This window comes from Symphodus melops, assembly GCF_947650265.1.
Source record: "Symphodus melops genome assembly, chromosome: 4".
NCBI classification, from domain to species: domain Eukaryota; kingdom Metazoa; phylum Chordata; class Actinopteri; order Labriformes; family Labridae; genus Symphodus; species Symphodus melops.
The window spans coordinates 5,628,037-5,700,125 of record NC_136694.1 but is presented as its reverse complement, the minus strand read 5'-3'; the positions used below and the strand labels follow the sequence as shown (position 1 = coordinate 5,700,125).

Genomic DNA, 72,089 nt, shown 5'->3' with positions numbered 1-72,089 from the left:
AAAGATTGAAGAAAAAAACCTCTGTGAGTAAATAAAAAATAAAAAGGTGACTTCAGCTTCAGAAACTTTACAAACACCGAAATATTCTTCAATTGTGCTCATGTTTTGCCCACAGTATAATTTGATATATAAGATAGCACATAAAACAGATGTTCCGTCTCCGACTGGTCCTATGACAAACTAATGCTTGTAAAAGGTTCCTAAGTATGTATTGAATGCGGGCGTTATTTTGGCTGCATTTGGAGCGGAAGCGGTTTGATGCAAATTCGCAACAAAAGGCGTCAATGGGTTAACATCAGCATTAGATCTCTACAGCGTGTGTTGGTTAAAAGCAGGCCAAACTAACCTGAAGTAAATGAAAATAGTTGATGATTTTGGCTGTATATGGACCAGACATCAACATTTTAAACCTGCTCTCTGTACAAAACCAAGGACTGCATATTCAAAAGAACAACACGTCTCTGTGTCCTTCTGTTATTCAGGTAAAGACAAACTACCCCCACGATGTGCTGGTGACATAACCTGGAGCCGAGACATGCACAGATTCGAGCTGGCTGCTGGAATCAGGGGATTCTCACCACGCTCCTTCCACCAACCGAAGACACATTTAACTGAGTGATAAAACATCAAAGATCCAACCAGCCAGTTCAGTCCGAAGCTGAACAGATTCTTGCATGTGTTAGACGTTCAAAGTTTTCATAGTTTTCTTTAAGACCTCTCTTACCTTTCCTTTATTCTACTGAACTGAGCCGTCATCAACCAACTATTCAAAGAAAGAAAAAGTGACAACTTCATTGACGGTCCGGGGCCGACCGGGATGCCAATGAGAGCGGTAAGAAGAAAGGAGGCGGGCTCGCCGTCCTCAGCAACAACCGATGGTGTCATCCTGGCTATATGACAACATGCGACGGCAACAACTGAATTTCCCCCTGGGATTAATAAAGTATTTCTGATTCTGATTCTGAAGTGACAAAATGAAGAGGCTAGATCCCATTCATTGTGTATGAGTGTATCTATGCACCACCGAGCTCTCGCTTGACATTCATTTCACTTGACAAACATTTTTAACTTAGGCTCAGAGCTCTGCGACATCTGACAAATATCTAGATTGAAAAAGAAATGTCCCGACAGTTTGTGCGTACAGGCTATCGTTCTAGAGCTGCAGCTCCTGGACGAGCCTAAACTCTCCCCAACACGGCCTCTCCTTCAGTGCTGCTCGTCTCCTCCTGCTCAGCAGAAGAAAGAGCAGCGCTTTTTGCTTAATAGTGGACCCAAACAAGCATACTGTGAGTCCAAAAAGTAGCTATTTTCCAGACTATGATTTCGGCCACATATCAACGGGCACCTTTTTGAGCGTGTGCACTCCCCTTCTGCTCTGCACCCTTCTCTGTGGCAAGCTTCCAATCTGAAAGGCCCTTTAAACTCAACATAGACAGTCCACAAACAGCATAGTGATGATATCTATTACATATTTCCATGTTTAGTTAAACAGAAATTGTGTTCCAATTGCTTATACACACAGAAGGTACCAATGATGTAATTTTTTAAATGCTCATTTTTTCTCTTGTCAGTTTTGGCCTTTGCTCTTATTCAAAAAACAACCAAAAAAATATTTACTGTTTTGAACACAAAGTAACGATATGGAGTATGTGCACCAGTTGTCAATCAAGTGGGGACTTTGGCTCACTGCTGCCATTGCACTGTATGAAAGTGTCACTCATCCAGTCAGAAGAAGCTGGTCCAGTAACCCTCCAGCTGTGACTGACAGACAGACAGCTCCAACTTCCTTCGTACTTTGACAGGAAGAACTTCCCGTTCATCTCACAAGCCAATGAGCAGGCTAATGTTACGGAGACCGGCGTCGGCTCTCATCGATTTAACACGGCACACTTTGCATAGCAATTAACTGAAATAGTACTTATGAGAGTGTAAGGAGGGAAGTAATCAATGCTCGCTGGTATAAGAACCGATGAGGACAGGAAGTCGAGGTGAGGAAGAGTGAGAGGAAGTGAGGCACTCAAACAAGAAGAAAAATAATGACACATCTTTACCTCCGTGTCGAAATCACAGACAGAAAGTCCTGGAAGATTCCTCAGCACTCCAACCGAGTTATCTGTGAAGTTAGGAAGATGACACTGTAACTTCTCGGAGGGTAATCACCTGTTTGAAACTCCTAAATGTATAATATGTTGATCCCTCCACGCTCCAGAAATCTCTCAATCATTAAAATAATGAAGTCATTAAAATAACACTACAAGTAGTGCAAGGCTGCAATCAAATGTTTCACAGTCGGTGGTTGTTGATTTAAATCTGAGGCCAATTTGAGGTAAATTCACTTTGGAAAAAATATTACCACAAGGTTCTTTTTTTTTTCTTTAATTACATTAGAAGAAGAGTCTTTTTTTTTAAATACATGATTATATTTCCCAAATGTCATAAATGATTGCACTTTTATTGTGCCAACTTCAAGTATGACATCGACAAGTAGTAGAGAATAACTCAAACATTACCAGGTATCACAGTCAACTACATTTCCTGAAGTAGCAGGCAGCTATTTGTAGTCTAAAAGCTCTCATAAAACTATCGCACAGCACTGAACTGTGACTCACTGAGTTAACAGTTCAGAGCCAAAAGGCCAACACAAAGCTAAATCATTTACTCAGGAGTTGGTGGAGACAAGGAGAGTGTATATTGGACTTAAATGTAACAGGAGGCCAGATTTGAAAACAGCGGCTGTAAGTTTATTGTGCTGTTTGTTCGGTACATGTGTAGGAAGGCAATTAATATCATCAAACTGCAGAGGCAGAGAGCCTGAGGTAAACCACGGTCATAAACATGAGCAAACACAGGGTTTAATAATGTTGAGATTATGGAGCAACCTCCAGAAGAACATGTCAGCCTGTCATTTGTTATGCCCTGGGAACCAGTCATACACCATGTACCTGTCGTCAACACCAATGAATAACACTAGCATTGTCATGGCAGTAGAGATTAATTCAAGGTGAACTCTGAATGAAAACCCTTTGACAAGTGATCAATCTATCAGCCCTGTGTATTCTGACGTTTTAATTTCATGAGAGAAATCATGTTGTTTTTTTGACAGGATATTAACTTTTTGCTATGTAACTTGGGCGAGAATGGCTCTCTGACAAAACACTCCATGTCGGTTGTCTGTATGTGGAATACAACCGCCTTACATTGTTCAAAACTGTACTGCTAACTAAGTAGACTTCATTAAATGTCGTTGACACCATAGTTAAAATGGAACAGTCGAGAAAAGGGTGGGTCTTTGTTTTTTCACGGATTTGTGATTAGCAACTCTGAAGCACAAAGGTCAAAATTACATTGTTCTGCAAATGTAAGTTAAGTTGAGCATCTCAAACTATGGAATAAAGTGTGAAAGACGAGGAGAGTGACAGTCTCTCTCAGGGGAGAAAGGAAGAGAAGGAAATGTCATTCTTCCTCATCTCAGCCTAGACGCTCTGAAGACAGGAAAATGTGCTGAATATTGAGCAAGTGACCTTTCAGATAAGACCTGGATGGTCTTTATATTCACTGTCATTGTTGTCATGAGGACATTAACAAAGGATCCATCATCATCAATCATTCTTTCAATTGGCTCGGGGAGATGTTTTAAAACTTCTTTAACTACTACAGATGATTTAAACAATCCAATGACGAACACAGTTACTTCAACTAAGTTGTCAGTCCTTGCGATCTACGGTAGCTTAAACTATTACACTTTGAGGCAACACAACAATTATTTAGACTTAATCAAGGTTATAAAGTTAAGCTATAGACTGATTTGGTTTTGAGTCCTAAAACCAGGAAGTGAGTTAGCATTTTAGCGCCATGGGTTCCTAACTCGAAAAGTCAAGGGGGATCTTGAATGGGTTTGTGGTTAGACGCCTGAAATGAGGTCTGTGGTTAACACAAGCTGAAGAGATGTTAACGTCTTGTTCAACGAGATAAATTACGTTAGCTAAGACCCCCACTTGTGAATTTCAAAGTTTTTACACAAACTTTAAAAGGCGGTTGCTAACAAGTAGCTAACTTAAACTACAATGGTTGTCACGTCATCACGCCTGGAACTCTCTCCCTAATCCTCCTTACAGCCTCTGGTCATGATTTTCAGTGTTCTGGCAAATATTAGGTATATATATTAGGACATGTAAAACACAATAAAGCTGTAGCTTGGTGTAGCCTAGTATTAAACTTGCAACTCAAGTGAACACCATTGGCCCCGTACTTATTACTGTAAACATCACTTGAAAATGTTGGGAGAAACTTTTGTGTTGATTTTGGCGCCCCCTGTGAACAAAGCTGGACCCCTCTTTCTTTGCTGACCTCGTTATACATGTGTAAGTCATGTCTTTTGATGAAAATGTCACCCTGCTTGCCTTAAACAGTGAAAAGGGTAAACAAAGTCTTATTTTCAAGGTTGCTGTGACTCATTTCGTCCGACAACTCAACAGCAAAAGCTACAAGCAATGAAATCAACAATATTGTTGCTTATGGTGTGTTTGTTTTTACACAGGGAGACACCATCCTTTATTTGTGAGTGTTTCATAACTTAAGTCCTCACATGAGCTTTACTGTAATTGATGGTTTGTGTGTCATTCACAAGAACTTTGTATCCCACTTTGCATAATATTTCCAAGAGACTAGCCTACTTTTCCCCATCACACAGAAATGGTTGTTCTTGTAGGTTCCAGGTTTTACAATAGCAGTCTACAAAACATTCAGCCTGCTGGTCTAAATATTGATTTAAATATGACAGTGTAGAAACAGTTAAAGGAGAAACAACATTAAATGTCTGCATTGTAGTCTAAGGTGTACAAGTGTCTGGTCAGTTGATAATAGCCTGTTGTAAAGGACAAGTGCACTTTATTAGAACCGTATCAAATTCAAAATAACTTTTAAATAATTGGCCTATAATGACCTTTCTTTACTATTAGCTTTGACTGTACATCTGCTTCACAAAGTGGCCAAAGTTCCGAGTGCAAAGCATCAACTTTCTCGAGGTTTCCTGACCACCATGCAACCACATGTAACGAGTAACGAAAAACAGCTAGCTAAAGTACTAGCTTCACTTTTCGAGCCAGGACTCATTTAAACCAAGCGTGTCTCCTCACAGTAACGTCGATATTATTCCCATCAATGTCTGCCTCTCGAGGTACTTACTTTTTCCCTTTTCCGTCGTCCTTCGCTCGGCTTGTGTGTACGTGTGTGTGTGTCTCCTTCTCCCTCCTCTCCTCCTCTTCCTGAAAGCGAGGATGGAGGAAGGAGTGGGATCCAGGCGGAGAAGAGGGAGGCGAGACGCGCCGCTCACAGCTCCCCGCTGCAGCGACAGCTCACCTGCGGAGGAGCCGGCTCTGAAACGACGGCGCTCCGCTCACCGAGCCTCATATATCGACATTATGTGGGTCACGAATGAAGTATTCATCTCCAGCTTTCATTGCACAAGTACAAATTCATCTCCGCGATGGTACATCCCAGGGAGAGAGCGAGAGAGCTTGAGTGTTGTTATAACCTATATTTGGTAAAGAGGAGCCCGCAGATCTGTTTCATGTTTTGGAATTGAAAAAGATTGTGTTGGCCTCTGCACTGCTGTAGTGGGCTTTCAGTGGATTTGAGGTGAAAACATTAATATTTGATGGATTCAAATAAATTCAATTGGAAATGGTTCTAAGAAGTTGTGAATAACATCTTGTCATTCTTTATTCTGGTAGCCTGTAAAGCTGCAAGCTCTAAATGTTCTGGTTATTCTGACATTGATAGCAGCTCCATGACATACTGTCATATTTACATTATTTTGTTTCCATATGCCAAACAAAGGCATACAATCATATAGCTGTAGGCCTATATGCTACAAATTAATTCTTTTTTCAGCTCCACCATCTTGAGAAATCTTCACAAACAGCTTTTCTAGACTAAGAACAAAGCAGGGCAAAAGTATTTCAAATCCATTTAGAGCTCATGTTTTTCATGCTCTCACTGGGAAGGCTTCCTGAAATTAATGGAGCTGTTTTTGCATGCATTTCCACCTGAGCTTTACTTGACATGATGACACACGTCATTGACCACTGAAAAATATATTGGCATTTGAGTGATACCATAATACATTAAAAAGGTAGTAATTTGTCAATTTAATAAAGCGTTAAAGCAAATAATTAATTGATAACAAAACAGTTCAAAGCAGCTCTGTAGCCTCTTCATCTTGAACCATATAGTCAGACATTTTCATGTTACATATTGCATTTTGATGTGGGCCTGTCACACCTTTCATTCTTTGATATCTAAATGACTATTTTCATTGGGTTCTATGTCATACCAATTGATTTTCAGCCTAATGCAGGATGAAGCTTAAGGATTTGTAATTGTGATATAGCTTGTATGAGAAGCTTCAAGCTTCAAAAGTTGTCTTCACTTCATTGTTAAAGTTATTAACACTTTCTGTTTTGTAAGAGAGCAATGGCCACTGTCATCCTCATGCATACACAATAATCCATGTCTAGAATCTACACTGTCAATTAGGCTGACAGACAGCATAGCTTTTGGGTTTCTGTCATTGCCTCCAGAAAATCAAGCTCCTCTGATCTTTCTCTCTCTCTCTCTCTCTCTCTCTCTTTTCTGCTTTCGTCTGTGCCTCCACATACTCTGCCCCCCATTGCAATTTTTTAACAGCCAGACAGAGGGACTATATGGCCCAGAAATCCTGCACTGAAGATGGGAACCAACTCACTGTCAGCACTGCTGTCTGCCCCTGTGGGACCTAGCCTGATTACAGCACCATCAGTCTTTTTCTTTTAGTTCTGGACATGCACACTCACACACACACATACACACGCACAGTTGTGTCACTGCATGCTCTCAAGTCACATCTGCACTTTGCATCTCATTGAATATGCCGTTTCAACTGCATTATTATTATCTTAAAGCCTGGAATTTGAGAGGCCTCCGTTTGCTGTGTTTTCAGGGTCTCAGTGTCTGAGACAGAGATGAATGAGGAGATATACTGTTACCGATGACAACTGGCCAGTCATATAATTGGCTTGTCGACATGTCACTCTCTATCACTGATGTTTCCATTGGAGCAGAACAATGGTCTTGGTAAAAGGAATCCACTGCTACATCTATAACTAAACTGACACTCAAACTGCCCACAGGCAGCAGTTTTTACTCTGAAAAACTTACAGCTAAAGTGCTTTGCCCAGGTATAAATCTGCCAGGAACCGCTGGATTTGTTTCATAGTTCTGTGCTCGCTATAATAAGGCCAATATGGTTTTGTATGAAGCTTAAACACTTTCTCAAAGGAAGATGTTGTTTTTTGACAAAATGCTTTATTTGTTAAGTTATGCAGTAAATGATGAGAACTGAAGAACTAAATCAATCCATCTGTGCTTGTCACTTCAGCAAACACGATACTGGGGGAGTGCGAACCGAAAGAGCTGTCTACTCTGGTACTCTTTGTCACTGGAACCAACCCTTTTCTATGTAGCTGGGGTGAATGCCTCTGCTGTTGCACGCAAATAAGGCTGGTCTTCGAAATAGAAATCTTTTAATCATTGAGTTCCTTTCTGCATTCCTTTTTTCCACAACTATAATACCTTCCTTACTTTGATTTTTTTTAAGGGGGAGAAATAACAAGCAGGAAAGTTCCTTTCCTGTCGCACATTTTTATACATGTGGTACAGCCGCTTCTATAGCCAACCATGTTGTATAAATAATACAATCTGATCGCCATGTGACCACACTATCCCTACACTCTGCACTTCTAACAGATATTTATAGGCTGCAGCTTCACACACCAAGAAGAAAGAATTGGTTTAATAGATAAATTGCCTTCAACACAGGCACACAAAAGGGTTAACAGTATTTGTTACACAGAGGGCAGTAATAATGAAGAATTGTGCTTTACTGAAAATAGTTCAATGTCAAATGTCCTTTAAACTATTGATTGAGGAAATCTCTTGGCAAATAGAGGTTGGTGTATGCTCGCTCATGATATTCAATTCAATGCTCAAAACTAATTTCAGTAGAATTAAACTCGAGGATCCTATTCCAGCACGACAATCTATTATGCCTAATGGTAACAGACACTGATTATAGTCACAACATGTAGATTATGCTGTATGCTGCCTAAATGTTTTTATGTTCTACTTTCATTTGGGTCTTTTTCTTGTGGTTTTGAAAAGAGTTGGATTAAAGATTAGTTTTCTTGACAAAACTCAGGCCAGTGTTGAAATGGAAAAAAAATAGGGTGGGAAAAATCAAAGTGATAACATCACGTGGCAGCTAGATTGAATAATAACTGTGAATCATTGTCCAATTACTTTTGAATTTTACAACAGAAACTTCACACTCATCTCTGTTGGCATTGATCTGTTTGGATACACAGGAACTGATTCTGTCAATACTGACATAATTGCTTTCAAAGTTGAATCTCAGACTTCCACCAGTGAAGGCTGCGTTTTCATCTTCATCACTCTTGTCAGTCAGATTTTTTTTTTTATCTGACACATCGGATGCCAAACTGGCAGGCTTATCGTGCACATGAAGCGCATGCTGATGCTACAACTTCTGCAAATTATTCTTATAGAGCATTATATTAGACCATTAAACCCTAAAATAGTCTCCATTTCAAGTGCTTATCAAATTAAAAAAAAAAAAAAAAAACTAGGTCAGCCTTGGATTGTGTTTATATTTGAATTTCCCTCGGGATCAATAAAGTATCTATCTATCGATCTGTCTGTCTGTCTGTCTGTCTGTCTATCTATCTGTCTATCTATCTATCTATCTATCTATCTATCTATCTATCTATCTATCTATCTATCTATCTATCTATCTATCTATCTATCTATCTATCATATTTCCTAACCACTATCCAATGCAAATCTGGATAATATATCTCTGCATATCTGGATATCTGGATAATATATCTCTGCATATCTGGATATCTGGATAATATATCTCTGCATATCTGGATATCTGAATAATATATCTCACTTGTCCTGCAATTTTTATTGCAAGGTCATTTCAAATGTGCACTGTAACACTAGGCTAATCTAATTTTGTTTGATATGGAGATCCAGATTAAAAGAGTAAAATGTTGCAATAATGAATTCTTTGGACACCAATGTGGTTCTGTAGACGACACATTGTGTAACAGTTGTGCACGTGCCAGACATGTTGCTTGTCTTAAATTAGGTTTACACACGACACTTTGATAAATCAATCCCACATCTTACAGATTCAGATTCTGAGTTTTCTCATTGCACAATCTGCCACTTGCACTAACTATTGCATAAGAATAGTTGTCTCCACTCTACCAATAATTTAGTGACAGCAACCAGACATCCAAGGACCTCTTTACAATAAAAAAAAATGTTCCGCTCCATTTTGTGGGAAAATAGAGACATCCACTCTTTCTTCCACTTAGTCCTGTGATATAAAGTAGTATGTTTTCAAAATTCTGAAATCTTTTTTTGAGCCAAAAAAACATCTCTTTTTTAGTCACAGATTCCCCTTAAAAATGTGTACTTTTTAATGACATTAGTTGTTGGTCATGGCAAAAAGCTGAGCCTTACGACAGCAAGTAAAGTTTTGTTGTTTCTGGACTCAGCAATTAAAGTTAATCGTTGATGAGTGAGTGTTTCCTACACCCACTTCTTCATTGATGCAGGCTATTTGATGTGGGACCAGTTCTGCAGCCTCTCAGTGGATCTTCTCACCCCTGAGATGCTCTGTAATGGCTCCCCAGAGTACACTTGTCTCCTCCTTGCAATTTATTTCGAACTTCTCTTGGCTATAAAGTTGCAGTGTCATTTCTAAGCCACTAAGCCTGTACGTGTCTATGTTCTGCTTCACCTCAGTAATGCTTGTGTTAGCTGTCATATAAATAATCTGTCCCTGGCTTTAGTAGTGCGAATGCAACTAAATTGGGCAGCAATTGCCTTCGCTTTGTTTGAGTGAAATAGACAGATAAGGCTAGTCTACGACCATTACAACAAATGACAACACCTCTAGATTTTAGAAACAAGCTTTTTGGTATAATACAGTGTATAGAAATGAAATAAATACAAATATAAAGTGTTCATTCAAGTCACAATAAGTAATAACTTTCCCCCATTAAAATATTTAGCATGCACGTCGATCTTATAGTTCAATGACTTTCAACTGGGGGAATGGCTTTTACTTCATTTCCACAGAACGACTCATTGTCTGCTTTCAGGCCTATGCAACTTTGAAGTGAGTATGGTGTTACAGCATTTGTTCACATATTAACCTTCAAGAAGCCAGTCATTTGGATTCTCTACTGTCAAGATGTGCTGCCTTGTCAAAAATGTTACCAGATTTGCAGGTATATTTATTTAAAGGCAGGGTTGGTAATTTTCGAAAAAACTAGCATGATTTTGAAAGTAGCATCCTCTCCGTTCTCCGTATACACCCACCCCCTCCCCTCTGTGCTCCCTCAAAAGCAACGCCCCTTACTTACTAGCGCCATTGATCCAGAAGTGGATTTCAGCTCATGCTTTGAGCTCGTGCATGCATGGGGTAGAGAGGCTTGATTGGTTTATAAAATGTGTACCGAGAGGCAACATTTACAACTTCTACAGATGACAGTTAGGACCTAAAGACAACATCAACCTAAATCATAAAAAAAAATATCTGGAGAAAATTACTTACCCTCCCTTTAAAGCCTGGATACATAATTTCCTTTAATGTATTTTGACTAAGCAAGGCTTAACGCTTCTTATAGCTAGTCCTCAAACTAATACAAAGCATTGATTGGTGTAATTATATTATTTTACAACTCAGGATTCCACGCAGACAGTTTGTTTTGACAGTTTTTTTTCTTCAAGGGAAATAATCTGACATTTTGGACAGGAGCACTAGGATTAGCCGAGTGTCTGTGTTTTCAGATTGTGTCTGTTTGTGCATTCCTCCAGCCTATGGTTCTATCTAAAGGCAGACGGCAACGCCACTTCTGTTATGCTGCACATTTATGCTTTCTGACTTCTGGTTCAAAAATTCGTTCGGGGAATGTGGAGCATGGACAGAACATCTTGGCCATTTTACATTTAGGTTTCAGTCAGGCCTGCACATTTATTAGAAAACTCATTTTGTTAACTTAAACACTGTGCTCATTGAGGAAAAAACTCCATCTGCAGCATCTTCAAAGGTAACACCCCTCCTCTAACACAAAACAGTATCTCTTGGCACTTAGAATACATCTGAATTTGACACTCATACTCAGTGCTACATGCATTGTAAGGAAACTTTTGAAAATGTCTTGACCTAATTCTGCAGACAGTGTCCTCATTTCATATGAGAAAAGAGCTGCAGTCAGTGGTGGTAGACCTTTACTGGCCTTTACAGAGCCCTGACCTCAGCCCCTTCCAAAACCATTGGGACGAATTGGGACACAGAATGCCAGGCTTTAACATCCAGCATCAGTGCTCCACCTAACTGATCCCTTTATATCTGAATGGTAGCAAATCCCTGTGGCCAGGATATGACAAAGCCGGAAAGCAGAAGAGTGGAACCTGTAACAGAAGCTTTTCATCATCATCATTATCACCATCATCATCAACAACAACAATCTTTATTTATACTTAAGCGATAATTGAGGGGCAGCCCTAATATACTAAGACCGAAAACTAAGCATTAAAAAGTCAGATGAGAGATTGATAAAGCCTTCAATCAACTAGCAGGTTAAGATGATGTGAAGTAGTAATAAAACACAGGATTGTATTTAAAGGATACTTAAATGAACTAGAAATTGTTGACATGCCACAGGGTGCAGACTCGCTGTTATGAAGACTTATATCAACAGTATAAGTAACCATGTTCAAAATGTTAAGTTACATGCAGATGACATTTATGTTACTATTATTATTATTATTATGTTATTTATTTATCTGCTTCAACCCAGCATCAGACTCTGTCACAATAGGCCTTTGATACTGTACAGCACTCTGTTTGTGAGTTGAAATTGATTTTGAACCCTGATAAATGGAAACTGATGATGTTAACGAAGTCAAAGAAGAAGCCATTGAACCAGCCTTCTATTCATTTGGTGTTGTGATTCAGTTTTTATCATCTTATAGCTACCTTGGATTCTTAATTGATTAACTCTCAACCGGAAGGTTGAAGGTTTGAACATGTCTGTTATGTCCTTGGGCAAGACACCTAACAGCCAAGCCACAGCTGCCCATTAAGTAGTCCATAGAGCACAGAGGTTCATTAATAATTTGAAGGCAAAAACTCATCATTGTACTGTGTGTGCTCAAATTTGCTAGCGTATTGCCTACTCGAAGGCAAATTCATTTATATATCCCTAATTATAAGGCAATACTTAACCTGCTTCCTTCATTGTGTGATTTTAATTACGTGAAATGTACTGGAGGCTCAAGTCTTTGCTCTGGGACCCATCCACGAGACATGTTGCTCTGTCCCTTAAGTGTTTCTTGAAATGGGAAAAGGGATATCAAGTACACTGTGTCTGCAGCTATTCTGCTGCAGGAGGACTTGTCTCTGAGGGAGCTGGTCTCTTCTAGTAATTTTTAAAGTGTACTAACGAAATAAGACGACCACTTGTCAGGTTATAGATGCTCTAAATAATCACCTTCTGGTCAGTGAGCCAAGTTTGTTTTGTGTTTAATTTAATTATATTCTTTATCTCAATGTGGTAGATAATTTCAATGAGATGAAAATGTATAAAATTCCCCAAAACAAGATTTAAAATGACCCCATGACTAAGAATAAAAAATTACAATTAAAAATGGACTCATACTCACAAAGAAATGTACATACATGACTTGTGCAGGAAATAAAATACATGTGCTATTTAAAGGAGACCTCTAAACAGTTAAGGAAGCTCAGAACAATTAGGCCTGTGCATAACAACTGAAGAGTGCTGACCTACTCATATGTGTTGTTTATGCAGTGGTGTTTGAGGTGGGGATGGTAAAAAAAAGGTGTGTAAACAGACATTAAACAGTCAATGCAGACATGAAGGGTGCACATTAAAAATGCAGATTCAAGTGATTATAATTAAAGTGTCCAAACATTAAAGGTGCAAAAGTAAAGTGATTGTCAGATATGCATTAAAGTATCCAACTCTTAGCACAGCAGTGCAGATGAGAGGTGAAAAAATATACTTAAAGGAAAATACTTCTTGTAATGTATCCACTTTTGAAGCTAACATTATATTACTTGTGTGTACATGCAAATGCTACAAAAAGTAAAACAAAGCAACCAAACACGGTAAATTGGAGAAAGCAAAAGCATGGAATATGTACGCTCTAGTAGCATACTTGACTTGTATGTTGTGTATATTCTGCAGTGAAGGCTACCAGGCAGAGAAGTCTTTCCTCATGCTCAGAAAAGAGAGAGCCCCAGGCAGAGCTTCACTTCTGGGCCTGTCTCGCTAACTGCCTTCATTCTTCCACTTTGATCACCGAGGCGAGCTGAGGAAATTCAGGAGAGCTCGACTTCAATCATCCAGCGGAGCTCCTTCTGTGAAGAGACTCAGCGTAGTGTAACGTCATGTGCTGGGAGACTTTTGTATGGTAATTTGTTATGGAGTTAGGGGTGAGGGGTTGCTGTTTTTCAAAGGAACTCTTTGAAACTCTCCAGAAGTGTACATGGATGCATATCAAGATTAAAATATACAGGAGTAATTGTTCTGTGCCAGTCAGAGATGAAACAATGAATAAATTCTCCAGTTGTGACCTTCAAGTTTCAGTCAAACTGCTTTTGTACCAATCTGACTGAGAAAGCAATTTGGCAGTGGAGGACTGCTGTGTGTTTCCTGTGAAGACTCAACAGGCTTAGATATGATGGCCTCCATTACACAGCTGCCACTGAGGTGTCTACTCCTCTGTCAGATAACAATCCTAGAGATTACATTTTACAAGACACCACAAGTTGAAATGATGTCGCAAATTGTGTATGTAGAAAATGATATCAGGGAACATATTATTTAAACTGTATCAAATAAAGCAGCCAGTAAGATGACAAGTTGTCACATTTTATTTTAAAGAATAGAACTGTCTTCAAAAAAGCAACACTTTGTTGCTCAAATCTCATTAACAACTTTCAGTCAGAAGGTAAGCATAATGAAAACCTAAAAAAAAAAAAAAGTTGAACACTACAACACATGTAGATGCCTCCACACAGGAGCTTGCTTAGTACCTACGTGATTACTAGACTTTATTGTTTTTCACACACATGGAAACACACTCTGGAGAATACATGGAGGGGCTGTGTATGTAAATGGAAAAACTCACATTTTTCACGCAGACTTCAATCGGAGTTTCTCCTGCCAGACCCCTTGTATTTCTTCTGCAGAAAGTCCAAGTGGGCTGATGTGAGAACGCTGCAGGAAATTCTCCTGAGAATTCACCTCTAGCCAATACAAAATCAATATCTGCACACAAACATTACGATCTTAGTGCACATAATTAAACTGCAGCATTACGGTTTTTTTTGTTCGTCAGTATGTTGTTTTCAACTCTTTTGAGGATGTTGTCATTCCGTTTGACCAGACACAGCATTGATATAGAGGCAAATATCGTCTAGTGTTGTGTAGCGGATGTTGTTTTTTTTATGCCATGTTTTACCTCAGGAAAACCCCAGCCCTGCATCGGGGAGTCGCATTATGTGAACAGCTAGGTCGGGAGAATCTCCGGAGCAGTCATCCCGCAATTATCTACTTATTATCTGGAGTGAAAATGTGAAAACAGCTTTACAGTCTTTAAAAGCCAGGTAGATCCACAGCAACAAGCCGTCTACACTGACAATCGAGAGGAACCTAAGAAAAAAGGGAGCTCAGACTACTGAATAGAGAAAGTCTCTAAAAGTATTATTGGAGGTAGAGCCTTCACTTTTTTGGCCCCTTTCCTTAGTTTCACTAACAATCAGGGTCCATAAGGCAGACAGCCTCTCTCCATTTAGGGCTAAGCTTTCAGTTTTCCTTTTTATTCAGCTTGTAGTTTGTGCTTGCTTCTTGCTCCTTGTTATGCTGCTATAGGCTTAGACTGCCATGGTGCCTGGAACACTGAGCTGTCTCTTGATCCGTATGTATTCATATCATATGACATGTTAGTTACTTTACATGCATGTCACTTGTGTCAAATATTCATGTAATATTTAAGTTACTAACCATATGTCTTCCTCGGAGTTCCTGGACTCCCTCATCTCTTAGGATCCTCCGGATGGTTAGATGGCCTGCTGCTGTGGACCCGACTCCCATCTGCTGCAAATGATGAATATCAGTCTTGAGTCTGTTATTATTATAATATTCCTATCTAAGAGCTGCTCAACTTTAACTCCTAAATTTTACGTTATCAGTCGTCCTCATGTAATTGCTTTTAGAGTTGCTGTTAATCTTAACTCTCTATGGTACACTGACATTTTTAAGGCAAATGTTTTTGTGATGTTTTTCCTCTAAAAAAAATGAATAAAATATATATATATATATAAATATATAAATATATAAATATATATATATATATATATTTATTTTATTTTATTTTTTTAAATAAAAGTTTGCCTCAAGGCATTATTGTTCCTAATGAAAAATGTGATATTTTGTAGATAAAAGGATATATATCATATCCAGCTGTTGCTCTCAGGCAACAATGTACCATCAAGGAAATAAACAAACCATCGTTTCATCAAATTATCATAGCAAAACATTATAGAAATAGTGTATAAAAAACCCCATTACAAATTATCAAACCATATCCTCATGAATACCTTTTACTTACAAGTGTACGCATACACACTCACAGGGAACCTGTAGTAGTGCCTTTGCTAAATGTTGCTTAGTGCTATGCTAACGAACTTTGAAGATAATAGAACACATAGAACAGTCTAGACTCTAGAAAATGCTCTTGTCTCGTGTCTTGAGATGACATTCGTCATTAATCGGCAATGTGAATAGAAATAGATACGTTACGAAATATTGTGGTAAAACGTAATGCGACTGTCTCTTTCAGTATGAAACAACCCCACACTGAAGGCTCAAAAAGCATGACAATGAAATAATGATCATATGCTGTTAATCTCCACCCAGTTGATAACTTTGACATTTTATTCAGTGTTTTAGACTGCTCCCTTCACTAACATCCATCATCAAAAGACCAGGTGAGGAAATGTCTTTTAAAAGAAAGTAAATCCTTAAGAGCTGTCGAGTTGACATTGAGGCTCTTTAAAGCTGCTCATACTTTTTAGACGTCTATCTTACATTATGATACTTTGAAAAGGCTTTGAAAAACTTAAATACTAAACTGTGGCCCTTTTGTATCTCAATACATTTTAGTCTCCGAACACAACATTACTGTCTTTGATCTGCCATTATTTGAATATTTTGAAAGGTGTAGATGTTTGAGATTAAACAATACAATATATGATGTGCTTCTTCTTATGAGTCTGATGAAACCTGATATTAACCATTTCCATTCGAACATGTAGATCTGAAAATCAAAGTAATGTTCTTTAAATACAACTAAAACTGAATAAAACAAGTAAATAATAATAATAACAACAACAATAAGATAAGTTAAGATATCTTTATTGTCATTGTACATGTACAACGAAATGCTGTTAGAGCAATCCAGTGCAATAGAGACCATGTCAAAGTATCAAAAGATAGTATAAAAAGAAAATGTACAAATATACAAATATACAAACACTATAACCAAATTTACAAATAACCAAAATTGCACTTGAACCAAATTTACAATAATAATAATAGTAATACATTTTATTTGTGGGCATCTTTCAAAAACCCAAGGACACCTTACAAGCACAGTTAAAAATATATGACCAAGGGGGATAAGAGGATTTGACCAAGGACAGTGCCTTGGGGAACACCGGAGGAGAGTGGAGAAAGCTGGGACTGAAAGTGTGACTGAAAGAGATATGAGGAAATCCAGTCCAGTGGTGTGCCTAATAAACCAATGGATGCCAGTCTACTGATCAAGAGGTTGTTGGTTATTTTGAGTCGGGCAGTTTCAGTGCTGTGATGGGGAATTAATCAGGAATGTACATCTCATAATTATTCCTGGTATTAATAATTGAGACACCAGTATCCATATTTTGTTATTGACAGAAGATATTAAAGGATGCAGATTAAAGACTGAGCAGAAAATATAAAATGAAAGAATATTTAATCGATCACGTAACAAAGTTGTGATGCAACTTTTAATATAATGATACAAGCCAGGTACTAAGTGAATATTTATCACATACAGATATAATTGATGAATAAATGAACAAGAATAATTGTAAAAAAGAGATATGTAAACCTATAATGTCATCACTGAGGAAGGGATCCCTTTTGAGTAACTGTGGGGGAACTAAATGGGTAGTTTGATTTAAAAAAGTAGGGGCTCTTTTACATCGACCCTTTATCGCAGCTTCTGCAGTTAGAATATTCTTATTCTAAGAAAGCTTTCTCCGTGTGGTCCAGCTGCGCATGGATCCTGACAGTCACATTCGATAAAATCACATCGGGTTGAAATCTGAAAGTGATAATTTGCTGTCCCAGTGTCCACCATGATGGATTTGGTAAAAGGGGTCAGGGGTCTGTAAGACAGGTGTATGTGTTCTGGTTCTCTGCATTAAGACTGATGGAAGAGGGCTCTTGTGGATCTTGGAATCTGATGCATGCAAAATCAACTCCTTTAAATACATTTTGATGACCAATTTACATTAATTCAAAAGGTAATTTGTGGTAAATTGACAGAATAAATGACCACAGTGACAGTAAAGAACATAAAAGACTAATTTATCAACTACGGACTTAACACAAGCAACTGACTGGATGTCTCTGTGCCAATGTGTTTTTAAGAGCCTATCACTTAGGAGAGGAGGCGTCATCTCAGGTTGAGGGGGTTAACAACTCTTCCTTGGACCTCTGGTTCAAGAAGGTCTAATTGTACATTGGGTTAAAGAAATGTAAATTTAGATGTCAAACATTCATATTGTCTCACAATGATACTGTGGATAAATGACAATTGACAGTAAAGAGCAGGACATTGTATAATCATCACGTACTGTAACTTCAGATAGATAGATAGATAGATAGATAGATAGATAGATAGATAGATAGATAGATAGATAGATAGATAGATAGATAGGCATTCAGTAGCAGTATACAGACAGGCAGGACACAAGACATTAGTTACAATACACACCCGCTGTCCCCCCCTCCCCTCTGTATACAATAATCCCCAAACAAGAGACTATGTCCATGTTCTCTAAAAGAAAAACGTTCGAGAAATTGGTTTAACTATTACTAATGTTCATCCTTGTCTGTTTTTCTGGAGCACATGACTTCCATCTCCTGTTGTTGTCTAACAGTTATTATCCATGTTGTTGGTCTTGTGCAGCACTTCTCTCTGTGGGTTACTTTACAAGTGTCAATCAGAGGCAACCTCATCAAGTCCATGTACTGTATGTTAACAGCATGCAGAAATAATCATGGCTCCATAGGAGTAAATAAGAAGCTTCATCAGATTGTACTAGGCAAGTGTACTTATGGATGAGACCATCCATAAGTACACTTCTTAGGAGCTGGATTTAGTGCTGCTGATTGGTCTTCATAGTTTTGCCCTGACCCCTCTTCCCTCAAATCAGATGGTTTAACCTGTGAACCTTTAGGCTGGTCAACATGTTTTGTGTTTTTATTTTCATCATCGACTTTAATACAATCTGTGCTTCCACATTCTCTGTAAATGCTCAACAGGGCAAAACTATTATGTAAAATATTCATCATCTTCAAAGAGGTGCTTCAACATAGAGTGTCCTATTGCTACTGAATGATGTGCTATAAATTCACTCTGCTCGCCCAATCTGACTTTCTGATGTCAGGCAGGAGCTCTTGTCTGCCCACAAACAGTGATGAGTCTCAGCTGGAGAGCAGCATACGAACAGCTTAACATAGTAAGTGAATATTGGGGAAGCTAGAATGATTTATTTGTTGATATACTTTATGTAGATTGTTAAACTTGATCCTGTCTTAGGTGAGACATTTATTTGATAAAGCAGTGTTAAATATCCAGAGGTTCATGGTTGTGTTCTTCCTCAGAGCTCTCACCAGAGCTTGAACGATGGTGTCAGTTCGCTCTTGAGATAGTTCAGTGTTCAGTTTCCTTTATATTATCTTAAAGGTGTAAGGAGTCAGACCGAACGTTCATTGCTGATTGTGAAAAAACACAACATACAACAAACTTTTCCTCCTGGGCTCATCATCACCTGAAGTACAATCCACTGTAGGGTGAGCATGTTCCTTTACCTACTCTGCAAGCTACCTGAGAACAGGCTTGTTGCATTTGTTGTAATGAAAAAGCAGAGAATTGAGCACAGTAGCATAAGCTAACTGCCAGTGTTTTACACATTGATGTGCTACAGGAAGCAGGTGATATTTTTGCTTCATCTGGTCCATCCATCCACTTCTAAACTCACCTGCAAGCTATTATTTGCTTTACATTTTTTTAAATATACTTAATATAATATTCTAATAATATACAATATATATCATACACTCAATATATATATTGTTTGGTGGGGTTCTGGTGGGGGAATTACTACTCAATTCTTTACTTGCCGGTAATTCTTAAAATTCTTAGTTGTAAGTGTTAATATTGCAATGATCTATTATCATGCTTGATAAAATGATTTTGATCAAAACAGAAATCTAAATTTCTTCTAAATCTAAACTTTCCATGTTCTTAAAAAAGAAAGCCTCTGTTTCTTTCCACATTTCATTTTGAGAAGCACTGAGGTGTACATCAGGGTAGCTCACTGCCGCTGCTCTCAGATGTGTTTCTCTAATCCTCAGTGTGCTGAGCAGAACACATCATGCCTCCTTCTCTCACCTCCTTGTTCCCTCATCCCCTTGCCTCCTCTCTTTTAATCAGACTTTTTTCTCACTTTCCTACCCAGAGTGCTTTCGCCATTTCCATCGGAAAGCGGTGGTGATGACCTTCCGCTTGTTCGGGGTCAGGCTAATCACTAAAACAAGTAAACAAGTGGGAAGGTGAGCGGAGAGCAGCACAATCAATAACGCTTCTGTGGTTGATTGGTGTGGAGGTAGCTTTTGCACAAAAACGCATGAACACACACTCACACACACCTACACACACACACACACACACACACACACACACACACACACACATTGGGTCAGAGAGGTCAATCTGAACGTCACAGTGAGGTGGTAGGATCATTGTTAAATGGTGGTTGTATGACATTAACAAATGAACAGGAATCTCTCAAAGTAGGTCTGCACTCTCTCTGACCTCAATTTCTCATTTCCCTTGTGAGTACACACACATACACACACACAACACGCACAAGGACACAAGCATATTGAAAAACAGTTAATTTGCTATCTTTAACTGTCACTCTTTTCACATAAATGTACACTACAATGTCTAACTACTTGTGCCTATCGTCTAACTACAGTAGACGATAGGCACAACTCACAGAGTCCACACACACATGTAGTTATTAGCAGTTTTAGCCCATTAGAGACTACAGCTGTTGCTTGCTGTTGCTTTAGGCTGCATGATTAATGCGATCAGTTAATGACACTTATTTCACAGAAAGAGCCTCCACCTGGCTCGTGTGCCACACGAACAGCCTTTGATTAACAGCTGAGTTTAAATACCAGTTCTCTAATGATCTGTATTACTGGTGTGTTTAAAACATGTCGTCAGATTGGGATGGAAGAAGGTTTTTTTACATTTTTGAGGAAAGCATCTGCTAGTTTTGACTGAACACCTCCCAAAGGGACGAGATGACTCGACTCATCTCCGAAAACATTTCAAAGAAGTTGAAGTATGTGCTCGTGATGTCTTGATGAGCAAGAAAGACATCTCATTGGAGAGGACACTACCAACCTTTCACAAAACTAAGACCATCGTGTGCATCTTACCTGCACACAAGGATTCTCTTGCTTTTTCAAGGTCACTTGCAACATTTCAGAGCATCTTCATTACCCCTGTGGATCCTCTCGTTGTTCCCATAGAAACCCTGCTGGGCTGACAAAGAGGCGCGGGAGTTGGCTTCCCACATAGTTGGAAAAACATACACATGCACACACGCACACATTCACATTTAGACTATGCACACATTAACAGCATCTAGGGAAGCATACCCCGCATGTTTTAAAATAAACCAGGCATTAGAGGCGATGTGTTGGTGAGGGATTGTTGTACACAAATAGGCCATTATGGCAAAATGGAACACAAGGAGTCTCCTATGACAACGGAGTGTTCTCTCTCGACTTCATGCCTTTCTCTTTTCTCTCTCTGCGTTTGTGTGTCTCTCCCTCTCTCTGTGGGCAGGCTGTGTGCGGCACTATGCTCGTTATCAGAACAAACAGAGATGAGGATGGAAGAATGGAGTGCACACCATGTACCAAAGAGAGGAGGATGAAAGAGAGAAAACAAGGGAAAATCAAACACAAGATACAAGGCCAACACAAGGGAATACTTTCCATTGGCGCTCACCTGCTTCTATAGGGAGCTTTACCATTTTAGTGCATTAAAGGCATGCCACAGCAGAATACACCAATGTGTGAGATAGGGAAAAAAAAAGGAATTCCAATTCCAGTCCATATCAGATGTACATTTCCCTTGAGGCTTCAAGAATAAAGAAATAAGAAGCGTGCCTCTCCAAAGGCTGCAAGAGACTTGTAATGAATAAGACATTGCATCAGAATTTGAAAGTCAGTGAAATCTTCTTCCTATCAGCTTTCTGTGAGACAAGTCATGTAGCTGTCTTTTTATGTCCATGGAAGTGTGAAACCACACTGTAACGAGTGGTGAGGCATTCTGGCATAAATCTAGTAGAAACAGAGCTGAGACAAACAGCACTATAAAATTCAAATATCAGCTTTGTCTTCAGGCTGGAGACTAACTGAGGATGAGGTGTTTCGATGAATTTAGCAGGTACAAATATCTGCATGATATGTGCATACTAGAGAACCTTATAAAGCCTGTAATGCAAAATGTAACAATTGTGAATTATTTTGAAATCACATTTTTCAGGCCACTGAGCAATCCATGCTGTGTCTGTGTTGGCAAACTTGGTCCCTTGCTGATGAACATGTCACTTATTTTGAAACAGTTCAGCTTTTTTCCACCTCTCCTTTTTGTGTGACCATCACTTTCACTTATTATTATCAATGGCGATTTTCGAAACCACCTTACTTCTATCGAAGATAGTGTTGTGTATGCACTACAGTATACTGTATTCTACGTTTCACCGAAGTACGTAGTATGACTGCCAGTTTTGCAGTATGCTAGCCCTAGCTAAGCTAGTTCCCAGTCTTGGGATTCAAGCATTAAACAACAGCCCAGTTGACGGCAAACATCACCACAGTGTAGCATCCATTTACAGACTTTTAAAAAAGCTGTCAAGAGATTCCTTTTGATCTCATGATTTTGGAAATGTGGTTTGGTCTGACTGTGATTTTGTCACCAAATCCTTTGATGTACGTACATCAACTTGCTGAGCACAATAAACCATGCACTGTGATACTAGACTCCAGCATGATGCTAAAAGCTAAATGCTATCATCGTGCCAAAATGCTGATACTAAGGCAGGTACATTGCGTTTTTAAAATGGTCCCTAAATACACATGACAACAATTGCTAATTAGATCATCAAATAACTGAAGCTGATTGTAATGTTATAATTTCATGTTTTCTGGTAGGTGCATAGATGTTAAAGTGGTGTCAACTTATGTACAAAATATTACAAATAATCTAATTTTAAGAGTTAAATTCCTTTTCAAATCAACATTTGGGGTTCTTTTTCTTAAATTCAAAACTTTATTTGACTAGTTATTTGAAAACTCATATGGTATAATATAAGAATAAACATAAGGATTGTTATAAAGTGTAGTATTCTTGAGAGAAAATGTGTTTAGTTTGGCTTTCCTCTCAAAGAAGACAATTTGTAAAATCAGAAGAAACTAAATCGACTTTATTGGTTTGGATCTCTGAACATTTGATTTCAAAGCTTACTTTGTATACAGAGCTACACACACGCAAAAACAAGGTAGACTGAACTTAACAACCAAGAATAGCTAAAACCATGATACACGCTTTTCTTGTGCTTTTCAAGTTCCTCTGTCTGAGAAAATCGTTTGGACAAAGAACTGAAATACACCGAGATGTCAGTATTTTAGGGTAAACCTGAAACTCACGTGTGTTGAAAAAAGGGTTGTAGTCTGGTGCTAAACAGGAAAAAGGAATCAGTACACGAAAAAAAAAAAGATTAATCAAAGCAACTAAAAACGTGTGCATGCCCGACTCACTGGTTTAAATCTCCCTCCATGAGTCCAGACAATTTAGTTTTTGACCTTCAGCTTTATAGATGAAAAACGTTGTGCAGCCACATGCCTTATCAACGGCTTGAAACTGGCTCCCACCATGCTGCGACGCAGTCACCCATCGAGCTCCATTATCCCCCAAGGGAAGCGCTCTCTGTCCTGATGTCTGCATATCTACCTTACAAGACTCTCCTATCTATCCTAAAATCCCAAGAGACAGACACAGCCTTTGGAGAGGTTTGTCTGAAATCAGACCTGTGTTAACAGTCATGCAGGCTCAGACGGTCTTCTAATCACGCAGAGGAGGAGTGATCGGAACTTTGGAGAAAGCAGCTTGATTGTGTTGATATAACATCACAATCAAGCTAGTTTTTCTAGTTTTTTTTCTTATATTTTTCAAACCTGTGTCACAAAGTTCGGCCTCAATGCATTAGTTTCAAAGTAGAATTCCTGTGTATGAGGAAATTGTAGTACTGCAAGCTGCCATTGGGTGTCCCTGCTCCACCAGTAACATCAGCTGAATCTTCATTATGGACTCAGTTCTTCCTACTCCCAAACCCAGAATGGGCGACTGGGGCTATAAGTCTACATAAAAACCCAACAGCACCTTTCTCTTTATTTTCCTGTCCTCCACTCCATATGTGCATGTTTTTGTTCTACAGTCATTATGAGGATTAAATACACTCATAGGGCAAAATTCTGCCATAACCAAACAAAACAAATAGGTTCTTTGTGTCCAAAATGACCCAGAGTGTTTTGCTCAGCTGACACACCCATTTGTACTGTAGGATGAGGATAGAGGACTCCAATCAGTTAAAGCTCCATATCTCCTAATGAACAAGGAATGAAATGACTGAGAGGGGAAGCTCATTGTGCAGAGATTTACCTCCTGACTTTGTAGACCTCCAATTCTTTGAAGCATTTTGTGTCTTTCAGTTAATTGTGTTCATATAAATGAGATAAAGCTGCTACACAAGTTTCACATTTCAATCATGTTTTCTAACACTATACAACTTTTTTAAAAGACTAATAATTATGACTTCATATTGTGTTAAAAGCTTGTTTTTACCACCCAAAGTTACAGAAGAAGAGTACATGCTGGTTTTATATCAGAGAGTGGTGTTTTTCTTTCTAATGAGAATAAATCAACATTTTTTCTTTTAAATCATGGATGAGACCAAATCTGTTTAATGGTTTCATTTGATGTTCACAGAGGACGGCCATTATTCAAAAGACTGCAGGATGTCACTTCTCAGGCAAAATGTGCTGTTTTCTGTGTTGAAACCAATGTCTAAGCTCTGTGCTCTGCAACAGAGTCAAACAAGATTAAAATCTTCATCACCAGGCGCTTGTGAGTTTTACGTATCCTCTGTGGCAGCCCCATAGTTCAGCATTAAAAAAACAAAGAGTAGAATTGGTCGGATTGATTCTTTTTTCGAGTTTCAGTCGATCAAAAAAAGTTGAAACAAATACTTGAAATATCTTGTACTAAAACCTGGAACCGAAACGATTGCACTGTGAGTCCATAACTCCAATATTTACTTCATTAACCTCTGTTTGTTCCTCATTTACAAACCTCAGGTTGCAGTGCAGTGATTTACTGGAAGGTTCATGCTGCTTTTATGTTTCCCTTGATTGCTCCGTTATCCAATTTTAGAAAGTAATATTTACAAGATATGACAGATTGATGTTGCACTAATATCTCGATAGGCTGTTAAATGAACAGATGTATCTTGTGAACCTGCATACAAATGTTATCATACGTGGAATTGATTCCAGATCAAACTCTGTGCACATGTTGCTGCTGTATGGAAAATAGCTTCACAAGTCTTCATTGGAAGTTATGTGTATGGGGTTTTGCCTATTAGTTTTCAGATGGCAACAGTCTTAACAGTTTGTAATGATAGGAAGCACGCCGTCATCAACACACCTGTCTATCAGTCTGTTTAGTTCTTCCTTATTTACAGATAGATTTACAGAAGATTATTCTTTCCCTTTACCTTAAAGAATGAAAAATTACCTCAGTATTTCCAAACAGAAAGCTCTAGCCCACATGACTGTCAGCCGTCATTTGAGTGTGTTTATTTGACGTGATATTCTTTCTTCCAGGATTCAGCTGTGCAGCATAACCTCACCCGCCGAATCCATGCTAATAAACCTCAATCTTAGTTGTTGTCTATTTCAAATAAAGTAACATGTAAAGAGTAATTTAAATCTTTCGCAAATTTTACAATGTGATTCCGTTTTAAAAGTAACAAGATCTGATCTAGTCACAAATTGGGTCAAAATTATACAGTTCCAGTACAGCTGCCAACATTTTTGCTCTCCCTGCACCCTGCTTCTCGATAAATTCAGGAGTGCTCCGGATATTCTTCTGAGCTGGTTGTTCATATACTGTATGCACCTCTCAGGGAAAGACTATCCCAGACAGGAGGGGTTACAGGGGTCTCCTGTGACAAGAGGTGATATAAAAGAAGACATGGAAGTAGTGGACGAAGCAACAGGATCCGCTGTGAAGCTATAATGAGAATATTTGTCTTTACATCAATGCTACTTGTGGTTTGGTGGAATCACAGGGCCAACAAAAGAGCAGAGAGCATATTGACAGACCGAAAGCGCAATGCAGCCGTTCATTATGTGCACAGAGATCGTAGTGGTCACATGCTTACACTCGATGCATCGTGCAGCAGACACAGGTTAGAAACGTCACTCACCCCTCCCACTGGCTTGAGGTGAATTTTCTTGCTTTTCGGAGTATATCCTATAGCTCTTTCACATCAGCTCACTTTGACTTGCTGTGGAAAAAATACTAGTGTTACTACAGGAGAAACTTCAGGTGAAGTCCAAGTGAAAAATGTGGCGTTCACACGTACAGCTACTCCTGGAAATACCAGGAGTTTGAAAGCCCTATAAGAGAAACTTTCAGTGTCGTCTGAGTGACACGACTGGACAAAGACGTAACTTTATTATTATTACTTTTATACTTATCTTATTTTTTAAACATGTGAGTAGAATTCTGTTCAAAAAGATCCTGTTTTTAAACTTCTAAAAGTGTCACTCATTGGAAACCTTTGCTTTTGCAGAAAAAGGAAATGAAGGCACATCAAGGTTTGTGTCAGCTTATTTCCTTACTTTGACCACTTCCCAGTAGAAGCAATAGTAGGTAGTCATATATAAATGTCTATTCCTTATGGTTTGTTATGCTTGTGTTGGCCATACAGAATAACCAGTATACATTTTAGCCTGTTTCATAGCTACTAACTCCTCACAGGAGCTTTGCGATAACTTTTTACATGTAGCACATTTCATCTTTATTTATTGGCTTGGATAAGGTGTGCAGATTCTGGAGATGAATTGTCCATGGGAGGTGACTGCAGGATAGCTGAACAAACGTGTGTTGACAAATTGTGACAAAAAGACAGACAGGTAGATGCACAGATAGAGAGAGACTGACAGAGACAACAGAATCCCCTCTGCTCTTGTAACTCCTTTTCAGCTCTTGACATGTTTTCTCTTGAAGCTATTTTCTTCTAAAAAGTCACACAAGTTCTTGTGGCAGCTGCAGAGCCGTTCTGTGTCTCTACAACGAGAGAAATGAGGAGAGTGTCACAGTAATTGTAGTTAGAAGACAACCGTTCCTCTCTCTTTCTCTCTGTTGGATTTTTGAGTGTGCAGAGATTTCAGGATGCTGAGGAGAAAATTCTTCTCCAAAAAAAAATTTGTGCGTGTGTGAGTGGATCAAAGTGTGGTGGGGGCACGCAAACTTCCACACATATAGACCCACAATAATGTGTACTCATACATGCACAATTACACAAACATCAACATGTAGCTTGAAGGTTCCATCAAGCTGATGGGAGCTGACAGTGAACTCACAGCCACAAACATCGCTCTCTCTCATCTCTGTTTCATCTTCCTCCCACCTTCATCCTTACATTTTCTTTACTCTCCTCCACAGCCCATTATTCAGCCCCACTTTCCTGTTTTCCCCACACTCTTGATCTTCATTTCTTCTCTTTTCTTATACTTTTTTTAATCTTAATAACTCATCAGGCCTCTTCCATCTTGTCTTTCATCAAAAAGAGTCTCTTTAAGTAAAACAATGAGACGAACAGATGGACTGTTTAGTTTCAATTTAAGTGATGTCAACGATGAGAAAAAACACATTGCCCAATGTTTAAAAATAGACTTTAGAGAGCACATATTCATGAGATTAAACCTCAAAACACCCTTTCCTCATATATAAAGATTCATAGTAGCGCTTACAATTAAGTTAAACTCAAATCAAACTTGCTTTAGGGTAATAACTTCAAAGGTTATACTCCAGTAGCCAAAAAAACACTTTTTAACGTCTCACTACTTTTTTTCATTGTCAGAGTACAGGACGAGAAGGGAGATTGTGTCTGATTAATGGATAGGTTAGTGAGTAGTTGTGCTTTGACTGACGTGGAACCCCGTAATTTACATCCCCAAAACATCATGCAGACAGGCATGTTAAAAAGGCACAGAAGCGTGAACATGCTGGGAGTGAGTGTGACAAAATTGGTGTAAAGCATAAATAACTGTCAAAAGTGACACAGCTCCGTGAGTTGGTTTACCTTGTAAAAAATAACCAGTACACAAAATGTTGCCTTCATATGACTTTTTCTTTTCACAACATGGATCCTACGCCTTTAATTTTGTCTGCTTAGATGTTGGGTCATGTTATTTTTTTTCACTTACCACATTTATTTTATGCAAAAATAAACGTTCACAACTTTGTTCATGATTCATTGCAACGTGATGGCTACCTAAACAAGCTGGAAAACACAGTGAACATAAGTAGTTGATGTAGCCACTGAAGTGTCACCCATTGTAGACTGATGGCTGTGAGTTTAGTTTCATGACAGTGGCCATCATTGTTTTTGAGCCTGTGTTGATTTACACTAATAAAGGGGTTGGTAAATGTTTTGCTATGCAAACATTAATTCCTAATCCGTCTAGTTAGAAACTGTAGTTATTGGTATAGTTTGCCAAGAGTAAGCAACAATGGATGTACGAGGACAGAAATTCAGAGATGGAGAAGTGTGATTGTTATATTGGTTATTCCAATGGGAAATAGTACTTCATGAAATTCATTAAAATTTCATGAAATGTAAACTTAATTTCAGCACCACTCCACACATTAGACTGCAGGTCTGTAATGCAACGACTAAGTTTAAATGCTCAAGACCAGTGGTCGGGGTCTTAACCATTATGACTCAATCTTACTGAATCTAATCACAATATAGCCTACCTAGCCCTTCACATTGAACCTCTAACTGCCGGTGTTTAGTTCCTGGTATCTGGTTTTCCACTTCCTCTTCTCGTCATCATCATTTTCATGACTGACTTCAAGCTGTCCCTATCACTTCCAAAAGGGAAACTGGCCTTGACAGCTACAGTAAAAAAAACAACATTTATCATTATTATCAGCTTAACTTGACTAAGCTAAATTAGTTCATTAACTTAAGCCAAAACAGACAAAAATATCAATCACATTAATGTTTGGTGCTGAGGTCAAATGTCACAGGCTGTGTCCAGGCTGTGTATCATTCACTCATTCCCTACTCCCTCACTTTATAGTTTTAAAGTTTAACGCAGTGAACTATATAATGCACTCCCTCAAAAAAACCAAGGCCAAGAATCAATGTTAACGGTAAATAATGGCATGAATTTTGGAGACAACTTCTGTAATACCAAGGGTATTTTCACAAAACACTTACAAAAAATACATAAAATATTGAATTTGAGATTAAATGAAGCACATTTTCAGCCCAAAATTCACTTCTTCATACTCACAGATAATATTAAAACCAAACATTCTTACTCTCTAAATATGACTCTTTATTCATTGTAGGTTTACTTGCTATGTACCAAAATTCTTTATTTGTGTAAGGTTTCTGACTTTGATTCTAAATTGATTGTTCCCTCTTTTGGGGTTCAGGGGAAGCAGTTTCCAAACGCGCATGTTTTCTGTGTCTTCCTTCGAAGCTACTATCTGCTGTTGAGAGGAATTGATTTTGTGACAAAATGTTGCGGCAGAGTGTCCCTTTGAAGAACTACAGGGGCATAGAGAGTGGAAGTGGAGGTTCAGCTGACACAGCACATTATTATCACTCAACATGATGTTTGCTAAAGTGCAGCAGCTCACCCAGGAGACCCAGAGACAATTTTGAAAAGTTACACAGACACATCTTCAACACACCATACAGTATTGACTGTTCTCCTTCAAGTCAACAATGAAGTCACAATCCAGCGATTTTAAAGTTGCTTCAACAGTCTCATTGGCTGTCTTTGATGTTTTTCTTCTCCTCCCTCTGTCTCTGTGGGGCTGGGTGGGTGGAGGAGGAGAGGTAATGTGATGCAGAGAAGCGACTGGAGCGAGACGGAGCTCCGAGAGAAAACCCAGGTTCACACCAGGGTGGCTTACACTGCTGCTTTTCTCTCTGTTCACTCACACACACACACACACACACACACACATGTACACACACGCACACACACACACACAGGCATATTCACGTTGCACACACATACAGCACAATCAGAAACGCACATACACACACGTATTCAGAGCAGCTTATGAGTTGTGCACCTCAATACCAGCCGCAGTATAGCCCATCTGTGAAAAGGTAAATTGAATTTTACAGGCACAAAGCCGACTCCCCTGCGGTCTTTAGAAAAAAAGCCCCACTTTGTGAGTCTAAAGCCTTTCTAAAGCTTTCGTCTCTTCATAGCTTTTTCCCCCTACCTTTTCTTCTCCTGCCTCCTTGTCTCCCACTCTCTCTCTGTGGGGGGAAATGAAGGTGTGAGAAACACTGATCGATATGCTCATTAAAGAGTTGTGTCTTTGAGAGGCATGCAGACGATTCTGCACAACGCTTCACACAAAGAACACAGAGGCAAACGATGCACTGAAAAAGCCGTCTATATCACCACAACACCATCAAATACTGAACAGCCCCACTTTTCACGATCACAAAGAGCTTTCGCAGGGTAAAAACAAACCATGTCTTTTTCTCCCTCTTCCTTCTATTTCTTAACTTTTCCTCCTCCACCTCCTCCTCCTCCTCCTCCCTCACGCTGCCTCTTTGCTTAGTTAAAGCACTTTTATTCTGCTTGTGCAGAGGATTTTCCAATCTGTCCATGCCTCTATTATTAGAAGCTCCCATACGTAGCCTCTGTTTTTGTATTGAGTTAACACAAACAGCAATGCAGCAAGTCACGCTGCCCACACAATTAACCCCCACACACACTGAGGTACTGAGAAAAGCAGGTTGGATATGTTTAATCCCAATTAACTACAGCACTTCTGCCTCCACTGCTCTACTGGCTGTATATGTGTGTGTGTGTGTGTGTGTGTGTGTGTGTGTGTGTGTTAGCCAGGTGGGACAGACATTGACAGGTGGAATAAAATTACTAGTGCAAGGTATCCATCTGTGCAGGATCCGCCATATGCATTTCAAAAACTCTGCAGGTTCCCATGCCAAGTGATGGAAAGAGATTGACACTGTTCCATCTGCCAGCGCTCAGTCTATATTTGAGATGTATGGGGAAAAACAGGAGTGGTGAGATTATTGCAATGTTCCACTCAATGTGAAGAGCTGTTTGGCAAAATGGATTTAAAAAGTCAGAAAAAAGAGTAAACTACTGTATGTCAACTAAAAAAGTAGTTAAAGGACTGGTTAAATTTTTGGGGGGAATATGCTTTTATTACCATGCCAACCAAATGAATAATAAAATATCTGATAAATGTAGCTGTTATGCTAGTTTATTGAGATGCTACAGCTAGCAGCCAAGCCTGCGAGTGAGCTAAGAGTAACACTTCAGGGGAGGGTAAATGGCTAGATACCTAAGTTAACAGAATTTGCCTTAGCTCATTAAAGGCATTAAACAGCACTTTTCATGTCTGAATGTGCAACTTTTTGATCCAGTAGATGTCGCCCTTGAGCGCCATCATAAAACCAAAACAACTTGAGCTGCATTGTTGTGCTAGCAGGCCAGTGGTATTGCCTGTTAGTTTGCTCATAGCTTTACACTGCTTGTAAATTTACACAAAATGACTGTTATCTAAAAACAGTATTAACAGTACATAGTATTCCTCTACTCTATAATCCCTCACTTAAACAGCTATGACACGCAAAGGGACGAGCCGACCGGCCGTCCTGTCCATGTAAAGCTGGTGGAGATGCAGCTCAGGAAACATCACCGACAGCGGGACTCGGGCGTCTCATAGTAGACAGTCATCATTTAAGAATTATTTTTAGAGGATATACAAGTCTTCTGTGTTAAATGTCACACATTAGGCTACTGTGGATGAAGCTAAATGTGTTAAGCACTTGGAGCCCAAGACAAACTTTCCAAAAGGGACATTAAAGTGAATTGTACCATACCATATTATATAGTGTAGTGTTGTATCACATCACATGCCATGGTAGCCTGTCATATCATGTCATTTTGTTTCGTACAATTTGTTAGTCAGTTGTAGTGACTTTATCCATGTCCAGATGTTTTCCAGAAAGTCTCTGCTCCAAGCTAAGAAATAGTAAAGAGTATTTCCTAAGATAAGTGAATTTCAAAATAACACTCTTTTATGTTTTCAAAGCATAATAAAGCTATATAATTAATATCTGTTTCGTATTCATAGAAAACCAGGGTTTGTTTCTATAAACCATATTTAAAACCTTTCTGAAACTTTAGCATTCATTTTCCAAAAGACTGTTTTGTCCAAAATTGCATATTGTTTATTTAATGTATTGAAGGCCAGTCAAATGTTTGATTCCAGACACTCAAATCAAAAAACATTTAGCCTCAAAAACCAGCTCGAACAACAACATGTAGATGCGCTCAGATATAAAATCTATTGAGTGACATCTGGATTTGCTCTCTGAAATGATACCTTAATAGATTTCTCTTTCAATCTTCTTGAGTCTGCAGATAACAGAAGCTATTCTAAAACAGAATAGAATTTGATTTGGGCAATCAAATTACAAGAGCTATAGAAAACACTGTTTCTCTGTGGGTAACATTGCCAAACCCTTGAGGGGAAGATGTAGATGTCTAGTGTTTGCTTACACACAAGTGTTCATACATCAGGTTGGAAACTGGGAGGAGGACTCCATTTCAGCCTCTGGTTCCCATAGTTAGACTGGCAAACTCTGGTTGCCTGGGTTACTGTATCCCTTGCGAATGGTCAGCTTGCTGTTGCTATGCTAATGAGAGTATATCAAAGCCACGAGCCGCAACGGCTGCCTGTTTAGTTTATTGGTGTGCATGTGTGTGTGTGTTTGTGTATGTGTTTCATACCGTGTGACACCACAGGGTCACAAGGCGGCCAGAAGTTGTAACTTGAAATGTCATGCCAATTAAGAATCTGTGAAGTTAAGCAGGCGATATCAAACTTAACATTCTATTCATTAGGCATGGAGCTGCTCCTAATGGGATTTCTCTCCATCTCAATGCTGTCTTCTCCCCCACCTCTTCTCTCACCTTCTCCTTTACTTGCTCCTGTTTCATTATTTACATTCTGTTCTCTCCCTCCTTTTGGTGCAGTTTATCAGTTTAATCAGCCTGCGTTGGGGGAGGACAGAAGGGGGGCAGCGAGAGGGAGGATGGGAGAAGGAGAGGGTGTGTGCGTGTGTGTGTGTGTGTGTGTGTGCGTGTGCGTGTGTGTGTGTGTGTGTGTGGGGAGACACGCGATCTGCATCACTCTCACATCCTCATAGTAATGCATCTTTATTAGGGCTCCCGACATCAGCCCAGGAGACGGCTCTCTGCTATCACTGTCAATTAGCAGGGGAGCCGCTCGGGGAAACGGCGTGCTTCTCTTTATTAATATCTCCAAACAACCACACACACACTGAGACGTATAGAAGGAGGATCTCTCTTTATTAAAACACACTCAGAGCGTCAGTGCAAACCATACATGAGAATGTCATCAGGCATTATAAGGTGCATATGCAGAGCTTAAGTTTCATTTACTGAGAGAATAAAAAAAGGGGGTAAAGTCTAAGGGGTGCTTTTCTTTATTCAACACAGGGACAGATATTACATTATCATTTCATCATGGCTTTCTGGCAATATGGCTTTTTCAATCAGCGGATACAGACATTATTTATTCATAGATGCATTTTTAAAAGGCACACCAGATACAGCATAGGCAGTCTCCACAGAGTTGACACAATCAAATATACATGAATATAATATTAGTTTGAGATGGGGGAGGGGCAGTGGAGGGATAAATGAAACTTTATTCAAATGGAGAACAAGGAGTGGAAAAAGGATTGAGGTTGAGGACATTCTCTACACTGCATTTATTATTCCTCCACTTGCTGCACGTTTATTTCTTCACCAAGCTTTTCGATTCAGTTTGTCCGAAGCTGCTTTTGCCGTCACTTTCTGTTAGCCTGAGTGAAGCTCTAGTGTTGGTGTCGAGTGTGTGTGTGTGTGTGTGTGTGTGTGTGTGTGTGGTCTGGCAGTATATCCTTGCTTTAAGGCAAGTGTCTTTTTAATGAGGCTTTGCTGCAAAAGGAGCTCCCTAGGACTCTTGACGTGCTCTGCATTTCAAACACACACTCTCCTGCAGCACGCAGACCTCTCGCACATCTTTTCCTTCCTGACACACACACACTCATTGCCTCGCAGGCAACGGTGTGCGTTAGAGTGCGTTCCCCGCCGTGCCAAAGAATTGATTGGTGGGTTTCCTGAACAGAGTGAGAGCTTGTCAATGAGAGACAACCTTTCTGATGCAGTATATCTATCTTTCCCCTGCTCGCTCACTCTCTTTCTCGCCCTTTCTCCTTCCTCTTTCACACCGTCTCCCACTGCGATACTCTCTGACCTCATGTTTATGTATCTCACTCTGTCGAGCTGTTCATCAATGCTACCGTCAAAGGTCCAACTCTGTTTTTCTCTCTACTTTACTCTGCCAGGCTCGCTCTCCGGCCGCAAAGGCCAAGTAGATATGAATAATAAAAAACCTAAATTTGTAGTAAAAAGGATATATCATTTTACTCACTCAAATAGTGACAGAAAGGCTGGTGTATGTTTGGTCGGATTGCAGGGTGGAGGAGTTTGTAAGACAACGTACTTACATAAATAAAGCGTCAAGGTCAGATGTGAACTTTTTAACATACCAGCCAAGGTGGCATGTAAATGAAAAAAATCCATTGGCCGAGCATGTCAAATTGAATAAATTCATCGTTTGAAAAACTGGCTGACTAGCTCACTAGTTATTGAGATTGCTGAACACGAATGCTAGCTAGCAGCAGACTGCTTGCTGCAGGGTAGCTGATTCAGAAAGTAGCTGCAGAACATTGTAGAAAGTCTGCATAATTCACACTCTTTTGGTTCAAACATTCACCCACCATGTGGCAAATAGTCCTCTGACATTTACTCACCGAAATGAAAACTACTCTACACTTGGCACTTGCCAGGTGTTCAGTCCGACAAGTGCCAAGTATTTATACCTAAAAATTAGACAAACTGAAATTCTTGACTCTAAGGGAAGGTAAACATTATGAAGGATTGTGAAATGCACTTTGTTTCATCTTTGGCCACATATTGAAGGTATATAAGCTTTTTGTTGGTATGGAAATTATCAGCAGCTTAGTAAATGTTGTCAATAGACCCAGACATGACGAAGTGTTGGCTATATGCAGCAAAAGCAGGAAGGTTCACTAGCTTTTAGCATTAGAATCAAAGTTATTTTTTTCTTATTGGGAGCTCTGATGAAATAACTGTTTTAAGAATCGACTCAAGAGGCTACAGGGAAGAGTGTAGTCTTTCAGGGTGTGTGTGTGCGTGTGTATGTTGATGTGACGCCACGCTTCGTTGTTTTTCAAGGAGAATGAAGTGTTCAAGAGCAGAGCAGCTCATTAGTGGCCCTGCAGAATCACTCTTAATGAATGCTATCAGCCTCTAATGAAAAGTATTGTTTTTTGAGCACAACAAAATCAAAAGGTGTTTAAAGCGCGCACTCGTCGCCATATGCACACACACACACACACTTTATCCATGAGCATTTGGCGACGAGGTCTCTGATGGCCATGCTACGCCATGGAAACAGGGGCCAACAACCCCCTGAGAAATCAAACTCTCATTTGGATCACAGTCACTGCTCAATACCCGCTCCACTATCGACCAGCGCCAGTGGAAGTGTGAATGTGTATGGATGAGTAAGAACGTGAAGGAGCAGGAGGTGTGGCAGGATGAAGAGAAAAGGCTGAGAAAAAAGGGCAGAGGAATTGATTTACCCCCTCTTGATGATGGTTATTTGGCATCAGATATGTGGGACACCTGACCTGTTTACAGCCCCTGGTCAATTAGAAAAAGTTTCTCACAGTTCAGTTCAAAACACAGCTCGATACAGTCTACATTTTCTTCCATTATGAACCAACACGATTTATGTGCAACAGCAGTCGCTGAAAGTGTAATGTGTGAGCTGAAATAGCCTGGAGCAGTTGGTGAGAGTTATGGAGGATTGTGTGAAAGTTGATGAGAAAAAAAATGCGTCCAACTCATTGTGTGCATCCTTTAACCTTCAGCCCACTAACTCCGAAGACTGCAGGAGATTTTCTGCATCTTAACATGACATACATTTGATATTATGCTGGCTGAGTCTCTGCTGACTGTGCTGCTGGCTTAAAAAAGTTTTAATTACACCTCTCACATCCTGACACCGAAGACGGTGAACTGCTCAGCTTTGTGGCAGTGAACCAAGTTACATTCCAAAAAGTTTCCCAGTTATGTTCCTGGTAAACAGGAATCTGACAAATTGTTTCACTCTGCTGATTTTTAAACAGCAGATTATTCAGAGCTAAATTGTGACATCTTACGAGGTTAAACAATCCATTTGATAAACAGTTTTGTAAGACAACGGTTTGCATGGAACAACTTCATCGCCTTACCTAACTTGGCCATAACTTGGAAAATGGCCATAATGTGAATATGAGTAGCAAAGGCTAGGCAAAATAGTAAATATCTTTTTTTATATATATTTTTTTATTTGCAGATCTTTCTAAGTTAGTGTTAAAACCCGGGGAGAAAACATGCAAACAGTTTCGATCCTAAGATGTTCTTATTGTACTTAAAACATATACCTGTAACAAACTATACATTCATTATTTGTACACAAATTAATACATGTGAGAATAAAGAGTTTGTTCTTAGTTTACAGAAAAAATGAAGATAATTATGTTTAACAAGTGGAGTAGCAATAAACAGGAATCAAACAGAGCTTAAATAGCCCCTGATTTTCCCTTCTTCATCTTGAGAACAATACTAAATAATTTACCTACCACAGTATGGCTTTTGATGGAGAACTCAAAGAAAGGAAAAACCTAGAAAATCCAACATATTACCTGAAAAGGGGAATGTACCATTTAATGTATCCCCTTAAATGGAATTCTGGCAGCAAACATTTTCTATCAAAACTTGAGTAAGAACATTGTCCTGAAGGGAATGGCTGCACCTCTTCATCATCTCTACTGACACAACCTTCACTGACTTTCTTGGTACAGAGGTCCTAAATTTCCATCGGCTAGTCTCGCTGGCATTCGGGGCTGTCACCATGTTAAATTGCCAGGTGCAGCTTTAACTGCGATTAATAAATACATTTTACCCGACTTTATTTCATCACTCTTCAGGCATCGACCTCAACTCTAGAGGGAGTGAGAATTGCTTTTCCATCACAGAGTGTTTGGGGTTGGCAGGAGAACACGAACCAAGACAGGATTTGTTTTGGGGGAGTGGGGTGGGGGCAGTGTTGGTAATGAACATGGCGCAGGACTGAGGTTGGCACAGCAGGTTGCATTTTAATCAATGCTGCACCTTATTTTCTTTTAGACGTAGGGGGGAGAATTAGTCATTTAAAGGCGGCAGTTTTATCTTCCAACCACAAAGCTTAGATCTGCACAGTGGACACCTTGATGTGTCCAATCAGCCAGTGTAGGTGGGTTGTCAGTGTGAGTTTGCGTGTGTGTGTTATTGAATGTGTATGGGTGCTTTAAACTGGTTAGCACTCTCTAATCAGTGGCGTTTTCTGTGTGTATGGGCGGCTCATATTGGCAATTGAAGTCTATAGACTGGCACAAATTGGCAATCAGGTGAGGTTGGCATGGGCGAGAGTCTCTCCTCACTGGTATTCTGACTCCAATTGGCCTCTTCTGTCCTCTCCCATCCTCTCATCCCTCTGTTCCTGCTTCACTAAAGCCGTTTTAACTTGACCCTGACAGGTGCTCCTGACAAAACCTATTACAGTCTCAATTACGCTGTATATCTCCCTCTCCTTCCTCTTCTGCTTTTTTTCCCCTTCTGTCTGCATCCCTTTCCCCCATTCCCCTCCTCTGATGCTTGGGGTGCTGAGCGGTCTATGTTGGTGCTTCCCTCCTGATTCTATCACCAGTCTATCAGCGCTTTGCTCCTCAGTTCACTTAATTAGCCTTGGTGGGACCATCACTACCCTCTTCATTAGAAAAACAGAACAGATGTGGGTGAGGGAAGGAGGGTGTAATAGAGGGACAACAGGCTGACGCACATAAGGACACGCTGTAGGGGAGACGAGCTGCAACACTGCCATTGTTGAGGGTTGCATTCCCAAAAGAATGGTGCTATGACTGCCATGAATTTAATTGCTTGTAAAGGTGCTCTGCATTGGCAAACAGTCCATCAATTCTAAATTAAAGTGGATGCCAACTCTCCCTCACTGTGGAAGGCAGTATTAATGAGATCAAATTTAGGAATGATTGTAATTACGCACGTTGAATTTGATTGATGATGTATTGGATTTTTGATAGTGAGACAATGCCAACACTGGTGGGAATGCTACAGCAATATTGCATGGCTCTTCTAAGTTGTTTTTTCAGTCACGCAATATTGCTGCAGCATCCCAAATCTTTTTCTGAATCTAGTTTTTTAGCAGCCAAGACTTTACTAATATTCTTTAAGACAACATTTATCACCCAGAGAGATATGAGCAACCCAAAACAACTTGTTTGTTGTTACAAGTTTTCAATGTAGGACAATCTACTCTGGAGTTCATTTTGACATGTTTACAAATCAAAATAAAACACACCCACTGGGAAGAGCCCTGTAGGACTTGGAAATGTAGCTTCTATTTTTGTAACACGATGTTGACACTATTTGCGATTAGCAAATAAACTGAAGTCAGGGCTGTTTTATCTAAAATGAAGTTTCATAGGTGGCGGAGAGAAGTAGAACTGGTGAGGGTGGATTTGACCAGTTAAAAATTAAGTGCTTAGATAATAAGGGTTTTCATTAAAAAAAAAAAAAAAAAGACATGGATCTCCTTAGTGTAAAGAAAACACATACCCACAGAAGGTTGTCAAACATTAAGATACGTTTTCAACACCTTGAACCTTAAAAAGATAACATGTCTGGGATTTTTTTGATACACATTAACAACATGTACAGTACCTTTTGAGAAGATCTGCATATTTTTCATCAAAAACTGTTGTAAGGTGGTAATAAATAATGGCAAGGGGGGGGGGGGGCAATTTTTGGTGCCACAGAATTGAAAGAGGTACATTGTTTAATTTCTACAAGGATCGTATTAAAGTGAAAAATATGGTTTCATTCTAACCCTTTGCCAACCCTTTTCCTTCGGGGTTAAAGACACGTTTTGGCATATATAATCATGGAACATTTCCATTAAATTATGTTACATTGTAACATTACCTTTCTAGCAGCATTTATCAATGCTGATGACAGATGTTTGAGACACATTTTAAAATGCTAAGTCGTTCAAACATACAGAGACTCTTTCTGCCAATTAGCGCGAAACCATTCATTGTGCCCATCAATGTAAAACTATCACGCACAAGATCTGGGATCATATTTTGGCTACATACCTTGATGTCTGCCTCAGAGTAGCTCATCCTCATACTGACGGAGAGCTTGTGCATGTGCCCATTCGCAAGTTAGCGCCTGTGCCAGAGCGCTGGCAGCTGCAGCAGAGAGAGGAGTGAGGAGAGAGCATCGCTCTGGCCTGGATCATATCTCTCCTGACCTAATATTCTTATTTACCCAACTATATCTGTTTGGCGGGCCAGACTGTGTTCGAAAATAAGAAATGGCACTTTCGCTATCAAGGGCAAAACGGCAGGTGCTCAAATCCCTTTTTCGTCTGTATGCACCTGCCTGTTACTATCTAACCGCATAGACATCAGGAGTGAAACAATCATTTTTTTCCTCATATAGTTATCAGAATACAGAATAACAAATAATAATGTCCCTGAACACAATCAACTATTTATATAAACTTGGGAGTCCATCTCAGTTAATTCAAAGGCAAGGCTTTGGACCTTTCTGGTATCTTTTCAAGTATTAATTTATGCATGTTCTCATTATACAGAAAGAGCCTTGGATAGAACACCATTCATTATAAGATTATTTAACCCAGCTGTGGTTAAATCATTTTTGCTCTCACCATTTCTCTGAGCGAGGGGGAGGGCAGCAAGTTTATGAAGGAGACGAGGGAGGGTGCGGGGAGGAGCGAGTTATGAATCTCGTCTGAAACACTCCTCACTTCCTCGGCTCTTCCCTCGTTTCTGACCCAAATCTAATGCGAAAGGACTCATTTTCGCTGTCCCTGCCTACACATACACACCTGCATACACACACACACACACACACACACACCACTCTTCACACCTCCCCTTCCTCACCCCTATCGCAGGAGTCGTGCACCACCCCTCTATTTTTAGCAGTTTGTCCTTGAGTAACAATCCCTGAAAATTGCCTTGATCCGTAAAGGACTGGGTTGTGGTTCTTGAGGGAAAACATACACCCACTCCTGCCAAAAGCATCCTCCCGCCAGCCTCCACCCTTCGCTTGCCACCTCCGAGCGTATGTGTGTGCGTGTGTGGGCAACGAATCGTTTGCAATTCTTTTTACATTAACGAAGCAAATATTCTTCACATTAAAGAGGTGAAATGGAGGGAGAGCTAAACGAGTGAAACGCCAACAGATCAGGCTGTTCTTTTCTCTGCCCCCATCACACACACACACAATTACACACAAACTCACCCCCGCCTCAGAAAGTTATCCACTGTAGCCAATTAGCATGACTGCTCTGTCTAGCATTAGCCCCCCTCTTGCATATCCAAATCTCGCTCTCATTACTGTCTCTTCCTCTCTTCCTCCACTATTCTCCTCCAACAGCTCTTCTTATTCTCTCTTTTTCTCATTAGAGCTGCATCGTAACACACTGGATCATAATAGGTGCTCTACACTGTGAAATGGCTTTAGCTTTGTCTCATTTCACCGCTTGTAGCAGCAGAATGAGTAAACAGACAATCTTTTCCACCCAGACACAGACACACATCGACACACACAATCAGGGACGTCCATTAATCTGTCGTAAAGCAGCTTTTTGCCCGCCTGAAGAAATCCCTGATATTCGGAGTCAGAGAAATGGAGGGTGGGGGCTAATCTACAGGGGGCCGCCATGCAAGGCCACGCACCATCCGCTGATAACAAACAGACAAGCCTGATGTAGAAAAGGGTCTGAGGGGACGTAAACGATGGAGGAACAGCGTAAGGGGAAGGGTGTGTGAGGTGGAAGGCCAAAAGGTAGATGGAGAGAAGCGAAGATGGATGAGCTGAGGCGGGTGGGGGGTGGGGGGGGGGAGCAGAGTGCGGCAAGGGGTGGAGACGGCGGCATTGAGGCGTATTCTAAGCCCTGAATGTAAATATGCGTGAGGGGATTATCACAGAGTGCCAGGCGGCGCTTTTGGGGCTTTGTTTCCGTGACACCATGACGTTGGCTTTGTTTCCCTGACAGCAGACGTGTGTGTGTGTGTCTGCGTGTGTATGTCATTGTGTGTGTTTGTGTGTGACATCCAGGCATCTGTTTCCTGCTGGAAAAGGTTAATTACATCTCCACTGCCTGACTGGACGTGCCATGCATAATCACACACGCTAATGAGACCTGTGTGTGTGTGTCTTTGTGCTTAGATATGCATTCAGAAAAGGCAGTTCTATAGCACCTGAATGGATATCTTAACCACTTGTTTCAGGTTTGAAAGTGTATTGTTGTGGCCAAGAAGAAACAAAAGAACACAGACGTACACGTGCAGACATAGACACTCACACAGGTGACAGATGGAAGCGCATCACAGTGGTATTTACGGACAGACACTCCACTCCTACCGGGGGACATTAATGGATGAATCTACATCAGTGTGTATGTGTTTGTAATTACTTTTCTGCCCATTAATGAGACAGAGATGCTACGGCATCAGAGGAGGGACTTTTCAGAAATCCTGTTGCTCATTCTGACCCTTGACTCCTATCTTCACACTCCAGCTAAGCTGCTGATTGGACAGCTGCTCGGCTTTAGATTGGGCTCAGCTCAGCGTGAAAAACGAGATGGGCACCAGCCCTCCATGGGTGACTTTGGAAATTACTGTACACCTTTTCACTTGGCTGAAGTTCTCACTAAGTTGATCTGACATAAGCAGGTGGTTGAGGAGCTGCGGAGCTCCGCTGAGCCTGGGCTCCAATTCAGCGTCTGTGGAGCTGCGATTGAGGAGGAGAACGGAGAGATGGGGCAACGTCGAGTAGTATGAATGAGAGAAATAATGGATTTTTAGGACCCACCGTTACTTCACACCTTATACAGAACACCAGCTTTGGCAAGACATGAATCAAACAGATAAGAAACTTTTTTTTTTTTTTTTTAGAATCGCAGAAGCAAAGTTCTCAGTAAGCTGCCGAGGTTAGAGTGCTGCAGGGATGGGTAATGGGGATGGGCTGAGAGTTCACAAGGTTTTACTTTCATCAATCTGACTGATCCAGAGGAATATGGCTCAGGACAGCACAGTAGTTGAGTTAAAGTGGCTTTAAAAATAGAAAATAAGTTTTGCAGAAGCCATAGTCACTGATACTTTTCAGAAAGATAAAGTTCCTTTATGAGGTAACAATCGATTCTGAATTTTCTATAAAAATGTGTGCATGCTTAATCCCCTTTACCATCTCTGTATAGGTATCCATATACATGGCATCAGACTGTCTGTACTGAGCAGTAACCTGGGCTACACATTTCAGTCTGTTAGAGGATAAAAGCCTGAAGAAAGGGAGGTGAGAGAGCAGCTGAGAGCGCCACAGTCACACCTCTGTCTCCTGGTCCCTTAATTGTTCTACCTCTTCACCCTCCTTTTCCTCCACCTGCTCCTTTTTCTTTTTCTTCTGTCTGCAGCAGAAGTTATTCAGGGCACAGAAGCAGGCCCAGGTGAAAGGCATGGCCTATCTGAAGCACTGCATCCACGTAAACCTGCAGAGGGACAAGGAAGGCAGAGGGGGAGGGGCGGGGATGGAGAAATGGGGAGAGAGGAGTAGAGGCGTTAAAACGATTCTTCTTCATCTGGCTCTGTGCCAAGACATCACCATTTGTAAGGAGTTTTCTGCCGAGGAGCCTTTTGAACGAACATAGATCTGGAATCAAAGAAGTAGAGAGGGGTCTTCATTTGTTTAAATGCAAATGAAGGCAACGTGAGTGTTTTTGAAACAAAGAAAGTTTTTCTCATTACCAAGTTGGCTTTTTAAGAACTGATTTTGCATTATTTGGCTTAATTTGATTCTCTTTCAGATTGCCATGGACTTGCCTAAAGTAAAACAATATGATTTAAGTGTGCAGAAGTTGCATTTCATACTGGGTAGTAAGTGTTTTCAGCAAAACGAGCCTCCAAGGGCAATTTATGCAGCAACTTTTAGGACTGATCTTATTCTCACAAGAGTAACTTACTCTGTCACTAAGTTGAAAAATGCTACCTAATAAACAGCAATTAAAATCACATTAACAAATACAGTATACAAGTACATTACAGAGATGTGCGGTTCAGAGCAAAAGGTTTTGAGGACGGACTCTATCTGACAAACAAGCATGAAGATCATGAAAAGAAGAGATGTCCTTTTCAATATCTTTCTCTTTTAATGAACCACTTTTTACCCCTTGTTGTTCAGCTGCACTTGTTTTGAACTAGCTACTGGGTAGCTATTGAAGCAGCTAACTGGTTTGAGAGCTTTTTTGGTGATCTGCTCTGTGGGAAATATCTGCGATGCAAATGTGATGTTTATGGCTGTTTATTTCATTTATAACGGAAGGACAAATCAATGTAGAGTCGACAAGTATTTTCTCCTTTCAAGCAATGATGTGTTACTTGTCCACCTTAAAATAGCTGTTTCAAAGTCAATCAAACAGTTCAATATCTTTTAAATGGGAGAATCGTGTCTATCTAATTTCCACAGAGCGTCCCGGTCAAATGTTTTCAGTACTATTTAACTTTGGCAGAGAGGGCCATAGTTAAGTTGTATGACTTTAAGGCTCTAGTTCACACAACAGCCTTCAGCTAAACAGAAGCCTGTTTTGTAATATGGAAGATGGGTGTTTCAGACCTTTGATCAACTTAACCCCTTAATGTTAGCCAAAACCAAGAACCCTTTTTTTCTTCTTTTTTTAATTGTAAACCTTTTGCCTTTTTTAAATAAAACAGTTTAAGACAGGCAATAAAGGTGGGGCAGAGAAAGGGGGGTAGACATGCATCAAAAGACCTTGTCGAACCTGAACTAACGTATCAAGAAATATTGCCCCTGTATATCGGCGCTAACTGACCTAAACTGCGCCCATATCCACAATCTCATACAACATATGTATTAAGAGAGCAAAAACTGTAGCACATTGGGATTAAAGGGAAAAAAACATATATATTTTATCTGGGTTTTAAGTGAAAATCAAATATCATCCTAATTTTTCAGTTTTAGTCTATCGTGAAACCAAAATGCTTCACATGTCATGATTATTAATAATTTATAGACACTTATCAGTCACAGGCCTTCAGAAAACTGTTGCTAATCAGTTAATCATTTTAATGTAATCATATGCAAACAACTGCTGACATATTCCTCTGGGCAATATTTTATGTGTGGATGTCTTTGTCTTTCACACTTTTCAGCGCTCTCAGCAAGAAAGTTAATACAGAAAAAGTTCCTCAATTCAGTCAATAGGTCAGTCATCACACACTGCAGCAACACGCAAACACACACACTGCAGTAAAGACCAGCAATCGAACGCTGTCACTCCACAACAGTGAGAAAAAACTTTAAAATTACACTTCCTCTCACATTATGTTCTTCTTTTTTTCTGTTCCTCCTTTACTCTCTCTCTCTCTCTCTCTCTTTCTTACATACACACACACTCACAGCCAGAAGTAGTCTTAAGGCTCACTAAACTCCCAACGTTAACATTTTTCGCTTGTGTGTGAGCAGCCAATCAGAAAAGAGCACTGAGATTACTAGGCGCGGGGTGAAACTGAGAGCTTCATTAAATACCAACCTGAGTCAGCAGCACCAGCAGGTCTCACTGGGGAGTGTGTACTTTGTATGTGTGTAACACAAGTTGGGGAGAGTGGTGACAAAAACGCAGGCACAGACCAAACATAAAGACCGAGATGTGTGTGTGCTTTAGGGACTGATGCACATCAACCTGTCTCATATGGGGGCAATTAGCTGAGCCAGCCTGGTGCTGCCTGCAAGCAGAGACAAAAACGCCTCAGGCCATGCAGTGTATACTTGTGTGTGTGTGTGTGTACATACGGTATTTCTGCTATTAAACCAAACCTCTGTGTGCACTGCTTTTATCCCTCCTGTGTCATCCCATATATCCATCTAATCCTCGTCTGCAGATCTCCCACTCTGTACCCAATGGCTTTAGACCCTATGTGACATGCCAGAAAAAATCACATAGGAATAGAAAGCCATAAAACACAGCAGCGAGCAAGTCATGCTGATAGCACGTGTAAACTTTTCTTTCCGCACAAAGATTCGTGTGTCCGTGAGTGTGTAGTTCTCTCACTTCATGCCTCTAACACCTTCAGCTTGTCTGACAGCTTACAAGGCCCTGCAGAGGATTTACAACAGGGCTGAGACACCTCTCCCCACTGTGTATCCTTCTCGTCTCCTGTGTATCCTCCAATCCTTCCCCTCGTGCCCTTACATCCCTCCTCCCTCTCACCCACTTCCCCTCCTTCCTCTTCTTCTATCTCCCCCTCACTGGTGCACCCTCAAACCCCAGCCACGCTGCCAGCCAACAAGAGTCGGTGTCTTGTTTTGGTGGTGTGTAATTACTAGGGGTTCTTTCACAGGCGAGAGCAGAGATGAGACAGATGAAAACACAGCCTGCAGACCCTCTGAATTATTAACTGGCTGAAAATGGATGAGTCAACGTTAACAGAGAACGGGAGAGTGAGGCAAAACAGCCCACGTGCTTCTACAAATACACGCATAAATGAAATGCCACAGGCCTGAGTACAGCGTGGCACCATGCATGAACCAACCAGGGTGGGATCCAGGCAAAGACCAATATTTTTGGTGGGTTTTTACTGGCCAAGGGAAAAGGCAAAGTTATCAAAGTTTAACTCTGTCTTCTTAAATTATTGATTCCAAGGCAGTGAAATACCCAAGTCTTCATCCACTGAATGGTGCGATGTTTTCCCCTTCTCTATTAAGCTCTAAGACATGCTATCATTGTATTACAACGGGCTTATATGAAGTTGTCATTGTTGCAGGCAGTGTCTGACTGATACTGGATGTTTAGGCTGATACTAGTAGATTTACGTTAATCTACAGTAACTATAATAATTTTCAACATTAAGCCGATTTTGAGATTATATGAGGTCTAATATCATCTTCAATCAAAAATGTAATACTTAAATCAATGACACTGTAAGAAAAGAAGCATTAGTTTTTCTTTCATGTTCCAAAAGACCTCATAGAGAAATTTTAAGTCACATCTTCTTTTCTGATTGCATAAAGGCAAAGTGTCTGATTAAGAACTGTCTAAGGCTTGATTGATTTTGGCCCTGTAGGACTGACTGGGCTCTAAGAGACTGTACTTAAGTCCCACATGGGTCGCACTTCTCTAATAGAGCTCTTTAAACTGATCAAACTGGATTCCAGAGTCAATCATTGTGTTTTGAGGATGCTTATGTTGCTTTTTACATAAACATCATTTCCACTTCAAATGCAATGTAGGGTTGTCACTATACCAGATTTACAGATGTAAAAACTAAATTACATTGATACATGTTCTGATTCCACAGCAACACAATTAGAAGTCAAAGTCACCCAATAATGGGTAATGTTCTTTATAATTATTGTGCATGCTGTCCAAATTGCACAAACACATCAGTCAATGTATTTTTACAAGTCATGTGTCTTGTGGTTTCGCCCACTGTGATATCACACACTTGGAAAACAATATTACCAAGTGTCAATTTCAATGTGAAAGTAAATCAAAAGGCGAAAGGACATTGTTTGGAGCTGTCTTAGACTCACAGTTTTAAAAGGGCTGCATAGTCAGAATCGTGTTTTGAGCTGGCAGACTGCATATTGGATGATAAAATCTTTCATGACTTGCAATATGCACATTTGACATTTTTTGACACTTAAATAATTTGTCTTTCATGGTGTCAAACTAACTTGGGAGGTTTTGTTCCCTATTGCCAGCCCTTTGAGAGCCCCTCATGGCCAGACCAAAGAATATCTATCAGAACTCATTCACCTGTATTCACCAACCCGCTCTCTTGGGTCCATCATCCTACACCTGCTGTCTGTCCCACAGACACATTTAGTACTAATCCTTTGGAATTCCCTCTCCAACTCGTTATGTTCCTCGGATTCTGTTGAGTCTTTTAAAAAGCAGCTAAAATATATACTTTTGGGCAGGCTGATTGGTAATCATGGCTACCTGGTTAACCTATTGATGTATGTTTCATTGTGCCAAGTAATGTTCCTGGTCATAAGAGGATTTTAAAATGTTGTCCATTAACTTCTTCTTTCTTCCTGTTTTTATTTTATTTGTTTTATGTTGTTGCTCCAAAGCACTTTGTGAACTTTGTCTGTTTTGCCCTACAAATACAATTTACTTACTTACTGTTCAGCCCATACATGTTGAAATTGTGCCAAATTTTTCTATCACAACAGAAAACAAAAGAATACACATCTTAAAGAAGTAATTTATAATATTGAATGGATTGTGCCTTCTTGCTAGCTGTGCCCCCTTGGTTTTATGCAAGGCTCAACCACCTGATGACTGAATTGTCCAGTTTTACATACAGACATGAAAGTGGTATTGATCTTCACAGTTTATAATGTAAATAAATGAAAGAATTTCCTAAATCTATTTCTAACATCTAAGTTAAAATCACAGATATGGCTGCCTATAACCAATCACAGATGCAGGATCTCAGTATTTATTGTGAAAATAAAAACAACACTTGGAATTGGAAAATCAAAGGCTGAAAAAAAAAAGCCCACGTTGAGATAAGTCAAAATAAGAGAGAAAGGAGCAGGGTTTAGAATAAAGCAAGAGGGGCACACAAAGAGTAGTTTAATGTGGTGTAGGATTAATGTCAACGATATCCATCCTGGTTTTAGTCAGCCTTTGTCACCCTCATCCCTTTCCTTGTATATGCTTGAACATGTGTATGTTTGTCTGGATGTATGTGTGTAAGCTGATTTGTGTCTTATCGAGATCCTGTGTGGAAACAGACAATGTGGTTTATTTTTTATCTTCTTGTTTGGACGTTGAGATAGGGCGATCAGTGTTTGCTTGTGTGCGTGACAACACGTGCACACTCCAAGTTGCGTGTGTGTACGTGTAGCAATAGATAAGCTGAGTTTTTCCCCTTTGAGTTTGAGTGACAGAATCCTAATGCTGATCCCAATGGTCAACAGCCCAGAGACGTTCTGCAGAAAGCTTATTAGACCTTTATCCATTATTTATGCTGCGCCTGCCTTCAGAAACACACACACACACACACACACACAGCAGAAACATTAAATGTGAGTGTGATTCATGCTGACATGTGCCTGACTTCTACTCATGGAGCATAAGTAGCCAGTGAGAAAGCCTCCGTCCAGAACATTTCCTATCAACTACGCAGTAACACACTGTAACTGGTGAATAAACATTACTTAGTTTGACTCAGTGGTGGGCTCTAAAGCTTTGCTTCCTTAAGCACTACATTTTGTAAAAAAATATTTTTTCTTTTTTGGTTAATCAATTGCGGGGGGTAAACAGTTGAATCCCATCCAAATGAGCAGTTTAAATCTGAAAAAGAGTTACGCTCATGGAAATAAGAACGAAAAGATTTTAGTTTACTTACATTTTGCGTTTGTCGAATTGGCAGCAATCCTGCACTTTTCAAGTTTGCTTTAAAAAGTGTCTGTTCAAATGATCAGATCTCATCAAACACATACATTGTTTGTTCCGTTTTTTTTTTTTTTTTTCTTCCTAAGATACTGTTCTCTTCTGGCTCCGAGCCCCAGTCCTTCTTCTTTACCATCACATGGACATTAAGACCAGTGTGTGTCCTGGATTCCTGCACTTGTTTCTGGTACGTGTACAAAGCTTTTACCTGTGTCTGATGCATTCCTGCCCCCCTTCCTATCCTAAATTCTATCCACCCTCCTTACCCTCTCTATCTCCTTTCCTTCCCCTCGCTCTCTTGTCCTGCACAAAATGCCCTCTGTAACTGCTCTCAGGTAAGAACTCCCACCCACCAACCCCCCAGCTGAGATAACAGAGACTGCTAGGGGGGAAAAATGGGGTATTTCAATGCTGTTATACTGATACAAAGAAGCCAACGCTGGTTAGGATAAAGAGAGAGAGAAAGTCGAATGAATGTATAGATAGATAAAGAGAGAGATTGAGAGCGAGAGAAAGACAGAGAGAGAGAGAGAACATATTGGAAAAACTGATAAAGCAGTAAAGACGGTAAAGCAGGAACACAAGTGAGGATTGAATGATGATCAGTTAGGCTTAGGTATGTGAACAGTGTGTGTGCATGCGTGTGCGTTTCTGTGTGTAGTTTCAGGTACACTAGGTAGGTTGGAGTCTTAGTCCGTCCCTTAGGCTAACTGTCTCCTGGTCCCAGTGAACAAAGAGCTCATTGACTCCCTAACACACAGGAGCTTTCTCTCTCTTCCACAGGCCAGTGCTTTGTGTGACACACACACACACACACACACACACACACACACACACACACACACACACACAACCTTTCCACCTGCGCCTGAATATATCCACCCTCACTCCAGGACCACTCAATACAGATCAATGTGTCCATTTGGTCATACTCACATGTGAACAACAGTCACTGTAAGGTGAAAAGGATGAACAATACAGTACTTCTATTCAGCTACAGCAATCAAGCCTTTTTTTTCCCAAACGTCTATGTGGAACTTGATGATTTGTGAATTCACTCATTTATTTTCTAAGAAAATGTAAACTAACCTGCTGTAGGGTGAGGTAATTCATATAACTGTGTTTGTGAGAAATCTGACTTTCAGATAAAGTAGCCACTCTGATCAAATACTCTGGGAGGACTGCAAGTCATTATTACGGTCATTCTTAAAAAAATCTTTTGATTAGTAATTTATGTGCGAAATGACAAATTCAAGGACCCAGGGTGAATCCTCCCAGTGGTTTGTCTTCTATTGAGCTGTCTTTACAGATAGGGTATGAAGATGGCTAGAATTTAGAATCATTTATTTTTGGTTTCCATTTGTAGTCCAAGTGAGTATCATCCACCAGGTGTCAGAGGGCGTTGGCTGTATGCAGGACATGGACTTGAGCTCATATAACGCTTTTCTAGTCTACTGACTATTCAATACACTTTTACACCACGTCACACCTACAAATTCACGCACTGAAGGCAGAGGTTTCTATGTAGCGAGACCATCAGTTGATGTCTTGCCCAAGGACACATCGGACATGTGACTGCAGGTGCTGGGGATTGAACCCACAACTTTCCAGTTGAAAGACGATGACTCGACCAACTGATCCACATCCACCCAAGACAACAGTCTTAAAGGAAAGTAAAAGGGCTGGGAATGAAAATGTAGCTTTGATTCATCTGTGAAACACATCACCATGTACGTGCAGCTCACAATTTGCGACATTTGAGACATTGTCTCTTAACCCATTCACAACCCAAATATTGTGTTACCACATTACATGTTGAATTTCACTTCGAGTAAAATGTCCTGAAACAACTTTTGCAATGATTTGGTGTTAAATAAATATAAAATGCCCATTTGTGCTTCTGAAGTGAGTCAGACAAATAATAATTGTGTCGCATGAAAAAGGAAATTGTGTTCACAAGTTCTTGATCAAAAATCTTTTGCCCCCTTGTGGAGCATAGGGAGGAAACCAGAGAGCTAAAGGGGTTCTCCTGGTTGAGCCGAGCTCCGTTGATTACAGCCTCCAGGTTCCCACAGGGGAATAAGGCTTAACAAGGCCCGGGCAAAGAGCAGAGGGATTACCAGGTCTCACTAGCACTTCAACGGTCTGGCCGACCATTGAGCTCCTGTATAAAGTTATGAATGTGCTGAATTATACATCTGTAAGGCATTGACAGGACTTTTACAGGGGCTATGAACTGTGAGGGAGAAAGAGAGCAATGGATTGGCACACACAGAGAGAGAAAGACAGAGCGTGTTTGTGTATCTGTGTGTTGATGTGAATACTGCAACCAAGAGATTTCTCGCCTCAGCTGGTTGGACAGATTACCTGAAATTGAAGGGAGAGAAAAACAGAGCAGCCGGAGAGTGAAAGCAAAAGAAAAGAAGGACAGAAAGGTCACAGTGATCTCAGAGCAGCAGACAGAGAGGGAGAAAGACAGATGAATAGTCAAATAGAGAGAAGGGACTGTAGAGAAAATAAATAAAGATTGTTTAACAGGGAAAGACGTTCAGAAATATTGTGTTCGAGGATAGGGTCACATTTTTTGTGCCTCTCAGATCAAAATATGTATAGATATGATAAAAACTGAAATTGAGTGTTATGACATGAGCAAGACAAAACCATAGACCAATACCAATGATGTTGAAGTTTGCACTAAAAATGAGAAAGCTTGAAGTTCAGTTCACCCAGTTCAAAATGAAGTACACTAAACGTATAGTTCCAATTTCTCTATTTAGTTTACAGTCTAAAATATGATTATTTGACACTCTTAAAACCATCCCACAATAAAATGTGTTTAATGTCTTCACAGAAAGACAGACACAGGATGAACACTAACACCAGCTATAAGATGAGTAATAGATGTACTTTCTGTCAGCTCGACTCTCTATTGGCTCTTTGTTTTAGTTCGACGTGACAATCTAACCACGGGATGCATTTCAAACTGAAACAGCATAGAACCAATCACAAGATAGAAAGCAGGGCATAACATTGGGATAAATTTGACGGTTGCTTTCAACAAAGCTTTTAAGTGGTCAAACAATCTGTTCGCTCCCTTGAGTGCAGGATGAGTCATCAAAGATTTGCAAGAAAAAAAACCCCAGTTCTTTTGATGGAGAAAGTACTCAGATAATCCTTGATTGAAATATATTTGGCAGATAAATTAACAGTTAACAAAGGAAGGCTGGATTAAAGCCATGAACATTTATTTTTTATGTCATTTAGATTAAACCTAAAACAAGGTTTGGTTGTTGATTTCAACTCCACTTCTTCAAGCTTCTGTATGCTGTTTATGTAGTATGCATTTTTAAAAAAGTACTTTTTAACTATCTTGGTAGAGTCACCCCTTCTTTGTGCAATGCCTTGAAAACTACATTGCAGTTGTGAAACCCTATTTAGAGAAAACTCAAGTGTCACATCCAAATAGACGTTGTTAATGTTAAAAATCCAGTTCTATCTTTTAAGCGCTCCAGAAAACTAGTGGAGGGAGAGTGAGTGAGAATCAGAAAGAGGCAGAGACCGAGAAAGAGAAGAAAGAGAGAGAGAGAGAGAGAGAGAGGGCATCCTGCCCTAGATATTTGCTTGTAAGCTGCTCACAATGCAGACATGGCAATGGGTGAGAGCGGGAGAGGAGATGAGAGGAGAGCGGGGAGATGGGCAGACGAAAAAAAGAAGCAGGGACAGAAAGTCAGGCCAGAGAATGGATTAGTGATCAAAGAAAGCCAGCGGCCATCCTGAAAGCCCCTACAGATACAAACACACGCACACACACGCACGCATGCACACACACACACACACACACACACACACACACACACACACACACACACACACACACACACACACACACACACACACACATTCATAGAGAGAGGGGGAGAATCAGGGAGATTAGAGTTTTTTTCCATTCGGTTAATCATTTACCTTTTTCCTTCCCAGCAGTACCTTGGCTGTGAGAACGAGCACCTTATGCATAAATCCATTTGCATTAGACTTAGTATAAATGTTAGAGGGCAAACGCACACTTGCACGCACACACACACCCACACACACATTGATTGATTATAGTACTTTAGTGAGAATATATGCAGGTATAACTTTTTCTCTAATTGGTTTCATCGAGTTTTCCCTCGAGAAGTGCTTTGGGAAGAAGGAAAATAAAACCCTAATATGACATCTACCTTTTCCTGCAAGCTGAAATTCCAAAGCTGGGAAGTGGATTTTTGAAACACTTTTAATTTCAACTCAACCTCTGTCTCCTTTACTCTGAGGACTCACAGATAAAGACATAAACAACGGACGGGAGATACCAATTAGGCCGTCAAACTGCAGCACAACAATCTTCAGCCCTCCTCCGATTCCCAGAGGAGCGCTGATGGGAATAAAAAAGAATAAACAGCAATGGAGTAAAGAACGGGAAGGTTAAGTTTTTGCTGCAAGGAGAAAAGGAAAACTTTGTAAGAGCTCGCATTTAATTGAGAAACCCTCCTGCTCAATCCCTCAGTGCAGAGAAACATTTTTACGAACGCAGACACAGAAATACACACATCTTCCCTGTCAGAGGCTTGACCTCCACGAGCTGATCTCCTTCCTTGGTATTCTATCGCCCTCCCACTGGCTGACCTGATTGGCTAATGACAGCTCATTTATCTTGATGCAGCAGCAGCACCTGCAGTGTCTACAAGGCGTGTGTGTGTGTGTGTGTGTGTGTGTGTGTGCGTGTGGTGTGTGTGTGTAACAGAAATTGTGTGTGTTCCAAAGTGTCTATGCGCACACACTCCCTCCCTGTATATCTCATCCTTCCTCGACTAGCTCCATCTACGCCAGTGCTGCCCTTGTTGCAACAGCTTGCACACATTGGTTCATCTCTGGGGAATGATGGAGAGGAGAGAGAAGAGGCGGAGGAGAGGATGGAGTGAAACAGAGGGAGGTGAAGAGTAAGAAAAGAGGGACAGTGATGAAGGAGGAAATGGGGGAAGGTAGAAAAGGGGAAAAAAATAAGGGGAAGAGGAAATTGGCGAAAGAAAAGGAAAAGCAGAACAACATTAGGTGAGAGGAGACAAAGAAAAACGAGGATAGGGCGATACGAAGAACAAAAGAAAAGAAGGAGATGATAGGGAAGTGAAAAGGAGGAAAAAAACGACAAGATCAGAGAATGGAGGAGGGGAGTTCAAATGTAGGGAAGAAGGGAATGATGCATGTTTTATTCACTCACTGCTAACACTTCTTTAATTACCACATCTAGAATCACTGCCAGTGTGTAATCACTACTTGTGTGTATGGGGGGGGGGGGGGGGGGGGGGGGGTTTCCACAATGTGTAATACACAGTGACCATTAATTATCAAGTAGTAAGAATAAGTAAGAGCAGCCAAAGGAGCAACCTATTAATGACTCTATATAATACTGTGAAACTCCTGTTTATTAAAAATACATCTACGGCAATTAGTTTCTGAATTTAGCTTTCAGAACCATCTAAATAAAAATGTCCTGATTACTTCTATCAAAGTGAATTTACATGATCAACTATCTCTGTGGTCTACACCAAACCACAGGCTGCCCAGTTCTATGTTAAGATAGAGTGTCTTCAGTTGGGGTTCTCACAGGAGCTATGTGCATTCATGTTTTATTTTCCCTGGATAAGAAGCCTTACTTCTCACTGGGTACCACCCCCTTCAGGTCTTGCCACAAAGACATAATCAACTGCATACCTCTGACACACTAAGCTAGCATATCACAGAGAAAAGTGTGTCCTTGTTAAAATAGGAAAATGTGCTTAACGAAAGACAAAACTGAACTGTTAATAGCTAGCTCAGGCTGTCCCTCCAGTAACAACACCCAGTCTCACCCATCAGCTGCAAACAGCTGGAGTGGAAGTGACACTTTACACCAAGGGCACAGTGGTGCACCTTACTGATGGGCTAAGGAACACACTTTGCACAGGACGGCTCATTGTAAAGGATGATAAACCTGGATGATACAAAATGTTGTAATAAAACTGTGGACAGGGAATAAAACAAATGCATTTGTTCACTGTGATGTAAACTTTTCACAGACCAATAATTCAGATTTCCTGCTTATTGTATTTATTATCATATCCGGCTTCATTTAAAGTTATTCCTGACTTCCATAGATGTTGAAACAATGGGGAATTTGGACTCCAAGATCTCTTCTGCAGTACATGCCAATCAAAAATGGCTACAGGGCTACATCACCATGTTTAGAAAAAGCAACCATGCTGCCATCTTGCCGAGATGAATGTTTGTCAACAAATGATGACAGGTACTCTAGGTGAAGGAAAGATCAGAAAATCTGAGACTAGCTGACACTCTGCACTAAATGAAACATCCTCGAGGCCTATAGAGTCCATCACCAGAAACCATGGTTTAGATTGATAATCTTGGGTACAATTGCATTCTAGACACACATTAAATCCCAAAGCAACGCGGAATCCAAAAGAGGAAAAAGTCATTCTTGAGAACATTCCCAGAAACAAGGCATGGTTCAGGAGATAGTAAAAGTCATTTGTTGATCCATATCGAGCGCAGCATCTTAACAAATGTGTCAATGACTTCAATGCCACCTGCAGCCAGCAAAAAAATCCCCATATAACCTAAAGGGTTAATTTAAAAAGAATATGATGAAGCCAATGCACTTGTTGAGTGTCCACTTGAGGCATGCAGCAAAAGAACTGGAGGTCACATACACACCCATTCAACAAAACCCATTTTTACAGTAAAAATTAAAATGTTTACAGCCTGACCCAAAAATAAAAATGTGTCTGATTAGCTTTTGTCTCTATCGCCAAACCCTGGGCAGAAGGATACGTTTTTGATAAGTCATCTGGAGACGACATATTCAACACAGCAACTGCCATCGACGGGCTTCTGAGCCCCTTGCAGTGAACTACCACTTAGGTAATAGTTTTTAAAATGATTTTCAACCTGTACCTACATATTGTACATAAGTCTACCATCATTAGTGTGCCAAAGACTGCAAGCTTAGCCATGCCTACATGACTACTGCTCGGTGGCACTCCTTTCAGTAGTGGTTTGATGGACTGGTCAAAGTTCAGTTCTGCTCCTTATTACCCAACATAGTGGAGCCACAACTAATTTCTTATTGTCCCTAAAGATCAATAGAGGAGGTAATTGTGTGCCTCATCCACTCCACCCTTAAGGCAGATTCACACATACTCTGTGTGCTCTCTGATCCGTATGCGCTCTACGCCATAGTTAGCCGCCACTCTCGTAAAAGATTGTGTTCACGCAGTGGGCGCTGCGGTCCGTCTCTGGTAGGTGTCACCAGCGCCAAGTTGCTCTGCTCCGTTTTAAATACGGTGCAGGTGTATTTTCGACGAAGTACGCTGCAGACGCTTCAAGCGAGACAGAATATCACAACCCAGACAGGAAGTCTGATAAGGAAACGTAAAGAGCAAAAGAAAACACGATATACAAACTCGCAATCGTGTTTTTCTTACTTTATCAATGTAACATCAAAATAGGCACCGAACGAACGACAAATTATCCTCAGAAAGCCAAAGAGACAGGTTGTCTGCATGTTTTTCTCTTGATTCCTGTGTGATCTTATACTTCTCCCATGACATGAGTACAGTTGATCATGGGTGTGCTTGGCTGACGTTCCAGAAACTGAGTATGTGTAAATGAGGCGTCTCTTATCTTAAAGTGATTAATCCATATAAATTTGAATATGAATTTCAGACAGGCATAGATGAGATGGACACTGTTTCATTAATATGTAAATACGCTCGTTATGATATGGGATTTTTAAAAAAAGGCTATTTTTATATCATGCGTTTCATTGATGAGTCCCTGCAGCTCCAGACGTATTCCTCTGCATTAATTCACTGCGCATGTGGATCCTTGTATTCCTGACAGTCAGACCTCAGGCCATATGGATGGGCAGACATACCTCCTTCACCCTTCAATTTAGAACTGGAGCACCCCAAGGCAAGGTTTTAGGCCCGTTGCTCTCCTTCTAAATACAAGCATGTCAATACTCTTAAGTCTGTCACCATCATCAAGTTTGAGATCACAACTGTTGTGAAAAAAGAAAGACCTGCTAATGTCAGGAAAATAACCTACTTTTAAATGTCAGTAAGACAAAAGGTTTGGGGAAGACATAACACAACTGTGTGCCCCGTTTTAACCACAGGTCCTTAGTGGAGAGATAAGATAGCTGCAAGCACCTTGGTATTAACTTCATACAGTGCCTAACCCTGTGCTGCATATTGACAAGTATTTCAAAGGAAAACGTGTTTAACCTCAGGTACTTGACTAAAATCCCCAAATCCCCTGAAATATAAATAAAATTCTGATTATACACCACTGACAGCATCCTCACGGCACTGCACAATATTTCTTTATTGGCTGTGCTCTTTCCTTTCTACATGATATTAACACCTAGGACTGCATGAATGAGGCTAAGGAAGAAACATAAAGTTTCCCACACAAGCAGATAATTACCTTTTGTCCCTGCTACAGAAGGAAAAAATACAGGAAACACCTGACCAGCAGCGAAACCAATTTCAACAACGACACTTTTGCGCTTTAGCACGGGAAGTTGGTGCACACCATGGTGGTGGATGTAGCCCCTGCATTTTTCACTTGGGTTTAACCTGAAAAATGTAAAAGGGAAACATAACAGTTTTGTATTTGTTTAGAATGTGTAACACATATAAAGACCTGGATTGTAATAATTATTTAAGGGGTGAGTACTTTCAAGAAGAATTGTTTCAGTTTGAGTGCAAATAGTTGGTAATTATGGTAGCTGGAAGAGGTTGTGGTAGGAGCTGCAGCAGTTTTTTTTGTGTGTAGATTTCTTCTCTGTCCTTATTCCAAATATCAAAAAATAGTTCAGCCATGGAGATAGTCATAGTTTCCAACAGAGGAAGAAATAAATGTGAACTCGGTTCTGAGATGCTTTTGATTTAGTGAGTGAGAACATGTTCAGCACCAAGGATAGTGACAAAGCTTATGTAAAGAGACTCCCAATGTATACCATGGAGGTGTCTTTGGAATGAGTTCATGTGGGTAAAGCAATAATACAAGTGTTTGCATTTACTGCTTTGTGCTTCGTGTGTGGCTTATCTACACCAGGCTTGTGATTGGTTGTTGCAATGATGTAGCTGGCTGATATTTCTTAGAGCCTATACATAACGTTGTTGTACGATTATTTCCAATATTGCTTCAAAATATATAATGACATAACATATGGTTCTTTTTCTGCGTGTACATGTAGACTGTTAGCACCATGCCCTTATATGAGGCAGCCCCCCATTCCAAGAACATGTTCCTGCTTGCATGCGTGGGGGGAGGGGGGTGATAATAACATAACCTCTATTCCGACTTTTCTTATGATAGTGGAAAGTCATCTCGGGCTTAAATTAAGCAAAGTGGAAGATAGATTATTTAAGTGTTGAGTCAAGGAAAGAATTTTCCTTTTGGTCATATTTGAGCTCATTAAGAGTTGTTTTTACAGTAGATTTTTTCAATGCAGAAGTATAGATTTCACTTTGCCATCTTTTCAAATTCACTGCAGTTAAACTATCCGAAAGTATTTCATCTACAGAACAGTTGTTTTTATTGTATTTTTTATATAATTTTATTACCGCAATCGCCTTCCATGTTTTGTCTTACTCATACCTTTCTCTTTCCCATCTCCTCCTCCTCTTCCTCCTCCTCTCCTTCCTGACTGCAGAGAGAGGAGGGTTTGCATGTATTATGTCTTCTTTTGTTCTTTGCTGTCGGCTCATTGTCAAAAAAAAAAAAGAAAGAAGAGAAGTAGAGAGGAAGAGGGAAGAGGGCGGTTTTTGAGGGAGATGGAGGAAGAGGGGGCGACAGCGAGGTAAAGGATGAGTGGGTTTTGATGTGACTGACTGTAGGTAGATATTGGAGGCTTCACCCACCTCTGCAACCCCCACCCTCACATCCCCACATCTCCCTTTGTGGCGTCTTATCTTTTATTTTCTCTCTCAAGCCAGGTGCTGCTTATCCAGCCTTCAGCACATCTTATCCTCACCACCCTACCCCTCCACCCCCAACCTGCGTTATCTCTTGCACTGCCACCACAATCTCACACTTTGACATATGAACACACACATTCCTTCAACCTGCTCCCCTGTCTCTCCCCTCCTCCTTTTTTACCCTTCCCACATCTCTTTCTTTCACCCCTTCATCGGGACCGCTGGAGGCAGCTGGCGGGCCGTGACCCATCATATGGCTGCTCTGTAGTCAGCCCTGACATACAGACACAGCAGGCAGACAGACAGGTAGGAAGACAGGCTCTCATCAACTCTAGATCTGTATCTTAACTCCAGTCTTAGAGGCTTAATCCGGCAGCTTTCTCCAGCGCAGTCAGCTACTGTAGCAGCCAAGAGCCGGAACAGACAAATCCATACAGCTTAAACTCCTACCAGATCTTTCTGAAGTTAAGTTTCTATTGAGTTAAGACAGAAGTAAAACTCTTGTGTTTATTTTCATGATCATTTTGTGGGTGGCGGGATGCCAATTGGCCAAAATCCTGCATTGTGTTGAAAAATCTCCAAAACTAAGACACCTTTTTGTCCTCAAACCATCTGAAGTCCAGCACCAGGGCTAAAATGCGTGAGGTTTGGCAACGTTTCATCATCACTTATTTGTACTGTAATGTCTTTAAGTTCAGGATTAGCCGCAAAATGGCAAATCTTTGTACCCCTTCTTTTTTTTCTCTTTTTTTTTGTCCCGGTGCAAGTGTATGTAGCTGCTGGCTCTAACAGGAGGGAGGGTGGCGGTGCTGCCTGAGCCGAGCGCTCCGTCCTGATTTAGAATTAGATCTATTTCTGTTCACCCTCCCAACCCCGCCGGGAAATATTTAAATCTGCCATGGAATGTGTGAATATGTATGCGTGAGTTTGTGCGTGTGTAACAAAGATAGATCGAGCGCAACCAAGAGAGAAAGACAGAAAGATAGAAAGACAAGAAGTCGAGATAATCCAAACATAGAATCTGGTTCATGGCTTTGGAAGTGTACTTCCTAATATGTTCAGGCATGCCAATTCACTTAGTGACCTTTAATCACACAAAACAAGAAAAAGAGAGAAAAAAAAGGCATTTATAGATTAAAAAAAGCAAAAGGAGAAAGAGAGAGAGAGAGTGTTTTCATGGTCAGTGTGAACTAACAAGGAGTAGGACTCAAAAGGTGGTCAGTAATTTGTAAGCAGAACACGCACAGACGTAGCCAAGCTCACCCTCCGGCTACACACACACTCAATCACACTTGCAGTCTGGAAAAGTCTAAAACCCAATCTCAGCTCTATATCCGATCCTTCACTCATACAAATGTCACCACCAGCACCTTTGACCCCTGTTCATGTGAAAAACCGCTGCAGAGACGCAGATATCTACACACACTCCAGTCAACCCTTTCTGTCCCAACAATTCAAACAAGACAGCACACACACACTTTACTGAGTGTAAGAAACTAAATGACACTCAACTCAAAAAGTGAAAACTGTTGTTTTTTTGTTTTTTTTAAAAAGAAGGGTGCACACTCACCTTAGAGTGGAGACGCTGCGTAGAAATGACCGGCTTCACCCCTGTCCTCTCGGAGACGTATGCAAACACAGGGGCGGACTCGCGCAAACACACACACACACACACACACACACACACACACACACACCCTCGGCGGCAGCAGTGAGGTGTGTGTGAGGACAATGAGACTGAGCTGGATGGAGCTAAGCAGCAGTAGTAGAAGGAGGAGGAGGAGAATGGGAAGGAGGAGAAGGAGGAGGGAGATGTGGGGTTGGGCGGGAAGGTGAGGAGTAGAGAGAGAGAGAGAGAGAGAGAGAGAGAGAGAGAGAGAGAAGGATTAGGTGAATAATAAAAAAGAGCAGAAATAAACACAAAGTGCCTAAAAAAAGAAAAAGAAGCAAAAAGGGTACAACTGAAGTGGAGCCCCTCTTGTTCCAATTCTAAGTATTTTCTGTGTGCTTATTGGTGTAAAGGGGACTCTGTGTGTGTGTTAAGTGAATGTGTGTTTCCTGTTAGTCTCCTGAGACTTGGTGCCCTGCCAGAGCAGAAAGTGAAGTCTCTTCTGAGTGTCCGTGTACGTGTGTTCGTGTGTGCTGTCCACCTAATCAGCCTGCCTGTAGCTCACCAGTATTACAACCCATCTCATGTCTTCTTTTCTCTGAAGCTCCCCTTCATCCTCTTCATCTCTGTCTCTCTCTCTTCAGGGAAATACCTCTGTCACTAATCTCCTTAAAAGTCTCTCAGCCACTCAAGCTACCAAATATTCTCTCCTTAAAGTCTTGTATTCAGAGCATTTTTTCATACCTTGTATTTGCTATTACTATGACGTTTGTTGTTATAGAAATGATTAGGGTTAGGTTGTGCTGCAAAATAGAACTTCATTCAACATAAATAATCATACATTTATTTTTAAGTTAATCCAATCCACCTTAAAGCAGCAGTTAATTATTCATCCATCTCTTTATGTTTGCTCAAAAAAACAAGAGCGCTCAGCTGCTGAAGGAAGTTATTTTTAAAAATAGGAGAAAAAAAACATACCTCTACCAAGATCTCCATCTTTGTCTTGAAAAGCTCCGGACAGAAGTTGTAAGAGACGCACTAACATGCACTGTTGGTTCTTGTCTTTTTGTTTGTTAACAAAAAGACAAATGACGAATAGCTAGTCTTATCTATTGGCCTCTAAGGAAGAGATTTTCAGCAGCAGACACATTCAACAAACATCCACAACTACACACACCCAGAGCTCCAGGTGCAAGTGTGTTTGCATGTGTGTAATTGTGCGTGTGCGTGAGGTGTCTCGCAGCCTCAATCCTCCAGCTCAGCCACAGAAAAGCCACTCTCCACATCCAATTATTTGCTTCTCAAAGGCAGACAGATGGAGAGAGGAGAAAAAAACTGAGGGAGTTAGAGAGCCCAAGAGTTAGACTAAGAGAGAGAGAGAGAGAGAGAGAGAGGCTCTTTGAGGGTCTGCACAGGGTGGAGTTAATTAGAATGGAAAAAAAATGGAGGGAAGAGAAAGTCTCTTCTCTGCCGGAGTCCGGAGAATAGTTTCACAATTAGCCAAAATCCCAAACAGAGCCTGTGGACACAACTGAGCAGCGAGCGAGCGAGCGAGAGAAGGAGATCAAAACCCAAATGAAATACGCCAACAGGGACAGAAGAGCTGAAGTTGCTAGAGAAAAGAGTGGCAAGAGCATGCTTTATGTGTATGTTGCTTTCTTTCAAATGTGTGTCTCCGTACCCTCCTGAGGCAAATGCTGGCTGTCCTGCCTTCTCAATTCTTTTCTTTCAGTTCTTCTTGTCTTCTACTTTTTCTTCTCCTTCGTCTTACTTCTCTCCCTCCTTCAGCCCCCTGCCGTTCATGATATTCCATCAAAGCAGAGTCCCGCTCATGCTGGATGGAGGCATGGCTGTGCTCCAAACACTCTCCAGCTTTTACTAGCTTCTCCTCTTTGACTCTGTGTTTTATCCCTTCTCTTTGCACTACTGTCGGCCAGAGCATTTTTCTTTCTTCCAGGCAGTGGTGACACACAGCGTAGGGGGAGAAAAAGATGAGCGAGAGCAAATTAAAATAAAAAAAATAAAAAAAAGGAGGGAGAGGCAAAAGAGCAAGTGTAGGTAGATGGAGTGGCGAGCGGGAAATGATGGGAAGAGGCAGGTGGAATTGGTAGTGACACATCGCGGAGGTGTGTGTCTGCGTGTGTGAGTGTGTCAGAACACGGGGGCCGTCCTTCGAGCCGTCAGAACACCAACGAGGAAGATGTGGAGGAGGGGGAGGGGGAAGTGATGGATAGAAAGATAGATAGATGGATTGATAGATGGAGGGAGGATAGAGGGAGTGATTCAGCAAGTATACCACCTCTCCTCCTCCTCTCACACACACAAACACGCACCAACACACATTGGCTTAGTTCATTATCATTCACTGGATTTCGCCATGACACGCATGGCTAACCTACTCACGGAGACAGAGCCGAGCCCTGAACTGAATCCTAATGGAGCGGAGGGAGAGAAAAGGAGGAGGAGGAGGAGGAGGGGGTGTATGAGAGAAGCAGGTGTCTCCTCTACATCTTTTGTTCCCTTGTCTACGTGTGTCTAAGTCCATGTGTGTTTGCGTTTGAATGCAAGCACTGGAACATTTTCTTTCGCTAAACAAGCTTTTGCTAAAGAAACTTTTCGTATCTGTTTCGGCATCAAACTCTCTGGGATTTAGAGCTGTTAGCCAAACATTTTCAACCACATTTTCCTGACAAGGATTTAGGGGTGAGACTGTCATGTAAAGCATGTGACAGAGAGCTCAGACTTGTTGAACTTTTTCATAAATTTGACTCTGAAGTTCAAACGAAACAAGTTGTAAAAAAATACATTCTTGTCAGATCAAATTTGGGGAGAAGCAATCTGAAAGACTTATTCTTATTTAACTCTTTCCATTCTGAATGTCTGTTTGCTCCACACATTTCACAAGCATGCTGGAAATATCACAAGAGAGGCAGGCAAAATGCTTGATCTTGAATAAGGTTCCAAAAGTGACCAAAGTGGAATACATGTGTTGCAGGGGCCCGTTTCAGAAAGGAGGTTTAGTGCAAACTGAGTTTGTCAACCCTGAATTTAGAACTCTTGTTTTCCGTTTTAGAGAGGAAGTGAGGTTACTGAATCCTGAGAAAGAGGGGTAACTCAAGCCTGTTACAGAGTATTTAGCTCTGAGTCTGTGAGCCTAACGTGGTCGGGAGCAGGTTTTCTTCAATGAGTTTCTCGTCCCGTCTCCTCCTTCAGAGCCAGAAACACGGTTTCATGACCTCATTCTTTTATTCAGTCTGTGTTAGCTCGGCTGTACTATAGCCTATAAAACATATTATTTTGTTGAACATGGCATGTCTTGTTTGATTCATGGAGCATCGAGATAAAGGGCTGCATTACTCCGCAGGGAATAAGAGCCCATACATTTATGTTGGGAGATGTTAATTTAATCAGGGCTAATTAATAACTAAATATAATGATGAGAGGACATTTAGCCTGTGTGTGATACCATCATTATGTTGGGGATAAAGCTAATACACATTCAAATAGACAGTTTATTATGTTAGCCTATTTCATGTTGAGCTGTTTTAAAGTTTCTCTTTTGTTTTATTGCATTTTAATGAACCTAATTTAGTTTTATTACCATTCCAGCAGTTTGACCTGCAATGTTATAATTGTGATCAAATATAAATTTAAAAGATTTCATTAAGCGCTGAGGCCAGCAGCTGTTTTCTCCTACATCTCTCCCTCCTTTGCTGCTGTAGCAGGGCCACTTTTTTCCATTTTAAAACCTTTTCATCGTAGTATTAGGGCTTCATTAATGTTGGCTTTGAGGTGCACACATTTCTAAAAAACTTAAATCAGCCGATCTGGAAGCCAAAACTTAGAGTTTCTCTCCTAAGGATAAATCAACTGAGAACTGAGGTTAGACTGAGAGTCTGTTGAACCTTCTTTCAGAAACAGGTCATCTTTGACCCTTTGTGTCTATTTGTATTAATTCATCACAACCCCTAAATTCATACCGTATATGTTGGCATGTAAAGAGCCAACATGTCTGCTTTCATGACATCAACTGTAGACACTTGTAGATCAATTTATTCATTTGTTTAAAACTGGGGTTTCAGATTTCAAGCTTCTTGATCTGTGTGTCATCTGTGTGAACAGCGTTCTATGCTATCGTTATGCTTCCACTCCTAACCAGAAATATGTCTAAAGTCTCAAGCAGCTGGAGTCTGTAGCTCACAAGATGGTAAATGGACTTAAGCTTGTCAAGCGTTTTTCTAGTCTTCTGACGCCTCAAAGCATTTTTACACCACAGGTCATATTAACACCCATTCACACACTGACAGTAGAGGTTACCAAGGTGAAAATTAGAAATAACTGATCCCATTCATGCACATTAATACCCACATGACGACGCATCAAGTGCAAATTGGTGTTAAGTGTTTTGTCCAAGGACGCATAGGACATGTGGGTGGGGATCGAACCCCTATCTTTCTCGTTAAGATATGGCTGACTCTACCAATTGAGCCACAGATCACACGGGAATATATAAACAAAATGTTACTTTGCCCTTCCGAGGATAATCTGCTGCACATTTGATGCCTGTTTGGATGTGACGTTGATGGCATATACAGTATGATCATTCGTTGAAGAAGTTTTATCTAAAAGTGATCGGATGCCCTATCCATTCTTGTGTCTGGCTTCCTATCCGGGTCAATCTGCTCTGTACAGCTTGACGCGCTGGGGACGCCTCTGTCGAAAATAGACTTTTTGGAGCGGATGTGAGTGGCGCCTCTGGGACACGCTTGGGACGTGCAGTAGAAACACAAGCATTGACGAGAGAGGGCATGATCAGCTCCAGAATGCATGTTGCAGACAGACTGCACAGATACAATGGAGTCTGTGGGTAACTTGGTGGATAATACAAACTCAAGAAAGGGGATGTTTCCTGAATATTATTGCATTAAAAGTACGTAAAAAGTTGAGTCGGAAAAAGATGACTTTGTCTCATACCATGAAGTTTTATGGAGTTTATACTAGATCACAATTCGACATGAATCAAACAGAAGGAATACATCAACCTTTTTCTAGATTTTTAACCATTTTATTCAGATATTTTTGTTACTAACATGGAATTCTTAATTTAGTTCACTGAACAGCCTCTTATTCAGTCACTGCTCCAGGGGAATCTAATGTCAAATAAGCAGTCATTTGAAGGAAAAAACACATTTCCTTTTTTGCCTTGAGTTGAAAGAGGAAATTGATGCTGCTTCATGATTTTTTTTGTAATAATCCAGTTTTGTGGCCTAGTTCAGCATAAGAACTCTTAGTGATATAGATAAATAACTCTGTCCAAAAGTTAAAAATCCACCTGATAACACCTTTTTTTTTTTACACCTTAAACTCTCAGTGCAAGGCTAAGCTAATTGGCTAGAGTGGCTGTAGCATAAATCAGACACAGAGCGTCAGGTTAATCCAGGAAGACATGTTGTTTGCATGTATTTGTCTTTATTCCTGCGTCCTCTTGCACTTCTTAAGTGATGTCTGTTAAACATCATGACTGCCTTGCGCTGCACTCACGTTCCAGTCGTGGATCCAGTGGCAGGGCATGCCCAGTCTGTCGGACCAAAACCGTGGCGCTGATGGACCACAGCGAGTACACACTGTAGGCAATGTGAGGATTGTGCCTATTGGTGTCTATTACAGTAGGTTGACTGAAAGTTAGTGTTTCCAGTATGGCAGCCACCACCAATGCAACTCAAACTCCAAAGCCCCTTGCAGTAACAAATGGGTGACGTCACACAGACTACTTCCATTAATGTTTACATTCTATGGCTATAACTCTATTCATTAAATCAATCTCTATGAATGAATGAATGAAGATCTTAATACGACCTTAATCACTGTGTTTCAAATGGAACAGGTACTTCACATAACTCACTATGTGACGTTCTTTTCATATAATCCGTGAAAAGAACGAACATCATGAAGAAGAGTGTGGACGGACTGTCTCTGTGTGTTCTTTAATCAAATAGTTGTAATGGTCAAAGTCAAACAGAAAATGTGCTTATCGTGTAGTTGATTACACTCATTGACTCCATCTGTGTCTGCAGCTATTGTTACAACATTATAATCATGAAAATCTGATTATTTTGCTGTTTGGATTTCCTGTAATGAGATTAAATAGATGTGCAGGCAAGCACCAATTAGGTGGGATTAATCAATTTTGTTGGCAAATAATGCTTTCCAAGCGTGTGTTAAGTAGCTATTAAAATCTATGAGAATGGTTGAGCTGTTAATGGTTATGATCACCTTCAGCTGTTCATGTTTCCTTGATAAAAAAGCTCACATGCGTTAAATTATTGTAAGGCAATACCTGGAGTTTTACCAGCAAAACTGGTAAACCTGTATTTGGGGGGAATTACAGCCAATAAGCAGGTGTGCTTTAACACGACTTCACCATGGACTTCACACGACTTCACTTCACTGTCCTTTTTCTCCAAATTCACTGCGTGCCGCCATCAAACTTTCAAGATTTAGTTTCACCCTATTATCTCAAAAGATTGTGGCATGTATGACCCTTTGACACAAAATAAAAGTATCAGTCTTTAAAAAAAAGAAGTGTAGGGACTGGATTGATTGCAGCAAAAGACAGCAAAAAACAACAACATGTCTTGAATCTATTATTTTTATGACATTTATTTGAGCTTACATTCTGAACGATTTCTTCATTTCATAGTGAATGGGACTTTTTTTCCCTTCCAAGCCAATAATAGTGTTCAAATAACTGCATGCGCTTTTTTTGCATACTAACAAATCAGTAAAAATGTTAGTTAAACGCTTGTCTGTTTAAGTAAGCTTGCAGAATCGGATAAAAAATAGTAACTTTTCTTTTTAAATGTTTTTTATTTTTTCTAAACAAAGTTTCTCTTGTTCTCATTAGGGGTTTAGAGATGTGGGGTTCCATTTTCATTTACTGTTGCATCACATAGGTACAAAGCCACATGAGATTCTACCTGTAGCTTAGCACAACTCAAACATGCTTTACATGTCTCAATGTAAACTGGAGCAAAGCTTTTAGTTTCTGGCCTCACACAGTGTTGGAACGCTTTGGACTCCAAATATCAAAGGAAATGGTCCACCTATGCAGTCAGTGGTGGTTTTGCTTATCTAACTGTACTTTTTGGGGAATTGAAGTGCTTGATAACACCAAGCATGTTCATACAGACAAAAAGGGGTTTAAAAGCATCTGCTGTTTTGCCCTCAATGGAGAAAGTTCTCTTTTTACCATATATATTTCTTTGCACGAAGCCTGTCCTTTGGTTGAATGAGAATATCTAGTTGGGAAATACCATGGACAGTAAATCAGTCAACCTAACCACAGGCTGCTGGAGCTACGGCGATTTGAAGCCTCTTGACAAACCGTTACATCATGTCAGCTACAAGCCTAATCATGGATAACTTATCTTTTATTAAATCAAAACAGAGCTGTTTAAAAAAAAAAAAAAGGAGCTGAAAAAAGATCCTCCCTATTATGGTGTGGGACCATGCTGTATGACAATAACTAATTAGACCTATTTCATTTTTGTACCAGGCTGTTAACAATGACACTTTAATTTATGCTGTAAAAGAGTATCTTTTCCCTGTTGTGTGTGCGGGGCTCCTGGAGCCAGCCTCAAACGGACATTCAACGAATGGCAGGATTTTGCTCGAGAAGTTGGTCTCTCCAGCTACCCGACCAATTTCCATATTTTTGGTCCGCATTGTGATTTAAACCGACGACCCTCCGGTTTGTTCATATTGTGATTGTATTGATTTAAAAATAGCATAGGTATGCGTCTTCTCACTTGTATTACCTCCTTAATCCCCCTCCGCCCCAGTACTACCCCATCTGATCAGGATAATGATCACAGCCTTGCTGTGAAGAACCAACTGAGGAAGATTTTAGGGTACAGTCTACCTGAAATTCTGTGACAAATCTTCAGGAGTGCATGTGTGAATACGGCTACGTTACGTCACCAAGACCCAAAAGACAAGAATAATTTCTCTGACTTTTAAATTTGATTTAAAATTTAATTTTGTTTTTCAGATTCATTCATGGCAACCATCAGGAGCTCTGTTTTTATTGAAGTTAATGTCTTTAGCTTTGGGGGTTAGAAAGGAGATGAGAGAATAAGTATAAAATAATCGTCTCTTCTCACGATTTGTCTTGTTTTTATCTTCTCTGTATTCCGTCTTGCTTTGCTGAAAAAAACCCCACAGGGGTTATTTAAATCTCATCTTGTTTGGCCAAACTCAATCTGAAGTGGAGTAAAGGAAACAAGTCAGTCGCCCACTTTCACTGTTGTCATCTTTCCTCCTCCTGTGACATCTTAGTGGCACCCAGAGTGGGCGATCTGCTGTGCCTTCCCCAACATCCACTTTTCAATCACGCCCGAAATTGCAATCGTCTAAATTTCATACAGCGTGACAGTCGAGACAGAGAATATGAGATTTTTTAAGATCAGGGAGAACCTGCCTCACACGCTGCTCAGACTAACACTATTTACTCAGTGGACTAGCTGCAATTCATTTGATAAATGTCAGATGACGCTTGGCAGGCTGTCTAACCCACCCACCCCACCCCCCAGAGCCTGATGGGTAATATTCTTATTAGAGATCATTTTGATTGGCTTCCTCTGCCCTTTTCATTGTCTGAGCGACAGGAAGGGGAGGAAAAATGAGGTGTGTGTGTGTGTGTGTGTGTGAATTCTTGTGTGTATGCATGTATATCAGCTTTTTTTATATGCATGTGTTTGTGTGTGTAGGTGTGTGTGTGTGTGTGTGTGTGTGTGTGTGTGTATGGCTTGATGTCGAGGGTTTATGTAAACAGAGATTAGAAATGCAATAAACCTGTCACATGGAGAATGTTGCTGTCAAGGTGGGTGTCAACCTCACTGCGCTGTCACTCTTATCTACCTGTTTTACACACACACACAAACACTCAAATGTATACACGCACACACATACACACATAGGGGAGAGGATTACAGCTAGATATTGAGCATCTTAAGCCACCTGGACTCCTATGTCATGCTGTTTGGAGTACCAACGCAGGATGTGTGTGCATGTGTGTGAGTGTGTGTGTGTGTGTGTGTGTGTGTGTGTGTGAGAGTGGCTATTGAACAAGCTGCTTGCTTCCCTATTTCTTGTGGTGCCACACATTATTTCATGGCCCTTCGTCTGCAGTTTGTGTGTAATTGTGTATGAGAGGCCTCCCTCGAAGAGTCATTTGCTATGCCTTTGGTATGGGATTGTGTGTGTGTGTGTGTGTCTTTGTGTATACATGTGTGTATTGGTGTTAGTCTGTGTGTGTGTTTGTGTCATAGCCGAGGCCCTGATGGGTCCCCAGACAGGGAGGATGAGTTAGCCTCTGCCCTGGTTTCCATGGCAGCTGCTGGCTTTATTAAACTCTCACTTTAGCCCCCACAAAAACACAAACACACACACACACACACACACACACACACTAACACACACACCTCATTGTGGCAGGGCTACATTGCCACCCCACCCTGAGGCGTTCGTATTTTGGAGCAGTTAAGCAACTTGTCAGGAATGAGAGATGGGCGATGTGTGGCTAAATGAAGCGCAATGGAGAAACCGTCACACGATTTCACACTTGGGTAGCCTCCGGCGAGGCTGCCGCCCCACATGTATACACACACAATCTCCCACACACACACACACACACACACGCGGTGAGATGAGCTTGAAATGAGAACCATGGTGAACATCAATACAGCGCTCCATATCTACGCTCGGCAAGAACCATTCGAGATCAATATTCCTCACACCAAACCAATGTCACATTGTGTATGCTACAAGCCAGACAGCATTAGAGCCGCTCCAGCCAGCATCAATCAACTCTACACCATCCATCCAACCACTTACACAGCTCATAACATGCTTCATAAAGGCTGTAACCACCTCCACACCCACACACACACCCACACACACGCACACACACATGCAACGTCAATATTCAAATCTTAGGTACTGGTTAGTGGGGCTCAATTCTGGACCCATTTAAAACTGTAGTTATCTTTATCCCAGGGCGTTATGTCTTCTCGAGCCCCTGAGCCAATCAAAGGGTTTGAACAAATTGGGGACTCTCAAATATGTAATGAGATAATAATAAACAAACAGTAGTGGACGGGCATTCTCAAAGCATGTCAAGCAATTAAACTGCAGCTAGTATCCATTTTTAAGTGTGGAGGAGGAAATTTACATGTGTGGGATTGTTTGGAGACACAGTTAATCATCTTAATCCACTGTGGACCCAATAAGTGGAAAACCATCCAGGGTTAATAAAAGATCAGTCGTTTAGTGCTTCTCACACCAGTAACTAAGTTTGTTTCATTCTGAACAAAATAAGACTTTGTTGTGTTTACTCTGATTCTTTATTGGACAGAAGGCCACAGTGAATGTAAATCATTTGTACTAAAGTTATGGTGATGTCACTTCACTTCATTAAAGCACACAGAGCCTCATGAATACACTTTTTGTTTTTTTTTATTTATTTATCATCACAAAGAGTCATATTGGGAAATATTTTATGTCATATTTTTGGGATTGATTGCAGCTGGTCCTCGCTGTGTCGTAAATACAGAGACACAGGATCAAGAATCTCCTTGCATACAGCAACACCGTGACATGAAGATTGTGAAGGCGTTGTATTCCTCTCTTCAGTTTGTGTTGTTTACTCCACCAGTTTGATTTACTGCTGCATTCTGGCCCAAATGAAACATTGTAACGGGGTAAAACCAAGGCTCTGCAGAGGGTGTGCAATGGGAGCAGGATAATAACTGGTACAACGGAAAAGGTGTTGCACACAGAGATTTAAAAAAAAAAAAAAAACACTCACAGTTGCAATGAAATTTCTGCAACAATTAATTGTATCCATTAGGGCCTTTCAGTTCTAATAACACCAAATAAGACTCATGTCTGCATGTTTTTTGAATGTGTGTGAGTCCTTCTCTGCTAGACCTTTTGTTCGTTCCTAATCCAGAAGATTCATTCAAGACAGCAAAGTTGAAAAAGTACTGTAAGTAAGCCTTGATTTTAGCTCGTTATGAAAAAGAGTTAAGCTAATACCGTTTCTATGAGTGACAATTGTAAATGAGACATTCAGGAAAGCGATTTATTTTTTTATTTGACACAATCCAAGTGTTTATTGCAGTAGCATTCAGTAAAAGAATTCTAAATATATGATGAAATTGATAATAATCCAATTCATCCATAGCTTTTACTTATCTGGTGCTGTGTTGATTGTGCCGCAGGCTTAGTAAATTGACACAGACTTCCCTCTCCCATCAACATCTTCCATCTCCTCTGGGGGATCCCAGTGTAATCCCTCCAGCGGGCTCTGGGTCTACTCCTATGTCTCCTTCCAGTTGGACGTGCCCAGAAGACCTCCAGAGCGAGGCAACCAAGAAGAATACTGAGCAGATGCCTAAACTGGCTCCTTTTGACGCAAAGGAGCAGTGACTCTTCTCCATGCAGCCACCAGAAGTCTGCTCTCCTAACCCTGTCTGGAAGGCTGAGCCCAGCCTGCCTTTGGAGGACACTCAATTCGGCCAGTTGTATCAGCGATATCAATCTGTCAGTCACTGCCTACAGCTTATAACTATAGGTGAGAGCTGGAACGTAGGCCAACGGGTAAATCGTGAGCTTTGCCTTTCAGCTTAGTCACCTCTACACCACAGCCCCCATAATACTGCTGACGCTGAAACAATCCACCTGTCAGTCTCACAATCCATTTTAATCTCACTTGTAAACAAGGCCCCAAGATCCTCCACTTGATGCAGGGACTCACTCCCCTCCCAGAGGGAGCAGTCCACCCT

The 72,089-nt window shown here is 40.5% G+C and overlaps 1 protein-coding gene across 1 annotated transcript in view; it reads right to left on the bottom strand.

Moving 5' to 3' along the window:
• The window catches only part of klhdc8a (kelch domain containing 8A), a 35,351-nt gene extending 33,238 nt beyond the window's left edge, over window positions 1-2,113 (bottom strand). The window contains exon 1 of the mRNA XM_079341206.1: window positions 2,052-2,113. The gene's annotated coding sequence lies outside the window, so the exon portion shown is untranslated. The remainder of the gene's footprint in view (window positions 1-2,051) is intronic.
• Between the last annotated feature and the right edge of the window lie 69,976 nt (window positions 2,114-72,089).